General features: G+C 37.5%; 2 protein-coding genes across 2 annotated transcripts; one reads left to right on the top strand and one right to left on the bottom strand.

Moving 5' to 3' along the window:
* The first annotated feature begins 12,154 nt into the window (after positions 1 to 12,154).
* Positions 12,155 to 29,327, top strand: LOC140241460 (transmembrane prolyl 4-hydroxylase-like). Its single transcript, XM_072321189.1, has 9 exons — positions 12,155 to 12,307; positions 14,257 to 14,338; positions 15,384 to 15,879; positions 17,917 to 17,974; positions 19,742 to 19,872; positions 23,720 to 23,810; positions 26,842 to 26,965; positions 28,265 to 28,373; positions 29,258 to 29,327. The coding sequence occupies exons 1-9, from the start codon at positions 12,155 to 12,157 to the stop codon at positions 29,325 to 29,327; spliced, it is 1,314 nt and encodes a 437-aa protein (XP_072177290.1).
* Positions 29,328 to 30,894: 1,567 nt separating this feature from the next.
* On the bottom strand, positions 30,895 to 49,248 carry LOC140241718 (transmembrane prolyl 4-hydroxylase-like). Its single transcript, XM_072321467.1, has 9 exons — positions 48,781 to 49,248; positions 46,927 to 47,008; positions 42,305 to 42,836; positions 40,973 to 41,030; positions 39,589 to 39,734; positions 36,818 to 36,908; positions 34,743 to 34,869; positions 33,612 to 33,720; positions 30,895 to 31,681 (listed from the first exon to the last, which is right to left on the bottom strand). Exons 1-9 carry the CDS (start codon positions 48,940 to 48,942, stop codon positions 31,531 to 31,533), a joined length of 1,458 nt encoding a protein of 485 aa, XP_072177568.1. The 5' UTR covers positions 48,943 to 49,248; the 3' UTR covers positions 30,895 to 31,530.
* Between the last annotated feature and the right edge of the window lie 10,970 nt (positions 49,249 to 60,218).

The raw sequence follows: 60,218 nt of genomic DNA, 5'->3' as shown, positions 1-60,218 counted from the left end.
AAAATAAACTAGGAAGATTTCGGGAAATAACAAATTTGACTTTCTAAATAGTTTTGTATTACTTTGCTTTTTCTTATTTTTTTAACCTCCTCGAGTTGATGTCTTTATTTTTTTTTTATCATACGAATATGAATATAGTGACCGAATTTTTCCAGAGTGATGTGACAGTATGTATGAGGTTGGTTACTTGGCATATCAGGTTTTGCTCAGTCGTAAATCATCTCGGAATATACGATCTGAATCAGGATGAAAACAGTTATTTTTGCTGGGGGAGGGGTGCGTAGGAAATAGTTCAGGCTGTAGAAAGGCCAACTAACACGTAAGCATACCATCGCAGTGAATTGAGCGTGTGTGAAAAGAAATCTTAATGTCGAAGCCTAAGGACATATACGTAGATCGATAGAAAGAAAGAAAGAAATACTATGGTAAACTGAAATTATGATTCTAGGGACAGACTCAAAGATATAATGATATCGTATTAGGCATATCATTTCAAGTTTGATGCAGAAAACTTTCATCGGTTGGGGAGATAATACAATAGGAGATTCAGGCTTCTACCAACCTTGAGTCTCTCTGGATTAAGAGAATCAAACAATCATGGATTCCGAATACAAGTCATACACCAATCTCCAGTCCAGTGATCAAGAAACAAGCAGGCAGTGCTAGAGAAACGGTGTAACCTCTTGGCCTGAATAAGTCCAGAGGAGTGGACGAAAGCTAGCCAGCAAACTACTAAAAGTTGGTATAGGCCTGAATCTCCAATTGCATTTCAAGTTGTTTGTTTTTTGTTTTAGTTCTGAAAGAATCTAATCTGAATCATATTGCGTGCAAGTATTGTCTGTGGTTATAAGTAACAACTCATGTAACAAAATTGCTGTTATTGATATAAATGATCGTACACACTCTATGCTTTTGTGACATGTCTGCAGCAAAATAAAAGAATAATGATAATAATGGACCATTTGAACCGAAACTGATATTGTCGGTGTATTCAAGATACTTAGGCATGTTTCCGGGGCCTTCTCTTGTGTTCCACTTTGGTGACACACTTTTCACTGATATGAGGCACAATGTCTCACGGAGGTAATGCATTTCAACAACAATTGGGCCGTCCAGGGTTGGCATTGAAGAGACAATACTCGTGTGATGGGCAGATGACTTTACATTTGGAGACATACATATTTTAGTTCGCGATACCGGATGGTTGCTATCCAACCGACTATGCAATAGAGAAAAAATATATATTTTTTGCTTATTTTCAATAAGAGAGATTATAATATGCCTCTTGACGATCGACCCCAGGTATCATTAACCTCATAGCTTCCTTTCCCTGACCCTTCTTATTTCCTTTTTGTCTCACCTTTCGTGTCTCAGGTACAGTGTTCATGAAACGATTCCATTGCGACTATTATACTTCATGTCTCTCCAGCCTCAACCATAGCTCTCTGTATAGGGAATCGATCGATTTGCATAATTATGGAGAAAGGGATGGTCGTTATGAATATTTTATCATTCCCAGTTTTTCCTGTGCTTCTCAAATAAAGAACTTTTTGCGAAAAAAAGAGTCTTATAGTTAAAAGGAATGTTCCCATTACAGTACAGGACGAGAGAGAGATAACGCCGAGTAAGAGCATGTATGTTTAAGTTTACAGATGTAGTTCAAAAATAATAACCATTTCCATTGTAATATCATAAAATGTACCTTGGCCACATATAATTTATGTGAATCGTATTACTAATTTGACCAAAAAAAAAAAGAGATAAAAGATAAAACCACAAGGACGAAATTTGTCTGGGTATTAAACTCCCCACTAATGGTAATATTGCCTACCGACAGCAGAAGTGACAAAAGAATACATCATGCATCGTGATTATTATCAAAATTTTAGATAACTAATGTATTCCCTTTAACGTCAATGTTACCCTATAATGACAATGAATTCCTATAGTTATCATATTTAGGAGCAATAATAAAAGCAATAAAACGGTAACGATACGTCTTATGCTTGTACACTGCGTGAACTCATTACAAGAATTAAGAATGGAAGAAGTTGAAGTTATTGCATTATCGTTCTCTAGTGATCACTATTAATTGTCGAAAGAGGTGCAACTTTCTAATTCCCATAGCCCCCATTTCGTTCAAATTTTCAACAAATCATTTCATCCTTTCTTAGTTTAACCTTATAAACTAACGCACGATGACAATTTATTTCGTTTCATCAACTAATTTCCTTTCTTTGTCATTATTCTCGCCATGTGATTTATGTACAACTTACAGAAATCTATACAGTATGAGAAATTCAACAAATAATAGATCGTCAGTTTTATCCACCTTCAAATACTATTTATATTCATGCAGTAATGCATTACCTTAAGCAGCAAGGATGACGACCTAACATAGACTAAATCATGATAATTTACCTGTCCATCTATCAGTTTGGTATTTATCTTTCTGTTCATCTTTATTGCTAACTGGCTGTTGGGTAGTAGATATTTTCTTAATCATGGGCTTTATCTATGCTTTGCCTATTTTTACTCGCTCAATTAACATAAAAATTGTGTGAGTAATTTATATTTCTCCCTTTCGAACTATCAAATTATTCATTCATTCATCATGTGTACACTGATACCGATTTAGACATGTGACTGTCTATATGAGCCAAATGCTCCGCTTCTCTGTCTCGTATATTACACTCAAATTCTGTGCACGTTATATAGACATGAACAAGTGTGTTGACATGTGTCCATATTGAATTCAGAAATGATATTTAAATACTGACGTGCTGTAGCTAATGGGAGGCTAAGGTATAGGTGTACACTTTTGATAACATGAAACAGGGACCTTTTTGACCCATTGCTGTGCCCCTGTTTAGAGCAGCTGATGTCCACGCAGGCCAGAAAGCAGGAAACATAAACGAAAGATCTAATCAAGTTGCATCGTCCCCAGTACGGCCCGAAGAATTTAGGGCATCCGAGTCATCTTGCTGCCAGTAGTACGTTACCCTGGTTACGGAGTCGCTGGGTAGAGTGTCCTCTCGTCCACAAACATTGTATTAATGCAGCTATGGTTCAAACACGTATTTTTTTAATCTGTTAACAGAGGCACTTTGAAAGTGCACAATGGTGTTCGTTTATAAAGAGGCACGAGCTTGTGTTTCTTCGAAATGAAGGCGTACACAATACCTTCAGAAACAAGCAATAACAAATAAAAACAAATCCAATAAAGAGCAAAACAAACCCACAAAACCAGAGCGGGAAAAGTTCGGATACGTTCATCATCGCTGTTGTTGTTTGGTTGGTTTTTTATGTTTCATTGAATTGACTTAAATGACGTGTCATTGAATACTTTTGCTATAATCATAAGAATTGTATAATTCTCAATCATAATGCACTAATCAGTTACTGACTTCATGAAAGAAATGAAGTTTCCTAATTTTAACTAGTTTGACAAAGACACTGTTTTGTCTCAAAAGGAATATTGAGAGCCATAACTCGAAGTCTTCTATGGAAATAATATGATTAGTTTTGGAAATTTATTGTTTGTTACGTTGTATATACTTTGTGAAAAATGCAGAAATCAAATCAAATCAAATCAAATCAAATCAAATCAGAAGCGGATCTAGAGGGGGGGTGGGGGGGGTTGCAACCCCCCCCCCCCCAAAAAAAAAAAAAAAAAAAAATCCGGGGACCATTTTTTTTTCCTATCTTATCTTTTTTTTTAAACTTGTAATTTTATTTTTTTTTCTTTTTATGGCAATGACCTCTATACCCAAAATAGTGGTGTTTTAGATGCAAGAAAACGCCATTTTCACACACAGATTTTCAAAAATTCTCCCTACTGTGGGAGGGGGGACACCCCCCTCCCACACCCTCCCCCCCCCCCCCCTCGCTCGCTCCGCTCGCTCGGGCTCTGTCACTACGCTCCCTCGCATACCGCCCCAACCCCCTCCTTTATAAAAAGCTAGATCCGCCCCTGCAAATCAAATCAGAAATATGATGCATGACGAGTTATTGAAAACATATGCTAAAGGAGATCGACAGGGTTGCTGTTGATGTCCTTTTGGCAGAAAGCACCGTCCCTTGAGATATTCGTCATTCTCCCCCAGCGTTTGGTCACCCTCGGTAGCTAGTAAAAAATTCACTGGCAATAATCGTTCCGTAGTATAAAGGCAATCTTTAAGAGTGATTATAGGTGAAATTATGGTGATTTGACAGTCATCCTTGAATAACATCATATACATGAAATCTGCGAGCAAAGAACATGACAGTTGATCGGTATAAAAACATTAACAATGTGTATGATGTTTGGAACCACAGAGTATACCATGCCAGTTTGAATGATTCCTCACACCTACCTGGACCCCATGGAAGACTAGCTAGTACAGCTGAACATGGGCTGACCAGACATCTTCCCAGATGGAAATGAAACAAACAACAAACAAGCAAGCTAGCAAATAAACAAACAAACAAACAAACAAACATAAAATTCCTATCTGTGGAATGCATTACCTTCCGGTGAAGCAAAACTTAAAGTGGGACACCTAAGAATTTAACGCTAAACAGCTTATGCGAATCAATGATGTTCGAGGCATTTCCCTGTCTTAATCTGATAACTATTTCTGTATAGATCCTAAAGGAACGGACGAAAGTATCATCGTATGTGTCGAATATGCTATAGTTACAACAACAAAGATAGCCATCATTCAAACTAAATGACTTGCATTTACTTTAATGAAGAGGTTCCCCAGACAAAACTATATGTGCGTTGTTATGTCACTCACGGCATTTCGTTTCATGGATATTAAATCAGACCTCATGTTTGCTTGCATGGTTTGATAACAATGGGTAAAATTTGTTTTCGTTGAGAAGATTTCGTACATGTATTTGGTTTAATGATAATGATTACTCTCTGCCTCACAAATGCCAGTTCGTCTTGAAGTCAAAGCCTACGTCATAACCATATTGTGAAAAAAAAAGAATGAGAGCACTTCCCTCTTAAAGCGTGTAAATTTTGAGAGGAAGTCTCTCGTTCTGTCTGTCTTCCTGAAACAAATTGATCTGATCTTCCGTTTTGTTCATGACGCGCTTCGCATCTGTCTCTTGACGAGCTGGGTTCATTTCGCGCTGATCAATCAATACAGCTAGGATGTTTTCTGGTAAGGGGGCGGACAATTCATCGCATCCTTAGCAGGCAAATTGCTTTGGTCACACAATTTTAGAACTATTGATGGCATTTACTCCACTCCGTAATACATCCCACCCAACGCATTAACCCACATCAAGCATTGTATAAATGTTCCCTTTTTTGTTTAATTCCACACTCCACTGTTATAGTCCTGATAGCAAATTTGACCTCTTAATCGCCCTTACACCACCATGCGAACATGTTCATTATATTGAAGGCAAGAAGGCTATAAGTGACATTAACTCGGATAACTAGGTTTCATGGTCGCTTGCTCTTTCCTGAAATAGTTATGTGCCAGTTTGATGATTTATTACTCATTCATTTCCTACTGTAGGTCAATCAGGCAATATTCATGCTTTTTAGCCCTTGAAGTAAAATGAAAGAGACCGCAAAAAAAAGGAGAGAAAAGAAAGAGAAATGAAAGACGGGTTATAGATAAAGAATGAGAATGCCTCCTTTTGGATTAAACGTGGATCAAAAGTCTATGAAGGAAAGTCAACTCCAAAATCGAGGTGTTTTGTAGTGTTGATGCAGATACGATTCGAACGCAACATCCCCTTTGTTAGAGAAACATCATGGAAATGAATGTCGATTGTTTCATCATAAGGATGTATGCATCATGTTACTCCTGGCATCAATAGACTAAATTTGAAACATTTGCTTTTTTCATTATTCTTTCTTCTTCTTTTTTTTTTCTTTTTTTTTTTTGGGGGGGGGGGACATCACATCACGTGTCTTCAGGAAAGATAGACAAACTGACTACTGAACCTTGCCATTGATGTCCCATACTCTTACGGCGAAATCAATTGTGTAAAGACTCCTACCACCACCACCCTCTCCATTTTTTTTCTCCTTCATAGGGAAATTATGAATTCTTCTGCTTAACATCATCAACAGATCAGTACATTTCAATTAACACGGAGAATGCAAATTATGCATACATTATAGCTACATAAATCATCTTTTTAACAAAGAAATACTATCGATGCATTGAGCAGTCGCTGGAAATAAACATATGCATTGTGATATTAAAAAAAATATCCAAACCAATCCACTCTTGTACTTACCATTTAAAGTAGCGATACATTCTTCACTCCAATGATAATAGATGATTGATGTACTGAATTACAGGATGTAATAGTATTCTCTGTATCCTGCAATCTATTCCTGAATAAGTCTCTTGTAAAGACGTAGGTGTGATCCAGGTACTATTTTAGAGGGGAGGATTTTTTTTCCTGTGCATCGTATATCCAAAGCTGCACTTACTTGGTCTATTACATTAAAATAGATTACAATTTGAGTCTATTACATTAAAAGAGAATACAGTTTGACACGGATACTTTTATGTCGTTGTACAAAGGGTATATTTATGCCGTGTTGTGTTATTGATATGTATGTCTGTCGTTTCTATCGATAGGCTTTGTTTCATGCCAGACAACTGGCCAATCTTAATGTGTAACACCCATTGAGAGTCACACCTATAGTGTCAAGCGGCACGACCACTATGTGCAAGGGTGTGTGTTTGTGTGTGTGTGTGTGTGTGCGCGCGCGCGCGTGTGTGTAATCACACGTGTGAGACAAACCAAGCACCAACCAAGACTGATATCATATCTCTCACTGATCTCTTCCAACCCACGCATAAGCATATGCAAGTAGAATGTGGATATCATTCTTTTTAAATCCCCACTCACATCTTTATAGAACCAACAGAGCGAGCATATTGCACTATAGCGTCTGTTTGATATCCCACATCTGGGTTTGCATGCACGGAATGGTTAAAGTACTATTGTTTGAAGCAAGATGTAATGAAGAGTGCTCTGGAATACATACAGGACGGATAGAAACATGGGTAAGGAATCTACCTTTTGCGATTTCCATTGTAAGAAGTTTATTAATTTGTAAAAGTGAACAATTTCCTATTCATAGAATTATTTGGCTTTTTATTGAACTTTTTTTCCGCTTCTGTTTTCAACAACAAAGCACAATAGACTAAGCATGATAAGTATGATAATGTATAACTCAAACATTTGTCATTAGTGTTGGGTGTCCTTGACGCAACGAAATGAGCGACGGAAATAAGCCTTATAGAAATACTACTTCTGAAAAAAAAAAAAAGCTTTGAAGTTAAGAATCTATAAAAGTGCGCTGAGTAACCGTGCGGTGATTCAAAACCTCATGGCAACTTATGATAATAATAATAGTAGTAGACATTTATAGAGCGCCTTTCCACTGGATACAAAGCGCTATGACATGTCATCCCTGGTCGCCATAGGAAATAAAATATATACAAAATACCAGGCAGTGACAGTACAAGTCCAGTGCACATACAGAAGCGGATCTAGAGGGGGGGTTGGGGGGGTTGCAACCCCCCCCCCCAAAAAAAAAAAAAAAAAAAAAAAAAAAAAAAAGATCCGGGGACCATTTTTTTTAAATCTTATCTTTTTTTTTAAACTTGTAATTTTATTTTTTTTCTATTTATGGCAATGACCTCTATACCAAAAATAGTGGTGTTTTAGATGCAAGAAAACGCCATTTTCACACATATGATTTTCAAAAATTCTCCCTACTGTGGGAGGGGGGAAAACCCCCCTCCCACACCCTCCCCCCCCCCCCCCCTCGCTCGTTTCGCTCGCTCGGGCTCGGTCGCTACGCTCCCTCGCATACCGCCCCCAACCCCCTCCTTTATAAAAAGCTAGATCCGCCCTTGACATACGTACAGGGACATCAAAATAAGTAAGTCTTCAAGTTTTGTTTGAAATGATCAAGTGTTGGTGATAATTTGAGAAGAGGAGGGAGCTTATTCCACAGCCTATAGGAGCAGAAGAAGAGAAAGCTGCATCGCCAGCTAGTTTTTTCGTGTGTGGTTGAGTAAAGGTAACGGATGATGAAAGACGAGTGCGCATAGAGTGAGAGTGTCGTACCAGACACTCCCCAATGTACTCTGGAGCTCTGTTGTTGACTACTTTGTAGACCAGTAGGAGAAGCTTGAAGGATATTCTTGCTTTGACTGGCAGCCAGTGGAGTTGACGTATAAGAAGGGTGGCAAGAGAACGTGATCGAACATGGTACACTAGTCTAGAGGCAGCATTCTGAACTCTCTGTAAGCGATCCACATCAGCCTGACTGAAGAACATTTATGAGATTTATGAGATCTTCGTAAAATCATTTGATTTTGTTCAATTCATGATCATGTCAGAGTATCAATTCTACCGCTGACTCAAAATTTTGGTAAGACTTTCAATTTCATGCAAACTTTCACATAGGTTCATGTGGACATTTGAGAAGATCAACTTGAAATATACAGGAAAAGAAATACATCTCTAAAAAAATTTAACAAACAGTACTCGTGCATTCTTCCTTTGACTTTAGATATAGGAATTAGGGTAACCCTGTTTTGAAAACATGAAAAACAAATCATATACCACCAGGGGCAGTGAGAAATCACCCTGGGGAGGCAGATATCAAACTCATATATCACTCTGTATATGTACCCAATTCATATTCATATTTACATTCTCACATTGATTCTCTATTGTAAGAACATGAAATAATTAAAATCCAAGATTTGTGTTTATTCAACTTTAGGCAAGTTGAATGCATTATGATTATAATCAATTGCAACAAAAATTTTTGATCTCACGATTATTGTTCAAAGTGTATCGAGTCCTAATCATTCTACACAACAATTACACCTACTCTTGTTTAAAGCTTTGAAAGCCCACCCCTAAAAAAGAAAACAAGAAAAAAAAAACCGACTACATTCAATGGTCCAAAACTTTTGGAATAATCTCCCATTTTATGACATCCAAACGGCCCCTTCAATCGGTGTATTTAGTGAAAATTTTGAATAATGTACTTTTTACAGTCTTCTTTTCTGCAGTCTGCATTCGCCCTTAAATGCTGCTTCTAGTTTTGGTTTTGCCATTGTCTTATCATACATTGTCTCTATATTTTGGCAGCGTCAAATTATGTTAAGAAAAAAAAAATACGCGAATCTCCGACGGCACTACCCACCACCTATACCACTCACTAAATTCTCACGCATACATACACACAAACACATACACACACACACCAACTCACACAGTCTAGATAGGTGATCTGTATTGCAGGTTTAGACTGTATTTATAAGTCTTTTTTTGTTATTGTTTATTTCGTTTAGTTAAAGGTTTGTAATTGTTCACAAGTCATTTTGTTTTTGGATCCCCTTTTCCATCGCAAATTGTACTACTGTTTCAGATTATCTCATTTTTTTTTTACTTTCATTAGGTCATGGAATACAATATTTCTGTATATTTCCTTGTCGTTACTGCACTTTTGAATATCATTTTACAAACAATCCTGGAAAAAATGGATTACATCTATTTTTTGTTGTTAATAAAAATTATATAAATTCAACTCCACGTCCAAATTCATAATCACACGGCCTTGCCCATAATTCTGTCTGTCTGTCTCTATCTACAAAATGTATATATATATATATATATATATATATATATATATATATATATATTGTTTCCTTATCTCAATAGATAGATCTATCCTTTTCCTGCGATGTGACGTCATAGACCACTCATTGTCCAGGGATGAATGATACCTATAGCTCCTTGAAATACCATCGACGGGTGTATCTGATTTCCTGTCATCCTATTTATAGCGAGAATAGACCCCAGTGAAGGAGCGCTACACTTTTCTACCTCATATATCCGTGACATCTCCTCCTTTCTCGTATCTGTCTAACATCTACTCTCCCTCTGTTTTCCATCTCCCAAACTGTCTCGCTATCGTAAACTGTTTTCGTTTCATGTCGATGTCGTTGATATTGCACAAAATAAAAAAAAAAGCTTGTGACCAAATATAATGACTAAAGAACTGATACATGCACAGACAATTTAAACGGATGGCGTAGCTTTGATTGTGAAGGGGATTCAGATTTTTTAACTTTTCGAGAAATCAATTATGAAATGTTAAAGAGGATACAAATCTAAGAGAAATTCAATGTTTATTTGATGAATATGGGTTTTAAAATGACTGAGATATCAAAAAGCAAAGTAAAATAAAGTGGTCCTAATAAAAGGTGGTTCATATCTTCTACAAGGACCGCTTTGCTTGTGGATATCTCAGCCATTTTAAAACAATTTTCATCAAATAAACTTTGAATTCCTCTTAGAATTTGGTATGCTCTTTCATAATTCATAAGAGGTTTCTCATTATCTCTCGCTCAAAAAAAAATGGAAGTCTGAAGCCCCAGCCCATCTAAACCAAAACTATATAATCCTTTTACAATAGCAACGTGTTTGCCTTTTTGTTTCTTTTCACTTATATTAGGCTGCTTTCGTATGGTGGAAGAGCCTGCTGATGCTTTTCGTCTTTAGAGCCAACAAACAACCTGATATGCCAGGGAGCCCTATTTTTTTTAAAATCTATCTTTCTCTGCCTCATCTGTCTTATTCTCTGTCGTTTTTCAATCACTCTACCTCTGTCTTTCCTAAAAAATTAATCGAATTGATAAATTTCTTCCCATTCATTCCATCTCCCGAGTGTGTTTTTTTTTAAATATATGATCATGACATTTTCTCATGTCACTTGAAGTTTTTGCTGAATACCATGGTATAATTCTTGAAAGTGCACTGTAGCAAGTTAGTCAGAGCTGTGGGTCTGAGGATTACGATTTATAACTTATATATGCGTTCGTTATATATGACATTCTTTTTGTCAAGAGTAGGATGTTCAATGTTTATGTATAGAATATATACATATTATACAATTATATGAGATATATACACGTATATACATGTAATCATATATATATATATATATATATATATATATATATATATATATATATATATATATATATATATATATATATACATATACATATGTATTATATGTATGTATAAATATGTTTCTTTTGTGCCTCTGCTTCACAGTTGGTATATCATACCAACTGCATACTCCGAAGAGTGTTTCAAATCACACCTTCTTGTCGTTTGTCTCAGCACGTTTTGTCATGGTTAGGCTCTTGTACTAAAATAAAATATCGATTGTTTCTGTTTTGTCCGCTCCTCTACCACGAGTGAGCGGGGAAACCACGTCAGCTGCATAACTGCATGTCATTTTTGTTGTCAAATCTACGACCTGTAAGCATGAATATTATATCACAGAGTAGACGTAATGACATGGACAGGCTGATGGAAGCACGATGTACGACAAAATACAAGTGATTTATCATCATTGTTCTGGTCTATATACCATAAACATTGCTATGCTGCATTTGTTTTATCAATGTATCATTTATTTCATTTCATTTTATTAACAGTTGTTTTGTATCTGATACTGTTAAACATTCTCTTGGTTAAGTGCACTGAGTAAGGTAAATTATTGTAGTTATATTTTATAGTGATGTAAGATTATGTATGTAAATGAAAGGCGCTTAGAAACTATGTAGTAAGCACGGTGAAATGTAAATTATTATTAGTCATGTTAGTAGTATTCATTTCATTTCATTTCATTTCATTTCATTTCATTTCATTTCATTTCATTTCACTTCATTTACTTCATTCCCAACAAATGCAAATCAGTATACATGTAGCATTATACAAAATGATACAAATCATAGCAACATTATAACCAAGTAAAATAATATGAACAGAGATAAAAATTCACAATTGTTTACTCATAGACTTTTTTCATGACAGTTGAAAAGAATTTCGAATTTTGCCGCACCAGTACTGATACTACCCTTTAGAGGTTATGGACTTAACTTACTGCCTGAGAGAACCCAGCCTGGGTTCCATCCAAATTTTATGGTACATAATTTCAGAGTGTCGTAAGGAACGGGTTTAATAATGATGACGGAACTGACCCGTCCCTTGCCTCTTGTCTTTAGTAGTGGAGTGAATTTTTCATTGACTTGTTCCAACAGATAGACCCATCGTTCTTTCTATTACCTTGCTGCTGCTTACCATGACTTACCAGAGTGCGCGGGATAGTTACGACGGGGACGGTTACAGCCGAGAAGATGGTGGACAACATAATGTTGGTGAAGAAGAGACCAACCCCGAGACATCATCATTCCATCAAGGAAAAATGCAATTGTTTCGTTATGATCCGGTGGAGGTTAGGCGTCATATCTCTCATATCTGTTTGTATTTGTCTTCGTATGTGTAGGCATGGCTCGACACTAACTTTTTTTGTTTGGTGGCCCGATGGGGCCACCAAAATCCCAAATTTCAAATTTTTGGTGGCCCGAGAGAAAAATTTGGTGTCCCGAAAAAAAACAACAATAAAAAACATTAAAAGTCCTTCTTTTTTAAAGAGTCAAATATTTAAGTTTTATGATAGTAAGAATTAGAAGTTGGACATATCTGCTCATAAATAAACTTCAACAAACTTGCAACACTCACTCTCAGGCACTCATTCAGTCCTTTTCATCCATCCTTTAAACAAATTTAACTGCTAATTTCCGGCGCAAAAAGTTGCGAATTTACTGACATACTTTTCAAAAAATTTTGGTGGCCTGAGGCCACCAAATTGGCCTTTTTTTTAAATTTGGTGGCCCGACTTTCATTTTTGGTGGCCCCGGGCCACCGGGCTACCGTTAGTGTCGAGCCCTGGTGTAGGCCATTATATTACATATTCCATAGAGGAACTTGCATAGGTCAGAGAACCGTTTTGTTTCCGAGGAACAGCTGGAGCGAGAGCCAGAAGGTCACTTGTCCTACAAGTGAACTGATGAATTTAAAGTGTCTTTGGTCGAATCGATAAACCTTGTTTCCAACTACTAATGGATTCTGGTGATATCTTTTCTTGTATAACTACACATTTTAGCGCGTATGTGTAGAATAATGGGGGGGGGGTAGTGGCAACATGCGAATAGATAAAGTAACTTCGTTAGGGTATCGATGCCTTGTGGCATACCATGCTATAGATTCACACCATTCATTGTTAGTCCTTGTGTATCACTACCGAGTATAATAGGGATCTCCATGCTGAGAACGACTTTCGTTGATCTGTTTTTGCCTTAAGAATACAGTGAAAACTATAACTTCGCTTTACTTTCTCTGAAGAAAAAAACGAAAATAGATTAATGACGTTTTAGGCATTTAGAAAAATAAGATATAGCTTTTTTTTTTGTAATAATACACTCATTTTTTTTTATTATAATACAATTATAATTTCCTTTCGCAACTCACGTCTGTTTGTGCTTGATGATATGCGTATACATACGCGCACTGCCAAATACTTCTAGATTGGCCATCCATTGTATCAATAATACATAGAAAAGCATCTGACGGCCTCACGCACGCACGTACATTAGGTATAGACCGTAGACGTATCATAATAATAGAGGAATCCGACTTCAGAGCACTGCAGCTTTTTATGGCGGCCATAGCTGAGGGCTTCCAAAGAAGAACAAAAGCACTTTCAATGGGTTACGCACGTTATGCAATGAGCCAGGTGCGTTGCTACGTTAGTGCATAAATTATCTTTTGTTTGGCATACTTGAAGCCCCCAGTTAGAAATTACCATAAAAACAGTACCCAAACCGCATTGGTCTATATAGACTAGCTCTTAATTTGTGCTTTATCACACAAGCACGAATGGTGGTTGCGACTGGATGTAGGGGCCTGTTGCTCTATCCCTGATCCCTATCTACAGTGGGGGCGCTGTGGCATAGTGGATGAGACTCTCGACTCCCAACCGGAGGACCCGAGTTCGAATCCCGCCCAGTGCTTACGTCCTTGGACAAGATGTGTTTACCCACAATGTCCCTCTCGACCCAGGTGTATTAATGGGTACCTGGCAACGTTGGGGTAATAATAATGGCAGGGCCCTCTGGTAGAGCAGTGGCAACACTGAAGAGGCTACCCTGGATAAATAAAACCTTATTATTATATTGTTATTATTATAATTGTTATTATCATTATTATATTATTATTATTATCCATTGCATGATGCATGATACATGACAGACAGAAGGACGGAATGAACATATTTGTATGTTTCCATCTCTTTTAGCTCATATTCTCTATTTTAATCATCTTTCTCCGTCACTTTACGAACAGGTTGGTCACATACATTATGTCGAAATCACTCCGGGCAGATACGTGCAAATGAAGACCTTAGCTGTACACCCGCCAGTGTTCGGTAACACCTCTTGTTTTCTCACTAAAAATGTATCGATTTTTTTTTCTCTCACACTGGCCTCATTTTTTTTTTCGTTGCCCACATGCAAGAAGACAGCAGACATACATCAACATGCAGCAGTAGCAATCATTATACTGAATTGTTCTAGTCTCGGGAACGCAGCGTGCTATATGTACAGTGTGTGGGACAAACAAAAAAAAAATCCCGAGGACAAGGTGCAGACAAGAAATGAGGGGAAACCCCCTCATAGGCTCTGATCTTGATTTAATTTTATTTGAGAGACACCTGTTGGCATTCACATGGACAATAACTTCCGGTTTCAGTCATTGGTTCTATTTTCATCTGTGTTTCCTTTGCTCTAAGCTACAACCTTTAAACAAAAACAAAACAAATAGCATCAATGCCTACCACTTTGATGCCACTGAAGTTGTCTGCGCGCCCCATTTCTCTCGCGAGCATATTGGTGATTTGACCTAGGCACCTGTTTCTTGTAATCACAAGAAACATTGAAATTACAGATCTTTGTTATGTTTTTTTTTTTTCAATTTAGATTTTAAATCTTCCTGTTGTAGTCTGCTCTTTACTTGTTACGGTCAATTTGATCATGAACTGGAATTTTCCTTTTAAGATGCAAAAATGAAGGATGAATAGAGAAAACTAGCCCCCGACATAACAGCTATTAGCTGACCCGTGACATTGCAGGAGATTACTCGTAATTACGCTTCGCTGCTATGCTTTATTGCACAGAGCTGAGAACAACTCGTTATCAGTTATAAAGCGGGAAATGTCCCTCTGGTTTATGGGCAAAGATAAACTATTGAGAAAGCAGAAGAAAATTTCTATCCTCGAGCCATCAGAATAGAAGGATAGAAGAAAAATGATTAAGCAATAGAGTAGTTATACCTTCCCAATTATAAAAGCAAGGTTCAAATCAGAATTCAAATTAGCCATAAATTGCCATGGAAGTTTCGGATTTATAATAACATAAGCGTGAGTAAGGTATTTTTTTCTGGTAAGAACCGCTTGCCATTTCTTCTGCTGACAGAAATACCACATTTCCTAACGAAAGAGGAGTGCGAACACTTAAAGAATCTCGCCATGGATGAAGGGCTGAAGACAAGTAGCACGGTCAATAAGACGCTCAAAGCTAGCGGCGTTGACGAAGCTAAGGTTGCCTTCAACGAGACAGAGTGGAACACGAAACTGCACGAGTGCGACCTCGACGCCGATTCACAGCTTGACTTCGACGAGGCTCTGCCGTGCATACCTGGCCTCGAGGCCGACGAAGCCCTGCCGCCTTCGGACCTGGGTCGGATGTACGTCGAATTGATCCTTGACCTCAACTCGGACGGGTTCATCAACTCCAGAGAGCTTTGGCTGATCAGCCTCCCGAACAAAACGGCGAGGATTCGAGAGTGGCTGGAGCAATGGCGGAGGGGAACTCTCCCTCCAAAGGGCAGGCAACGCGGCCGCATCAGTGACCAGGCGTGGATCGATTGGAAGGAGACAAAACATGACGTCATTCGTAAGCTTCGTGACAGGTAGGTTGCTGCCTTCCCACCCCCTCCCAGCAAAAAGAGAAAAAAGTAGAGACAATTAAAATGACTGTACAGTTCTGGTTGAGGTGAGGATTTAGCTTTTAACATTTGGCGAGATATTCAGAAATCACTCTATGAGATGTCAAAGAGCATGCAATTCTAAGGGGTATAAAAAGTTTATTTGATGAAAATCGGTTTTGAAATGGCTGAGATGTCCAAAAACAAGGTTAAACAAAGAGATCCTAATAAAAAGCGTGGTCTGTGGCCTTTTATTATTATCACCTTTTTGGATATCTCTGTCATTTGAAAACCAATTTCCATCAAATAAACGTTGAATCCATCTTAAAATCACATGCTCTTTTATATTTCATAAGAGGTTTCTCATTATCTCACTTAGGAATGTTATAAACCTGAATCCCCACCTCAGCCAGTACTGTACAGTCCCTTTAAGATCAAGAGATAAAATAGAATAATGATTGCAGGCCAACACTTTTCTGCTGTAGTGTTTTGTCTTTGCCATGTCAGCGACAGTAGTTGCAGTTACATGATATGGGAAGTCAAACGAAGCAAATCTTGATGCTCATCCTTTATCCAAGGAGTGCAATCTCACACACTACTCTCTAATTAATGTTGCCTCTATAGCGCCTGGCCCCGAGTAGTGCCTGGGCTTTAGGCTGCCTGGTGCCGTTGCTACGTACGTTGAGTATATAGGCTAACTACAGCGGCAGCCTTGTTGCAGAATAAAGACGTACGGCTCCACTTACACATGCATGTGTGTAAAAGCTGGTTTCCAAGGGGTTCGGACCCGTTATCTTTCTCTCCAAAAGTAGACGTTCTACCAGCAGAGTCTGTTCCACCTGTTCTCACCATGCTCACAGCAAGATAAGAATTTGCAAAGAAATTAATTTAATTGTGGGCCCGAGGACATTGTGCATTGCATAGTAAGACCAAGGTTGTAAATTAGGCGATCAAAGAAGGTCATAACGCAGAACTTTAAAATCTTTGAACTCTTGATATAAGTTTGTAGAATATTTATTCATTGGATTTGGAATTTTTTAATTGTGATCAACTTTCATAAGTATATTAGCAAGGAACTTCATCGATACGTTCATTCTGGACTTCATTAGCCAATATTTTCTTAATCTAATTAACGGTGTTAAATAATGCTAGCATTATCATACAATGAAACATATACTATCAAGATACAGTGTGTCCCCCCCCCCAAAAAAAAAAAAAATAATGATAAACAAACAATCGGATTTTCGCATCGATAACACCCAATATGATTAAACTGTCCAAATGCTACTTCAGGATCTCAAGATATTATAACAACTTAGCTCTATTTTGCAAAAAAAAAAAAAAAAAAAAAAAAAAAAAAAATATTCAATTTGGTTAAGCTGTCACAGAGAAATGTGGATCGTTGTAAAGCGTGTCATGAGTCTGATTCTTCCAAATTTAGCACTTGAATGCTCTTGGAACTGCACATTAATGTGTAACACAATAGACAGAACTTGGAGAGAAGAGATTCTTGACATGCTCTACAAAATTCCTCATTTCTCTTTGACCACTGAAGCAAAGCGAATGGGGTTTTCTGTAAGATGTGGGCAATTAGTTATAGTTTCATACCCTGAAATTGTATTTGGATTGATTCACTATTTCTAAAGTTATAATTGCGGAGGGTCCCGTTGTAATTTTTCTTCTTTTTTTTGGGGGGGGGGGAGGGGGACATACGGTATAATAATCATTTATCTGAAATGCAAGTGTTGTCAATTATTTCCATTTCTGCTACTATTGTTCGCGAATTATGTTACTAAATAATCACGTTTCTGATTGAATGTTTTAATAAAGTCCTTTCTTATTCATCTTTTCTGTGTCAGAAACGTTGAACAGTGTGTACAATGTTAGGTGATTTTCTGTAATAATAGGCACTCAAAGAACACAAAAGAGTTAATTTCATAACGGTAATTGATGTCTTTACTATCATCAGGGTTGTCACAGTTATACCATCGTTCCCCCAATTATTGTTTTCCGTTGATTCAGGGTTACCGCCGTCACCAAGTTAGACTGGAAAATTGTTCACTCGTCGGAGAGTCTTCAGGTTTGTAAATATATGTATATGAAAACATAACGATGGCAAAGGCTTTTGGTCAATCAAACTATCACTTCCCTGCTCAACGTAGCTGGTCCTTTCCCCGTTCAGTCATGCTGTCCAAGATAATACTTCAGGCCCAATGCCCTCTGTGTCCGTCTTGACCTAGCTGTGCGCATGCGTACCTGTGGTAAGCAATAATGGCGAGACCTTCTATACCAGAGCGATGTAAACGCAGATGACAGTACATTGCTTATATCAGGGTGTATATGACACCACAATATCATTATTATTCTTTGTCTTCCATCAGTTCCCAAGGACCTTCTTAACCCTAAAAAGACTGAGGGGGGGGGGGGGGGGGAACTCGACATTTCGCGCGATTACTCTGCAACACGCAATGCTCTCGCCGCGATGCTCTATGACTTTATTCTTTCGAGTTTCCCGCACATTTTGACACCAAATTTGTGATGCCCGGGGGTACGGTTCTGAAGTTACATAACTTTTTGTACATGCACGTGAGGCCGAAAATGGCTCAAAAATGTGATTTTGTGTACAAAGTCAATGCAAATTGAGTTTTTTCACATGGTTCATATAAATATGCTTATTTTTACTCTCAATGGCTAAAATTAATTTGTTTTAGGAGTATTATGCTTCAAAAAGTGTCTGCCACAAATTTTGTTAAAAAAACAACAAAAACAAAAGGTCGAAAAAACAAAGAAATACAGTGTCTGCCACAAATTTTGTTAAAAAAACAACAAAAACAAAAGGTCGAAAAAACAAAGAAATACATAAGAAATTCATAAAACAATAAAATGAATATGAAATCAATTTTGATAATGAATTTTTTTTTCAAGTACATTTGCTAAGAATGCCACAAAGAATAATTAGTCCAAAAATGAGCACTTTTGGAGCTTTATTTACTGATTTAGATCAAAGAGTCTGATTTCTCGCATAAATTAGCATAATTAATCAAAATAAAATAAAAGAAGACTATTTTTGAAAATTTAAATATACGATCTTGTAGATTACATCGCACACTACCATTGTGCAAATTTTCGCGGCGTTCGCGCGATCCACGGCCGAGATCTTAAGGGGGGCCCTTTAGGCCCCCCCCCCAGTCTTTCGAGCTACCAAAATAGCCCAGTCTTTTTAGGGTTAAAGGAGACCTCCGGATGATTTTCATATTACATATTATGAACAACAATAAATTGGGTACACTGGGTGCAGAGTTTTAGAATATTTGTAGGAATTGGGCTGAGGAACAGAAGTGTTTTCAAAATTTATAACGAATCACAATGAACAAGGATGATGACATGGCAGCCTCATAACAAGAATGCATGAGTTGGGGCTCAAGGAAGCAGAACAAAAGAAGACATGCATAGATTCTACACGGATGAACTTGTTAAGCACGTGGTATTGTAATGGAATTACATTGCTACATTTCTGAGATATGTGAGACTCCTATGTCATCATCTTTGTTCAATGTGATTTGTTTTGGGTGGGTTTTTTTTTTTTTCAGAGTACTAATATCTCTGCTCAAGGACCTAAATAAATTCCACAAATCTATACATGGAGCTGTTGATTTATGTACTGCAGGATGTGGAATTATGAAAATCGTCTGGAATGCCCCTTTAATCTTCTGTCAATCATTCTGTTCGTTCTCTTCTGTCTCCTGTTTTGATTATATCCTTTTTCTTCTAATATACTTCTTCTCCGTCGTCTTCTCTCCTTCTCTTCTATGAACTTTAAATCAAAACTCAATGACACCCTGAGCAGGTTGTTCACTACCGTCCTGGGGGACTGTATCACGCCCACTACGACAGTACGGCCATCTCCTCTGACAAACAGTGCGGACACACGGCCAGAGTGCTGGATTCATCTCCTGAGGAGAAAGAGCGATTATGCAGGTGAGACCCTTAAAATCTGTTGTTGTTATTTCTTCATCGAAAAAGTGTTATATATATATATATATATATATATATACAGACATCCGTTGGGTATATCCGTTGGGAATATAGTTTGTTGAGGATTGATAAAAAGTGTTCGATGCTGTAAAGCAGAGCATATTAGTCAGTCTGCCTGAAGATCGCCATAGCGTGAAGCAGCCGGTAGCGGATATGTAAATAAAAATAAATAGATAAATAAATAAATACATACCATGTATATAAATATTCAATTCAGTTCAATTCAAGTGATTTTTTTTTTCAACATAAAGTAATGCATAGCAATATACATAACGCTTACGACGAGTATAATACATTTACGGAACTTTGAATCATATAAGTTTCAACAAAACATGGATACAATTATAATATCACCTCTGTTTTAACAGTGTTTAAGATAAAATTAAACATGTAAGCAATGCAACTTTATTTTGTAACTCTATGTGGAAAAGAGAAATTCACAAGAGAAACATAGCTTGTAAATTTTGTGAATTACTCTAGAAGATGAGGGCATCTCAAGATCCGTCAAGGATATATATACATATATATATATATATATATATATATATATATATATCTAATTATTATTATATTAGAATTATATACAACCAAGATAATCTTTGTACGTTAAGATACGGCGGGTAGTTCTTCATTAGGGGTTACAATGATAATACAAAACACGTGTGCATCAAAACGTCAAAACATGTAATACTGGGAAGTGCTCCTCTTCTCTATTAATATCAAGAAGGAAAAATGGATTCAGTAAATGATTATACCTCACTGTCAATTTGACCGAATTGGATGATTTGTTCCAATGTTACAAATTTCTTTAATTTGTCTAGATCCGTGTGCCCATTATTTTCCATATTCTGACGTAATAAATCCTGAAACACTCTGAACTCATCAACCTGGAATATATCTTGATTAGTTCAGGCTGATTTGAGCTTAGTAATCTTGTCGAAGTAGACGTCACTATATCTTTTCGTAAATTTATGAACATTCTATACTACAGGAGTACAATTATGATAAGCCAGTCGTTGATTAGAAAAAAAAAAATAACTTTAGGAAGACAACAGAGGCAGTTTTTGGTATCCGAATCCCTGCTAAAGCTGATGATCGATGAATAAGAAAAGTCGCTCGAGCCCTTCGGACGTGAGGAAGCAAATCATTACGAATTATAGACATATTTGAAGAAACTTTTTAAGATGTGAAAAAAAAAAATCAAAGCAGCTCAACACACATAAAGATGTAAAGGAAATCAGTAACAATATTCTTAAGAATAAAGAAAATGGTATTCACAAGGGGATTTTAAAGATGTATTTGCATTTTTTTTTTTTCAGCATTGGTTCTGAACTGGCCCACAAAATAAGATCCACAAATAACACGTTTCATTTGTTCCTCCGTAATGACTCCCAGTCTTAAATCATTTCAAGATTTTACACATTAAAATGTAAGCTGATTTGATATCTATTATCTAAATACAAAAAGGTATAACTTAATTGAGTGATGATGGTATATTTAGTGATCTCTTTTCAATCTATGCCCTATAAAACTCGACCACATCTGCTAAAACCATTATTACTATCATCCATGTGATATTACTTTAGTATATTATTATTATTATTATTATTATTATTATTATTATTATTATTATTATTATTATTATTATTACATTGTGTCATTCTACTCCCACAACACCACGATTTGGTTACCGTTTGGTTTTTCACTGTTTGGTTTCCGCATAGATATACTGCATACGAAATTAATGGAAACTATAGGAAAGTGTAACTTTTGAAAAGTTTATTTCTTCCTCGAACTTCGCTTACACTTCAATATTTCTTTATGCATTCCCCTGAACCCACGTATTTATATCTTTGGGGAAGCTTCCCTAATTGATTCAGTAGTTTTGTGCTTTCCCGAGTCCACAAATCTGTGGGAAAACTATATTTGAAAACCTGTAGGACTATCTGCTATTCTTTTCTTTTCATGGAGTCTTTTTTTTTTGCCCCTTTCCGTCATTTGCCTCTTCCTCTCTTTCTCCTTCATCTACCCCAGTCTTCTTCTCTTTTTTTTTTCTATTCTTTTTCGTTCCTTTGTTCGTCGTCATTGTCTTCTTTTTCTTGATCTCCTACTGGCGTCGTCACATTCTTGCTGCCTCTCAATGTGTGTGTGTGTGTGTGTGTGTGTGTGTGTGTTTGTGTGTTTGTGTCAGTGTGTGATTATGTTTATGTGTATGTTTGTCAGTGATGTTTGTGTATGTATGTGTGTGTGTGTGCGTGTGTGTGTGTGCGTGTGTAAGTAAGCACGAACCATCACGCGTCTTTCATCTACAGCCGAATCGGTGAGCAGAAGATGATGCCCAGTTGTATCATTCTATTTTCAAACTGCCTTTTTGTTTGACACAAAAGGCTCTGCGTGGACGCTCTGTGTAGACTCGTCCCGAAGTTAGATGAGGTGGAGACATGCAGTATGTTACACGGGAGCTGCAAGATGACACTGCACTTTTTTTTCTTCATTTCTTTTCTTTCTTTCTCTCTCTCTCTCTCCAAGTTGCATAATGCATTACGCTCGCGTACGGCGCGACGGACCAAAGGGGGTCGTCACAATAATATACATCATTTATCATAACTCTCGCTTGGGCACGGGGGCGCCTGAGGATCAGACCCGACTATCCGCCGTTTACCATTGCAGAACAGTACAAGGGGCTTGGTATTCTCGACGAGGTTTACAGGATGCCCAGCATATACCATTCTTTCTTCCTCTTTCTCCCCCGTTCCTTCAGATTCCCGTCTTATGCCTCGAAGTCTTCGACAATACATATCGGGTTTCATCTCTCTTGAATGGTCTGCTGATCGGGATATTTGAGGGAATTACCCCCGGGATATTTTCTTCTAATTCAAATCAAATGAGACCTGAAAGTTAATCCATTCGACGTCACGACTTCTCCCCAGTCAGCGCTATTAATATTCACTGACAAAAATGAAAGTATTCACGTTATGTCCGGTATTCAACGCTGACCGACTAATTGATGTAAATTTTAAGAATCAAAAGTTCATTCTGATCAAATAGAGGCGTGATAAAAAAAGATAAGAGCAAAACAAACAAGCAAAAACACGAAAGAGCATTAGGAAACAGAATTACAGACGACAATGCGAAGATTTTTCACTGTTCTCCTGCTTTCAAATTGGGACTCTCATTTCGACAGGTTAGATATCGAACTATAGAAAGCCGAAGTGAAGTCATGTTAACTTTGGCGTCATGCGCCTCATTTTGTCCTTTTGCGCGTGCTTTATTATTAATGAGACCGCGATTCTAATGACTTTGCCGGTCTAGTTTTGAATACTGGTATATAGGGGTGTGTGAGGTGAGCTTCAGGGAATTGGTTGAGCTAATTGGGGCTCTCTGCCTAATTTAAAGACATGTATTTTGCAATGACCAGGATCGCGTCAAGTGAGGTCAAAGAACACGAAGTGTGACGGAAAACACCACGATACCATTGCGAGTGTACAAATAGGGGTAATGGCAATAATCAAAGTTATGAGCTACTTTGAATAATGATAATTATAATGATAATAAAAATTGTCATTATGATAATCACTATCATTAAAGTGTTGTCAATAGTTTTAATATACAATTAGTTTAATGATAATGATAATAACGACAGAAGTGGTAGTAATGATAATAGTTACAATAATAAGAAATGCAATAATGATGATAATGACAAGTGTAACAATAATGATAATAATAACTTGATTGATCGATTGATAAATTGATAGATTGTTTCTTTCTTTGTTTGTTTTCTGATGTGCAGATATGCAACAATACTTTATTATCTCAGTGATGTTGAAGGAGGAGGAGAAACAGCATTTCCGGTGGCGGATATGAAAAATAATTCAAAAGAGGTGAAATACCATCAATATACTGCATGTACTTAACTCTATGTTCACGTCAACTAATGTGAAAAGAAATTGGGAGAACAAAAAAGGACAAGTCTTTTTTTGTGTGCGTTTTATGTTAGATCGGACCCCATAAAATGGAAATTGGCAAAGTGTTAAAAACTATAGTATATTGATCATATCATCTCTGCAAAGTGATTTAGGCGATGATGTCATGACGTAATTGCTGTCCCATTGGCTGCTGCTGATACAAACATTAATACAACTATGAAAATAGTTGAGTCAATGATTTAGTAACTAATATCCACTATTGCTAAGTTTCTGTATAGCACTAGAATATTTTGATGAGAATATATGACTGCTTCCATTCTATTTCATTAAAAAAAAAGTTAACTTTTGCACAGGTCAATGTTAGGCAATGACGTCATCGTCTAATCTAACTGACGTAGATCCGATTTTGATCGATGTCACTCTCTTTTATAAAAGAGAAAGTTTGAAAGTTCATAATGTTCATAATGTGAGTGTGATTTTGCTAATATAATTGGTTTCAATCAGCTCATTCTATCACCAACCATTCGTGTAATTAGAAAGATGATTTTTTTAACGCCTAGTGTGTTCTTAAAATGCCATGTGCAAGCGACTTTTGCAGTATTGCAGTTCTCGTTATAAAATCGCCATCAGATTTACGGTAGAAGCGATCAAGGTTAATTTTGATTTTCATTAAGTTCTCAAGACGTCATTCTGTCGGCTTAAGATGAAAACGGTCAAATTTCCACTTGAACGTTGACCATGTTTACACATGTATATGTCAGTATAAATAGTTTACTTGGACTGCACGTCAGGATCTCTTCAGGAGACCGCCATCCCCTTTCGCAGCCCCTGCACTTTTCATCTACGGGATTTGCCACCTTCGGGCCATCAGGTGGAAGAATTATGCAATCGCTGCAATGCGTAGATTGCCAAAGACTGATATTACAATAATGACAGCGGCAAATTTTGCAGCAGGGAGTCTTTCTCTCTCGCAGCGAGATGCGGGGTGGCGAGAGTTCCCCTACCGCCCTTGCCTGACGAACATCAACTGATGAGAATTACATCATACCTCTCATTATCCTGACCCACCTGAATGTTTTAAAATCTCCGTGCGATCAGTGGCACACTCTTGAAAAAGTTATGTCTTGTGATGAGCAACGTAATTGCATGTGGGATGTCTCGTAGCTGATCAGCGCTCCATTATCATAATCAAATTAGGTGCATCCAGTAATGTTGGGCATCTTTTAAAGTGCCTTAGCTCCCATTCGATCTGAAGTGACCTTCAACTCAACTTGGTAATGATAAAATACATATCTGTCAGGAATGCTAAGCAAAACCAAAATCTCAAATCGCGTCAAACCGAGGTAAGGATGATCATAAATAGGCCCTTATCATCCAAACAGAGCCGCTGGAGTTTTGAGATTAATTAACGCTTGATTACGTCACGTCTGTCTTTTTCTCCTGCTTTCCCTTCCATTCGTTTATGTTTATCATCATATATGTTTCTATTGAAATATGACCCATGCATTCATTCTTTCTTAGTTTTGATACAAATTATCCCTTTATCGTTGTATAGTGTAGTATGACAACATGGTTCTCTTTCAGAGGGACGGATGCTTCTCACTTGAAACTTATATCGTATTCCTGTCTATTGTCATTTCTGTCTTCTTCTTCTTTTGTCGCAATGACTCAAAATCATTAAAGGTCCCCCCTAAATCCAATTTCGTGTTGACTGTTCTGCTGACGTGGAAAGATCCACAAGTCATAAATTTTTGATTTATTTGATCAAAATATGTAAGCATGGGTTTTAGGCAAACTTACTTTTCATTTGTCTGCACCATCTGTGCTCCGTCGCCAAAGCAGCGCTTTCTTGCCCTCCGTGACGTCATCAACAGATAAGTCAGCTGGGGTATCATAGGATATCACAGGGAATATTATGCTATGCTCCTTACCTTGGCCCTGGCTATTGCACCAGGTCACAACTGCAGGTCAGTTATCAAAGAACTACGCGTCAGAACTTTCAGTTATCATAGTCACTGTTTTTTGAAAATTTTCCAGGAATTAATGTATGGCAAGAAATGGTAAAGTCCGGTTTCGTCGTTTAAATTCTGTTTTGCTTTTGTGGACTGATGCAACTGATTGTGGCAAGCAGTTTCCCATGAATTAATGTAAATTGTACTTGTTTCTTTCAGCTATTATTACAATTGATGACGTCACGAAATAGGCAAGGGGAACTTTCTAAGAATGGAGCCTAGTGGCTGCAGAAAGCAAAGATTAGAATAAAAACATGATTATAAACATTCGATATGTAATTTTATGGAAAAACTACTGCATTCGTGAAGTGAAGACTTATTGCAACAGCGGAAGTTATGATAGAGCGGGCGTTGTCACAGGACGGGAATATACATTGTAGATGTCAGACAAACTCTATTTCTTTTCGTCTCATGTGAATTGGATTTAGCCATTCCGCTTGAATAATCCCGTCCCTGTCCCATCCCTACACATATAATCTGCTAAACAAGGTTATGCTGTCGATATCGACAGAATTTGGTGACGCTGAAAACATTATTCGCCTTTTATGATTTCTTTTCTATTTCTGTGAAGTCAGAGCATTATCATATATTGTATAGTCACATTCACCATCTTGTCCTTTTGCTACCTCGTCATCTTCGTCGTCGTCGTTGTCTTCTTCGACTTCTACCTCTTGCTCAATAAGTAATATTTGTAATATATTTGATTTTTTAGTATATCAATTATGATGATGGTAATTTCCATCATTTAAGTCATCGTTTTGTATTTAATGTCGTGGTATTAGCAACAGTTACATTAGCAACAGTTATTATGACATTACCGTCATAATAATTACCGGTATTCTACCTTCGTTGTCAAAGGCAATCATTATTATTGTCCATGACTACCATTATTACCTTATCATATGTTGTTAGTGTATATCAATATGTTCTATATACCTTACTATCTTAATATCTTTATCTTTCTTCATGGGCAGTTCATAAGTAGCCTGTCATACGATGCCTACGATTTGTCAAGCAGCTGTGGGCGGAACTTAGCTGTGAAGCCCGAAACGGGCAAAGCAATGCTGTGGTACAATCACCTCGTCGATGACGACACAGGTTAGTCGATGTCCCACTTCTCATCAAATTCCTATCGTGGGTTATTGATGTTTGAGAAGAAGGATTCGGAAAGGCACACACACACACAACAAAACAAAAGCAAAACTGGTCATTCAACTGTTACATCACACAATTACCATGATTACGTCAAACTCGTTGACGTACTCAAACCTGTACCCTAGACGGTTTTTTTATTTTTCTTATTTCATTGCTGAAATCCTGATTATCTATTGTGATTATCTCTCATGGTGATAATTATTATCATTGTTCTAACTATCATCATCATCATCATCATCATTATCATCATCATCATCATTATACAGCTTCGTTATCATGAATAAGCAAGGGAAGTTTTATTCAGGCTACGTACAATATTGATTTAATTCAGGAATGAATTACTTCAAAGACATTCTGTTACTTACCAATCCTCCCGATCGGTCTTCTTTCCCCTCCCCATCTCTTCTTCCCCTCCCATCTCAATATGCATAACCGCGGGGCTTCAGTTTTTAATCTAAACCATTTTGCATGCTTTGTCTCGCGTCCAGTTTTCGGCGCCAAAGTAAAATAAGCTGTGGTTTTGATTTTAGGTCTTCCCATTTTTCTAATTTCTATTCTGCAATATTTTTTGCTTCTAATGTATAAGTTTTGATTATCATTTTCGTCATGAAGACCACATTGATATCACTGTGTTCATCATTATCAATTACACGTATTGTAATTCGGTTAGACTTGTTTCTTTGTTTTGGTGAACACAAAATGGAAATCAATTTGAATCATTCAGGCAATCAAATGCAGGGATCACAAAACGCTTTTCATCGTTGACTTCTTTTCATCGGCATTAAACGACTCTAACGACAAAACTTTTGGATTCAAATTTGTGATGTGCTTGCAAATTGTGTTACTGGTATTTTGTTTTTGTTTGTTTGTTTTTGTTGTTTTTTTTTTAGCCGAGTGGCATCTTAAATCCACTATCCAATGATAGTCTATTCATTATCATAATTTCATTCAATCCTGTTACAAACTACTCATGTGATAATCTGCTCTTTGTGGATAATTTCAGCTGGGAAAGTTGGAAAAAAAAAGTAGGATTCGTTTGTGTGTTCTTGCAACATTGTTCGTAACATTTTGAATAGATTCTTGTTTTTGAATTACCGAAGGAAAACCCCTTTACTCAAAAACGATTTTTCATGCAATGCAAGAGGACTGAAGCTTATCAAAATGGACCGACGGACTTGAAATATTGAAGACATACTTAAATTTCATGCATACGTTTTCCCCAATATCTCAACTTTTCTGCAGGCTGGATGGGGAATAGGGACGGGTTTTCTCTCCATGGGGGATGTGAGGTCACAAAGGGTATCAAGTGGATTGCCAATAACTGGATCTTAGTGGATGATGTGTACGAGAGGTGAGCGTTGAGGGCGCGTTACTACTGATTTTCGTTATTACACAAGCAACCAAACCAAACCAACCACAACTAACCCAACCAAGCAAGCAATACCAAACCAGACGAAACCAAGCCGAACCAAATCAATCCAAGTTATGCCAAACCAAACAGTACCAAACCACACCAAAACCAACAAACCAAACCAACCCAAATCAAACCTGCTTAGCGATGAATTTAACATAACAATGTAAATGTATCAAATTATGGTTCAATAATCATGTGGTCTTTAGAGTTTTGACACTCGTAAATGGTTTGAAATTATTCAAACAACAAACGCCAAAAATGTAGGTTAAGCAATATCAGAACCTGAATCAGAGCCTGAATATAAATGCTCTCAACATTTTAAAATTACACAAACTTTAATGATATTAAAAATGCCTGAAGTTTATAACATCTTTATCGAACTCAGTTCTGCTCATGTAGAATCATGGCAAGGAATGCTTTTGCATTTTTAAATGCCTTGCAAAAGCAATTTTAAGTCTCTATCTATTGCCGTTCACGCATATCGTATTTTATATATGCATTATAATTTGAAGAATCAAAAAGGAGAAGATTGTGATTTTGCAGTATCCACATTTTTGTTTTATAATTGTAATAAACTGTTTCTTGATGCATTAATGTTGGCTTTACTAAGGGCCTATATTTCGGCAGTAAAAAAAAAAAAAAAAAGGTAGAAATACATGTACTTTCTTCTTTTATCATTCAGTGATCAAAATGATATCGAAAAGTGGATGTCCTTGACATGCAAAAATGTAAAACAATGTTTTGCTGATGTTATCATTACCATCTTGCCAAAGCCATTATTAACTGGGTAGAAGGATGCTTTGATGCTTCGTGCTTAGAAGGCAGATGAGATACCACAAGAAATGGTGTCAGTCACCTGCGTGTTTTGCTGATTTCTTTTCATACACGTGATAGTTACCATTTTCCCCCAAACCCATGATTAACTAGGTAATTGTCTTCTTTGATTCTCTATACATCTACTATGCTTACAAGGCAGATGAGATATCACGAGAAAATCTTTCGCGAATCAAACGGAGCCAAAAAAGATGGCGTCGGCCACGGCGTAGTCGATGCGAAAGACGCGACCACCAATGAATTCAATCCTTCGAGCGACGTGCGCTCTCCGAACAGGGAGGAGCAGAAGGCAGTGAAGGGGGAGGAGCAAGAGAACACGTGGTCTCAACACCATAGCAACCGGCTTTCCCCGCCCTCAGCGCATCCTGAACTCTAACATCATTACAGTGTATTTTTATATATATTATATGAATAAGTAAATAAATAAATAAATATATATATATATATATATATATATATATATATATATATATATCTATAACAAATGACATGATATTCACGGAAGGTAACCGGTGTCTCTTGTACAGTTGTATCATTCATTGCCCCTTGTGAACGCATGAAGGCAGCTTAACTACCGCAATCAATGATATTTAACGTTCCAGCTATATTGTAACTCATTACTACAAAGAGTCACAAACACTTAACGCTGGAGTTGTGAAAATGCCGTGAAAATTATCAAAATCCTTTCTGTGAGATTGCATGTGGGAGATTGTGTATAATAATGTATAATTATATGAAGTGTTTGAAAACTAACTGGATATATTATATTTCTCAATTTGAGATATTTGGGATCTTATCTGCTGACAAAACAAGGAAATAATTCAGTTTTATGTGTTAATTATTCTAATGATACCTTCATAAACATTTTTGTCATGTAACGTGTAGTGTCGATTGAAAGATTTTTGTTTCTCTTTCTTTAAAAAAACCTTACTTAAGAAAATGGCTATAGCGTATATTCCTTATTTGCATTACAAAACTCATTTCATTTCCACCTTTCATATATTTTGTCTCCTTTTAGTTATTTTTTTATCCAAAAGGGGTTGATTAACAGCAATAAACGCTTCCAGCACAATGTACGATGACTAGTACCATTCGCTTGAGTTGGAAATCTGGCAAAAGAACATATTCTACGCAATGTGACATTTGATGAATTCTCACTGATTTTGTAACTTTAAAGAATAGCAAGCACATGAATCCAGAGATCGCCAGCTGAAATTATTGTTCACGAAATTTTAGGAAGAAATAATCACTTTTAAAAAGATGAAGAAGAAAAATTAGGTTTTTGCGTTTTCTCATTGATAGCCAGCCATGTGCCTCAAGACTTTGCAGGGACATGTGAGAGGGCTCTACTCTTGTTAAACTGATCTACTACAAGTAGTTGTTCTTGGTCTATCTCAGCATTTTCCAACTAAGGCAGAAAAAAATACCTCTTTATCAATTTTCTCATAACAGAAGTTATGCCGATACCATATTGCGTGGAGAGAGAAGGAGAGGGAAGGAGCAGAAACGATCGAACATACACTGGATTCTTTTATGATGTTTTATTTTTTTCAACATTATTCAACATCATTTCAAACCAAACACTCGACAGGCAATTAATAAAATATCATTTCTTTGAAAAAAGTTCAACAGGGTGCATAAAAGTCTTTATTGCTTTGTACTGTATATTAGTGTCCTCCATGACTTATATACATGTATATTAGCATGCTTTAGATCTGCGACGCGAACGCTATAGATGACGCTATTAGGCAGAGAATCATGTTCTGCACATGTGTGAGACAGCTGTTTCCGTTGTCATGATTGTCCAACCCCGAGGTATAAGAGCTCGCGTCGCAGATCTAAAGCTCTTTTTTTAACCTTACAACACATTTTTTAGTGTACAAAATCCGAAACATCAGAACTTTTCTAGCAACTTCTTCAATGAACATGATTGTCCACACTGCTTTTCATTTAAAATTGCACCATTACCAAGCGAAGGTGCAAAACCAAGAATATGACACACGAAAAGCTTTAAACATGTGTTTAGACATGTTTATCGTTTTCTTTTGCGATGTCGTTTTGTTCACTGTGAACTGCTGTCCAGTCATAATAATACCCACCATGAACAAGAAGATAACAGTATGCTTAGGTTGTGTCCGATATTTCTCTTTGGTTTGAGGGCCGAGGAAGAGATGATGTGCCGTGAAAGGAATACAAAACAGCGCCACCTTTAGTTCGAATTGAAACGGCTGAGACCATGAAAGACGCAGATGATGTTTTCTTACGGCGAGTTGGAGTGGTCAGTGGAGCGCAGACCGGTATCCCCTTTCCGTCGGTCCCATCTCGTGTCGCCTTCCAGACATTTTATTCTTTTCGAGTTTGCCGCTCGCTCTGCTAGAAACGAACCTAGAGAATCCATGTACTGCCATTGCCTGAAACGGAGAAGCAGAAGACACATGGTAAATCAGAAGATTATGTGATAATTGCTGCCGACACGAAGAGTTATCGAGTGTAAAAAAAAACCAAAACAAAACAAAACAAACAAAAAAACAAGCGAAACAGCCTGCTAAACATAATTATTGTCACCCTGTATGTGTGTAGTGTGTGCTTGTTTGTTTGTGTGTGTGTGTGTGTGTGTGTGTGTGTATATGTGTGTGTGACTTTTTTAGGATAATCAGATAGAACAATGTATTTTACATCCATGACATCGCACATTGCGCTATGTATTAGCTCTTCTGTTTTAATGCTAGCATAAAAGTATTAGGGATAAAAAAAAAAAGAAAGATAAAAATGAGGTGGATGAAAAACAAAATCATCGGACATGAAACAAAATAATTTTTCTTCTAAATCCCACTAAATCATGCAGTCATAAATCATAAAAATGAAGTGCTATATTGACTCTCATTCTTGCGCTCTTCCCGTGTTTAGATAAAGAGGAAAATGCAGTTTGACACAACGGATATCCTTGGGCTGCACTACAGAACCTTGAACAAAATAAACAAAGTGATGTTCATCATTTGGAATACGGGTGGCCTTCCATAATCCTATGCCCATCTGTTTGCTTCTGTGAAAAAAAAAAAACAAAAACAAACAAACGCAAACAAAAAAGCGACGACCTTACTTTGTGCCTGAACGTGATGTGTTTGTCTTATTTGCAAGTGCGTTATTTTGGTTAAAAACATCCGGTACAATGAGCAAGGGGATTTAGCTGCCATTCCCATATAAGTATTTATTTCCCTCCGTTTTGCTTATCATCAAAAGATGTTGTGCCTCTCTGTATGAGTAATACAAGGACAAAAGCAAAGTAAAACTTTTCTCCCGATTTAACATCAGTTCTGCAAATTTTCGCACGTCGTGCTCTCAATAATACGTGACACCCAAAATACGGCGAGTGAGTGGACGACAAAATATAGTACATGTTAACTGGATTAATTTAATTCTATTTTATTTTTGGACGATCAATATATGAGAACGGGTAAATTGAACTTGTTGCCCTCGCAGCGTTCAAGAGGAAATCGCACTAGTTCATGGAGAAGCTAAAATGCATTACGCAAACAATCCTCTTGAAGTCGGACATTGGAAAAAACAAACAAACAAACAAACAGACAAAAACAAAAACAAAAGCCATAAAAAAAAAACACGATTCTGAATTAGTCGAATGATTCTGGCTCCGAACCAGCTTTGCTCCGCATCTGTCTGGACTTGAGATTGCAAAATGTTTCATACAAACGTCGTACATTGTGACGACCTTGTTTTCAACGTAGTGCCATTGGGTTTTGTGATTACATGTTGTTTTTAATAACAGTCGTCTCTTGATTAGATGAGGTAAAAAATAAGAAACATATTGCGGGTTAACATTCAATATGTCATATTCATGCAATATTCATATGAGTGATATGGGGCAGAGTATGACGTTTGGGCATATCAAAATGTGATGTGTTTCCTGTAACAAATTTCGAAAGAAGAATAACGCTCCTGCCTCCCCCTCCCCCATCACCCGGGTATCCACAGCCCCTCCCTTTAAAGGTATTGTTTACCATTGGGAGCAGTGATTTAAAAATGTTTGAGTTATCACATGTGATACATAATTATGTGTAGGTCAGTTAAATCACACAACATCCTACCATATAAAAATTTTGCAATAAAGCCTAAAATATAAGGAGATGTCACTGTTTTTCAATAAACCATAACTGTAGCCAGTTTAGTCTAGAGACAATTTTATTGCAGATATAAACTGGTTGTTTCTATCCCTAACTCACATTTTAGAACTATTTTGAGGCACTATAGCTGGGTTTTTGCTTCACCTGAAAATTGTAAATAATGCCTCACGGACCCAGACCACACCAGAGCGCGCACAATTACCTGGAATAGACGTCATCCACAGATATCCATGTGTTAGCGATCCACTTGACCCCTCGATTAACCTCGCACCCTCCGTGTAGCGAGTGCAGTCTCTTCGGTCCCATCCAACCTGTTTCGTGTCGGGAAGCAAGGGGATGGGATGATACCAAAGAAAATGTCATTAATTTTCTTGTAGATTCAAACAGAATATTAGGAAGTAATCACATCTAATCATTTTGCTTTCAAATGCGGACTGATGAAGAGTAAGAGTAGAATAAGTAGATAATAACTTTTGATTATATGAATGCATTGCATAATATAGAAACACAATTATTTGAAGAGTTAGATAGCAAATAAAACAGGTTAAGCGTCCATTCTTAAACGTCTAAAAGTAAGTCGATCATCAGATAGAACAATATTAATTCTTTGAAGCGATACCGCACTTGTTAGATAACATGGAATACTCTTGAAATTATGATTAAATATATCCCGAGTTTTCTTATTATTCCAGGTGTTTTTAGCAGTTTTACTCGCAAATATCTTAAATTCACAAAAAAATATGAATTTAACTCGTTTTGCGATCAATAATGATAATAATAGTAATACTAATAAACCATATTTGTATAGCGCATATCACAGATGTAGATTAATGTCTCTATGCACATTGAAGGCAATGTGCTCTACTAAGTTGCTCTACTATGCACATTGATCAAAACTCTTCATATCCAATTATGCACATGTATGGTTGTGCACATTATTCTTATTGCAAGTATTCATTGCAAATGAAATGGGGCAGAAAAGAGGGAGAAAGAGAGAGGGGGGGGGGAGAGAGAAGCTGAAACATGATATCATTAGGAGTGAGCGCGTAATATACCTCTTCTCATTGCACATTATAATCAAAATGTTGTACCAAAGCATCACAAGTGGATAATGTGAAACTCTTGTTGTATCCGATCTTTTCTACGACCTTGGTTTGCCAATTTAACGTGCCACTATAGATGTCCTCGGTAATTATCAATTTCCCTTCCTTGTATTCGCCACCTGGATGTTATGTAAGTTGTTTTACTTTGCTCTGCTGTGTCTCTCGTTTCGTGTAAACAGTGAGACATATTTTCGGAAACACTGGCGGAAAATCCGAACTGAAGCTCTTACCGGTTTCCGGATTGGTGTAATGGCTATACCACAGCACCGCCGTCCCTCGTTTGGCCTGGATAACGAGATTGCTATCGTAACAATGATGCTTGAGGTCGGTGTAATCATAGTCGAACTTTGCCTTGTACTGTGTGATGCCAGGAAGGAAATAGAAAGAGCAGCAGCCGTTATCAAAAAACATCGGAGGACTTTATAGATTGCGTGACTAGATATGAAGCGTGATGGCTCAATTTCGAAATGTCAAAAGCTACCAAAAAAAAAGTAGAAGAAGAAAAAGATGATGAATTCGAGGTGCCCGTTAGCAAGACGATGCTGTTGCTATGACGACGAAAGACGGCATGATGACTTATACAAGGACAGGACTGATCGTAGAGCTGACAATGACGGTGATTACCATGATGACTACGATGGTAATAATTATGATGACGATAAAATCACGATGAAAATGATCAGGACGAGGACGATGATGACAACGATAATGATGAGAGCCGATATATTAGCCATTGTTGTCGTCGTCAAACCTGAGAAATCACTATAATATAGCGTAGTATTGGATCATCCTCTTGTTGGAATAAAATTAAGACAGGAGGAGTATGGGATGAAGAAACAGCGGGGAAAAAAATAGGAAGGCAAACCTCAGATGCAGTAAAGGCGATACGTATAGCAGGAAAATGTCGAAGAAGGGGAAAACAGTACAGCCGAATAGATTATTGATACATGCCATCATGAATGAATAAAAGAAGAATGCGAGTGAGCATTTCTACAGAAGACGGAAAAGATGTGGAGGGAAAGCAGGAGTTGAAGAAGGAAGAAATTCAGTCGTAATTGTAAAAGTAATAGGAGTAGTAATAGTAGTGGTGGTGGTGGTAGTAGTAGTAGTAGTAGTAGTAGAAGTAGTAGTAGTAGTAGTAGTATAGAAGTAGTAAAAGTAGATAGTAGTAGTAGTAGTATAGTAGCAGTAGTAGTAGTAGTAGTAGTAGTAGTAGTAGTAGTAGAATTAGTAGCAGTAGTATATAGCAGTAGTAGTAGTAGTAGTATAGTAGCAGTGGTAGTAGTATAGTAGTAGTAGTAGTAGTAGTAGTAGTAGTAGTAGCAGTAGTAGTAGTAGCAGTAGTAGCAGTAGTAGTGATAGTAGTAGTAGCAGTAGTAGTAGTAGTAGTAGCAGTAGTGATAGAGTAGTAGTAGTAGCAGTAGTAGTAGTAGTAGTAGTAGTAGAAGTAGTAGCAGTAGTAGTATATAGAAGTAGTAGCAGTAGTAGCAGTAGTAGTAGTAACAGTAGTAGTAGTAGAAGTAGTAGAAGAAAAAGATGGAGATGATGATGATGATGATGATGATGATGACGATGATGATGATGATGAAGAAGAAGAAAGCACAGAAGCAGAAGACAAAGAAACGGACGTGGACCGATGACAAGGAGGAAGAAGAAGCGGATGAATGAGAACTAAAAGATGAGTTCAGGAGGTGGAGGAAGGGTGGAGTTATGAGAGGCGAGAATGAAGAAGATTTGGAGAAACGAAGAGGTCATGTGGAAGGTTGGAAATGGAAGAGAAAATATAGGAGGAGACCAGGGGTCCGTTTCATGAAATCATCTCATAAAACTCATAAAAATGAGTTCACAAAAATCCTACGGGTTGATGACTTAATCGACCACAACCATGTAGCAAGACCTCTAAAATCTCTAAAAACACGTTCCAATAGGTTTATACCTTTACTGAAGCACCTCAACTTTAAACCAGACTCACCTTTTATTATCTATCATTATCATTTCTGTTTACTTTATGGTAAATAACTATAACAATAACAATAGTGATATGAACTATTGTAAGTAGTATCAATTCCATTATTATTGTAGTTATCATTATCATCATTATCATTTTTATCATAAGAGCTGTTATCAATATTTTTTATTATCATTATCATCATCATCATCATCATCGCTGCTATTTTCTTTTTTACACCAATCTATGCCGATAAAGATAAATTTCTAGTGTGTCAAATAAAGTTGTGCTTGTCAAATACCACCAAAAAAAAAAATACACTGGTGACCTTTGAACTTAAAGTACTATGTTACCAACCTCTGGAGAGCCGTATTCCATGTCAGCGAAAGGAAATGCCGTTTCTCCCCCGTCGACCACGTCATTCAGGTAATACAGTATTGTAATCATCCTGGAGAAAGAAGAGAAAGACATGGTTAATGACGATTACTATTATTGGACTTCCTCTCAAGATTTGAAATTCCTATTTCTACATCAGATATGCGAGTTTCCATGGCAATATGTTTCCCCATTTCAAACTAAAAGGAGTAAGAAAAACAGCAGAGAGACAATAAAGATAGCGAAAAGAATAACTGTGATATACCTCCACAAAGAAGTAGTTTGGGCACACTCGCTAGGGGAAATTTCGCTCAAATCAGAATTATGAATCAGCGATACCTTGTTTACGACAGATTGTCCACACGCGGCATTGAAAGAAATTGGGGAGAAATGAAAACTATCAAATGCAATTTTGACAATATCCAGAGCAAGAGTTAAAGGTATAACAAACTCAACTATGCACTTTCGTTCCGACCATGAGGAATTGCAATTGGGAAAAAAAAAACGATCATGTTTGAGATGGAGAAGAAAATAAAAAGAAGCACGGTGAGTGGAGGGAACAGGTTTCATTGCCTGTATCAAAACTGAAATATGGGGCGAGCAAATAACCCCTGACCTCAATTTCAGGACAATGTTATTTTTGCCGTGTATACAGTAAACCGACGTTTGGTGCCAGCCACTTGCCCTGTTCGTCCATCGTAAAATATCCACCGCCTTATTTATTCTGTCCAGCTGCAGAGTTCAATAATGTACGCAGTGAGGGTAGGATGAAGGAGGGATGAATATAAGAATATATATACATAATTATATCATTACTCTTGAATGATAGAAAAAAAAAATGTGTGATGAAGAGGAAGAAGGGGAAAAGGGGCGAGGTTATAAGGGGAAGGATGGGGTTGGTCCCATTAACCACAGCGTATTAACAAACACCAGCAATGATACTTGGCAAACACGAGAATGGTATTTCAGTCAATGCGGTATTTTTTTTTTTTCTGAAAAGAACACCTTTCCTCGACTTGCTTCCTAAGGGACATCGAAGTTTAATCATGGAGTTGTAGCTCCATCATGAGTCTATGGCCAAATGCTCTGTCAAATGCTCTGTCATTATGGCCATAGAATATTATTATAAAACTGAAAAAAAGAAGTGTGCAATCAACTTTAGATTTCCTTTACGGTTTATTCCTTCACCATGATATCACCAACTGTTATTGTCTTATCCAGCGATGACAGCACGGAGATTTAACTAAAAACTTTTATCTTCCACAACTTTTGAATTGATTATCTGATTGTCTTCAATCTCAAACAGAGGTGGGTTTTTTTGTTGTTTTTTTTTTTGCATATTTGCGGTCAGGAAATCCACTTAAAATCATTTTGGATCACCTCCCCCCCCCCCCCCTTTAAGTCTGGATCAATGCCTGCGGAGCGGAATAGGAGTAGGACCCAGGAGGTGTAATTCTGGAGACGTCTTGTTATTCATCCCGAGCGTCAGAATGTCCCCCTCGCCATTCACATGTCATGTTTCATTAGCGGGTTGTGACAACTTAGCACGTATTCTAGCCACAGTGGCACATGTTCGTGTATCTGTTTGCTCTCTCTGTCATTCCAGACCAAACATTCCATTGTTAAGATACCGATATCCACCAGCAGGGAATAGGCGCCTTGTCATATGAGAGCTAACATATTCTTATTGGATATTTTCCTCTTCTTTCTTCTGTTCATACAGCGCTTCGCTGATACAATCAGTTGAGTGATAATGTATAATATACACAAATTCAAGTATCTATTTCAACTGCATTAATAAGATTATAAGAAAACACCAGGGATTGAGGAGTAAAAATATATGTTAATGAGGTAATACAGTGAAAACCAAAACAAAGCTAATAAGCTGAAATTACGAATGAAAACTAGAAGTACAGCTGCAAATTTGTTCTTGTCATCTAAGAGATGGAGAAAGAGAGTGAAAGAGAGAGAACAGGAGATATGGAGAGAGAGAAGGAGGGGGAGGGAGAAGGGGAGGGGAAAAAACTTGCTCAGAACGTTTCCAACCTTCATAGATGTATTCACAGTTTATCAATTCCCTCATATTGTTCGAATAAAATTGTGAGTTAAAGGGGATGGCTAGTAACTGATCAGTGGGAATCGAGGGAATGCTGGGGGATGATTGTTCCTTGTGGGACTCATTTAAGAGTACTTTGTATATTTATTGTTTTGTGAAAATAATTTGCTTCATCATGGTCTCATATTCAAGTAATGTGCGGTTTAATGTTTCCAGGTTAGCATGCCTGTACAGTGACAGGGCATTAAACTGCACATTACTTGAATATGAGACCGTTCTGAAGCAAATAATTTTCACACAACACTATATATATAATGTACTCTTAAATGAACCCCACAAGAATTGGAACAATCATCCCCCGCATTCCCACTGATTCCCACTGATCAGTTACTAGCCATCCCCTTTAACATCTCACTTACCTGAAACTTTCGCCCTATTGTGTCTTTGTTGTTTTACTTTCCTGAAATTGCATACCTATACTTAAACTCCCCCCCCCCCCCCCCACGTCATGCCCTTCGGCTGTAATACAGTATTCTGACGCGACGGGGAGTGGTGCATTAATTGTATTCACTTTCATTTTCGCTTTCCTGGGGGCTCAACATAAACGAAATCATAATCTAAATTGATCCGAACCGCACAAAGTGAAAAAAAATGAAGGAGACAAGACCAAACCAACAACAATCAATCGTATCCTTACCGGCACAGTCGGCATCGGTCTTCGACGAACTCGTCGCCGGAGGATGTGTTGAGGCTGATGGCTGTGTGACGACACTCCAGCCCGGATGTGACGTCATCAGTGTCGTAGTGCGCGTGATAATGACCACCTGGGCGATACCTCACTACCTGGTCAAAAACAGAAGTCACCAAGAATATGTAAGCGCCTTGCGTCTTGTACGCAAAACTCGAATGTTGCCGTGATTGTATACCTACATTTATATAATCATGATCGGGCTTACATCGAAACCTGACATTCACACAAACAAACATACTCCACGCAGGCACATACACACCGACACAAGTAGATGATGACCTCCATAATATCATATTTTTCTGCCTCTTGTCAATCCTAGATGATGTGAAGATCATGATTTATTCATTATGAATTATTGTAAAAAGCGGGTGTTAATTGAATTGTCATTCTGTTCTAAACTTTGTTATGTGGAGTCGCCATTAAACTCAGAGTCTGCTGATTTTTTCTTTTTTTTTGTATTGCACATCACATTTTAATTTGTAAAGTGTTACTTTACTGTCGTCTTTTTTTTGGGGGGGGGGGGGTGGCAACGACCTCTGTCATTCTGTGCGCCATTTCCGGATCAATGTAAAAACAGGTTATGATGTGGAATTATGGAAATACATGCTTCATATTTTCACCTGCCACAAGTAACTGTTGAATATGCAGAATTAGAGCAGCAACGAAGATAATCTACTTGACGAGGAGTCAACTATAACACATATTATTTCAATGCACAATTATCAAACTAGTGCTTCTGAGCGAAGTCAGAACAGCTTCTGTTGGGATACTCAAAAGTTAGTTTACTCAAAAGAGCAAGAGGCAGAGAATTAGAGGACGACATTCTCCCTAGTAAGATGTATTACACATTGATCTGCCGAGAGAATTCTAAAACATCGCAAAACAGCACGATTCATAGATAACAAAGACATTAATGGTTACACATCTGCAGTAAGGGGATGTTTTCCCAAACCTTTCAAACTTCTTGACACTGAAAGATGATCAGGAAATTGCAGGATGACAAGCACTCACGGTTTCGCTGTGACATGGTTTAACATCGTTGGACATTTCTTAAACCGTGTCTGTAATGCTCACGTTAATACATTTGTAGTAACCCATTCCCATGTACAAAAAGTGGCAAAACGCCATAATAACACATCTAACAAAACATAATAACAAACAAGAAACAAAAATAGAAATATGCCTGTATAGAAAATTATATAAGCCCCCCCCCCCCAAAAAAAAAAAAAAGATTGAATATAAGCTATACACATCTAGACAAGAACAATGATTCAACTTACCAATCAAACAAATAAGCAAGACAAAATACGAATGCCAAGGAAAAACTCACCTGCATGGGTTCGCTGGTGTAGACAATATCTGATGGAAGTTTTGTCAGTGCTACCACTCTGAAAAGGATGTAAATAGATGATTTAGCTTTGCCCATCTCAACGGCGTTGATCGCCGATGAAATCGAGAATGGCTCGAGGCAAACAAGCAATACAAACATCATGATATGATATTTCATTCTGAAAGTCAGTGACATTGGTAAGACCAGGGTTTGAGTTCAAGCCACTGAACATGAACGTGTCTCAAAGTGAGTACCAAATGTAATTAGTTAAAAAAAAAAACAGCAGAAAAAACTTACAAGAATTAGTGAAATTCTAACAAAGTCGAGCCACTCTCTTATACGTATAATGACATACTGAAACAACAGAGGATGTAGAATGTGTGAAAATAGTATGCCTCGATATTTCATCAACAAAATAAAGAATCCAATTACTGAATAAATGATGACCGGATTGATAAAGAGGTATATCATCTAATAATCATATATGCGCATCATTTAAAAATAAACGTCCAAAACAATACTGCATGACTTGATTTTTATTTATTTATTTATCTATTAATTAATTAATTTGTTTATATATTCATTTATTTATTTATTTATTTATTTATTTATTCATTCATTCATTCATTCATTCATTCATTGATTTATTTGATTATTGCGGTGTTGTTAAACTGCCAGGTGGAGGGGTGGATGATATCGTTATACGTCTATCTCTCACAGAGTCACGTGATACAGGTGGAATGACTGCCAAAATTCCGACACGATTCCCCATTATTAACTTGTTCCCCTTTGAGATTCTGAAATCTCCATAGACTTTGCACGGTTATCCCGGGTTTTAGCATGCCATGGGTCGAGTGACAATGACAAAGCATACCACTTTGGAATGCTGCCGATCAGTCCACCTGACGTCTGGACATAGACGCGTGTTTTGCTGTAATCACTTGCTCTGCCCCATCGCCCTCCCCCTCGGAAAAAAAAAGAATAATTAACTGATCCTTAAAAATAGAATAATAAATGATAACTTCATATCACTGCAACGATCATGGTAGTGGATGTGGGTTAAATATTCGTTAACCCGAAAATGAAATAAGGTTCGTTATTCCAAAGGTTCGTTAATCCGAAAATGAACAGAAATGCTTGCTAACGAACCTTCGGAATCCCGAACTCACCCGTAAAATTCTACGTTGGTGAGTAAATATCCTTTCTTGAATGAATTCTTGAAATAATTAAGTGTGCATTCTTTGAAGACATAACTCACATCTCCCGACAAGATCATTTCGACATCGATAATATCAAGATAATATGGGTGCTCTATTAATTAAGTGCCTGCACCTGTCCTGTAGCTCACGGAGGAAGTGCCGGTCCTCGGGCAACGCACTCAGCCACGTTTGGTCGCTTATCCGTGTCTGGCCCTTCCACCGCTTCACGAAACGCTCACCCTCTCCGCCATCCCATCGCCTTATCCACTCTCGCACTTCTTCGGCAAGCATCGGCGTCCACTCGGCAGTCCTCCACAGTTCTTTCGGCCCTATTCGGCCGTCCGAGTCGCGATCGAGCTCGAGGTCCATTAGCATGAGGCCCAACATGGCTGCCGTCACGTTCTCTGCCCGGAGATTCGGCAGGCACGCCAAGGCCTCTTCGGGGTCAAGTAGTTCGTCATCGTCCTTATCACAGGCGACCAACTTTTCTTTCCAAATTGTATCATTGAAGCGACTGTGCAAACTGCTGTTAGTCCCACGTGCGGCATCTTCCTGTGTGTTTGTTGATGAGCCCTTGTACGCTATTCGACTGATCTCGAGTCCATCTTCAATCGCTAGCTCTTTGATGTATTCGCACTCTGAGTCACTTAAGAAGTTTGGGATTTCTAGAAGAGAGAGAGAAAAAAAAAAACAGCTTGCGAAGATTGGGAAAACAAGGTTGGAAAACGTTTTTATGTAAAACCGTCTCATAGAACACATCCCTGAACACCAGTTATAAAAACAAAATCAGAAAACCAACATTGACAAAAACTGTAGCCAACAGCATTGAAGGAACGGAGTTGACTTGATTTTTACAATAGCTGTAAATACTAAAACCCTGGTTGTCACTTTAAGGAGGATTTTAGTCGTGGACAATTAGAGCAGTCAGTAATGAGATAAGTACTGACATCCTGATTGATGTCAGTGTGTGTGTGTGTGTGTGTGTGTGTGTCTATGCAGATTGGTTAACTCGCAAGAATAATAACACAATACTATACGATCAAAGGGATTATAATATATCGCCAACATAGTAACACCGGCCCTCACGTGTAGGCCTAATATCATGTTGTGTGGAAAAGCACGTGTGTTTCTGATTGTTTGTTTGTTTGTTTGTTTTGGGGTTGTTGTTTTTTGTCTGTGTTGTACATGGAATTAAAATAACGCATTTTATCAAGTGATTATTTTTTAATGCATGTATCAGCAGGCATGCAAATATCTATGCATTATTGTATTCCACGTAATTATAAGATATAATCATATTATTTCCCTAAATGATACAGTATCAGCTAGGCTACATGTCTCATACAGGATAAATTAGGGTAATAAAAATATCGTAACATGAGACTTTAACATGGAAGGTTAAATTACTTACATCGGAAATAGACCTTCAATTAAACACAAGGTACGAATATTTGATTTGATTGTGTTAGAAAAGTACCGAAATAGAATAAATAAGTGAACGAATAGAGATAAAAGTAAAACGATGAAAAATAAAACGACTCTTCATATATGAGATCATATATCTACTTGTCTTTTCGGTATGATCATTGTATGTGTTCCTTTCAGTGTGTATGCCGAACATCAAAGTGCAGCGTGTCAAAGCTACTTTTTTTCTACATGATCGCTGTAAAGGTGGGTTGATTTGTTTTCAATCAACATAACTTGCGAAGGCAACGTGATCTTTCTGAAGCAACATTCAGCAAATTTTGTTTGCTCTCGAACGTCTACATTTTCAAGAACGTCCCGGCATTTTGTCCTTCTCTTCTGGAGTAAAAAATAAAAATAAAAAATCTCTGGTTCTCCTTGAAAAATGATTGACGGCTGTAATACCCTGGAATGACGTGACACGAGGAACTCAATCTGGAATCCCATTGCTTTGCCCTCAGTAAATATCCCCCGATTGGCAACGACTTCATTGTTGCGCCTTTAGGGTTGGTCAGCTGCCAACTGTAAAATTCAGGCGTAACCCCAAGCCCTGGATCTCGTTAAAAAATATGCGAGGGATAACCGCGCGACTCAACGACAAGAGCATAAATATTTTTTATGTATAGGGTCAAAGTCCCACTTAGCTGGAAAATATGTGTTTTGGGTCAACGGACTTGATATCCATTATGCGTGTTTGTGTTTTCGGTGGGTTGTGTTTTTGTTTATCTGAAAGGATAATCATTCTTTTACATAATATCAATATCTGACTTTTGGTAGCACAACATTAAGTGGAATTAACCTGTTTTTTCGTGTATGAAGTTTTGTATGCCATATTTTTTCCGTCTTTCAATGACATCGTCCTTGTCCGTTATTCCCATCAACGCCCATATAGTTATAAAAACCGTGTGAGAATATTTCAGAGCAGTAACCAACGGCTCTGTTACTTTGAAATCACCGTGAAAAGGATCTACGCAGTGGACATGCAATGATTTACACTACAGTAATCTGATGAATCTTTTCATAGTGGTTGCCATGGAGTTTGAAATCTTTTCCACGGGGGCAAAGTGAAGTGTGCCTTCAGGGGTGTCTTCTTCTACAACATCGGTTCAGGAGTTTTAGAGGGGTGTTGTGTACCTAGTTTTGGTTGAGATGGGAATTTAAATTTTAATTTTTTTTTTGCAAAATAATTAAAAACCACGCATAAGAGCATAATAACTATTCTGAGAGGAAAGCACAGTTTTATGAAAATCGGTTTTGAAATGGCTGAGATATCCACAAACAAAGTGGTCCTAATAAAAGGTGGAACCCACCTTTTATTAGGACCACTTTGTTTCACTTTGTTATTGGATATCGCAGCCATTTCAAAGCCGATTTTAATCAAATAAACTATAGTTCCTCCTAGAATTGTTTGCTCTTTAAAGGTAGGGGATACCTTTTACAGACCTCCCAAAATGCAGCAAAACATTAAATATGAACCTCAGGGGACTTGTTTAGGCCACTGCTGAGAAATTTGGAAGTCAACAATTATCTACAATTTGAATAATGCACAAAACTCAACTACTCAGTAGTTCTGTGTGTCAGCCACACTTAAGCCTTTTTGTTGCAGTCTTCTGTATTTTTTTTTATCTATAAGCACAAATCTTAAAGTATAAGAGCTGATGTAATAACATATAGAGTGTGTGGCAAGAATGTATATAGAAATGTTTGTAAGTTTTGATGAACTTTCTTCACAAAATATACATGATGGAAACATATGCAGTGCATGGGTCTGCAAAGGTAGCCTAGTAATGTACTGGAATTTACGGTGAGCCCCGAAAAAAATTCCATTCAAAATCTAACGGTCAATAAAAATGTACTAAATGTTACCTTCCACTTTCAATACTTTATGGGAGTTTCTAAAATGATACTCTCTTCAACATACCACTGTATTTATACAACTCTTCATTTAAGGCATGCAAATGGGATTCCCTACCTTTAATATTTCAAATAATTTCTTTCTAATTATTTCGCAAAAAAAAAAAGAAATGTCTGAATCGCCATCACAACCAAAACTATACCATCCCTTTTATTCTCTATGCATAAATCTGGGAATTCACAAAATCGGATGATTGCGGGATTACACACTACACAGTACAAAAAGTGGGGGATAGAGTTTGACACGTATACATTTGGAACCAGCTGGAGAGGAAATATATGCGATACTGTTAAAGGTTTTGTTTTTGTTTTTCAAATAAAAGAAGCAAGAGATTCTTGTGTATTATGAATACAGAATGAGACAGCGTGGAAAGTACTACAACTAATTTTTTTTTTTTTGGTATTATTCTGGTTTGAATATTGAATTTTTCCGGTAGACTGTGCGCTTAGAAACATCTGTATTAAGCGCCTTATAAATGTATTATTATTATTATTATTATTATTATTATTATTATTATTATTATTATTATTATTATTATTATTATTATTATTATTATTATTATTATTATTAACTAATGCCCTAATAGCCAATATTGGCGAGGAGAAAGAGGAGAAATAAAAATAGAGAGAAAACAGAGAGAAAGATGGGTGAAAATGAGACAAATTGCAGAAAAATGAATGAAAGTCCTCGCTTAACATTCTGCCTTATCCTTGCCCTAAAATAGCGTCAGTGCCTCGTGACACCTACCTTTTAGGGCTTTTTAATTCCCCATAGAGACGTGTGTTAAGATTCAAAATTCAAAAAATTCTGTAAAATAGCTGGGAGAAATGAGGTGTTTCATCTTCACTAACCTGGATAAGTGAGCTATACCCTGTCATCCATCAAATTTCCACGGCAGGTTCTTCGGCTCAAACTCTGTCCAAGGGTCCGCAAAGCCAGACTTCGAGTTCTTTTCACTCAAAAAAATCACCTATTTTCCGTACATGCACCCAATGAAATATAGTCCCTTCAAATTCCATGAGAAAAGCTTTCATCTTCAAACCAAAATGCAGTTTGTAGAGGAATTCATACTCAATATCTGCAGCTATTCAGTTTTATGCCAAACTGCATTAATGATTTTTAATTAATTTTTTTCTTCATTTATTTTGGTATCTTTGGTACGAATTTGTGAAGGGGTCTGCGACATTCCATTTTATTTACAGGTGTGAGCCCTATACAGGAGAAAGGCGTTAGATAGCCTTTTGTCACGGCCATCTCGCTGTAGGGTGAAGAGAGCCCAGTCGAGTGGGGTCGCGCTCGGCTGGGCTCTCTTCGCTCACCCGTTACAGCGAGAGGGCCTTGACAAAAGGCTAGGCGTTGGATGGCCTGGCACTCACCAAAAATAGGCGGATCTACAGCGAGAGTTTTCATACGCACGTAGCGGCCCGGTTCTATCTCCGCAAACCGGACGTGGCCAATCTGTATGAAATGGAACAAAACAAAGAGAAGGATAACAACCTCGCCCGATTACATAACAATCGACAACTGCCAATCTAAAATCTGCGCAATATATTTAGCCTGGTGAGTTGTGGTACATTCATAAAAGTGCAGCAAACTAGTCACCATTACTGTCATACATTTTTATCTATATCTCTTTCATTATCTGTCTTTCTGTCTGTCTGTACAATTTATTGTCTGGGTCTAAATACAATGTGTCTATACTCCGTCTTTCTGTGCTGAATACACTATTGATGCAATTTTATTAATTGATATTAGATGACTGAAAAACAACTACTTTTTGTACATTGTACATACAGTTACGTCAATGTGCTTATTGTTATGTATATGATTATATTTTGGGGGTGGGAATGGAAAAAATACATGAAATGCAATAGAATTTTGTATACAGAAGTCGAGTCACTTGTTTTAACCATTTCAAAGCAAATGGGTATCATGCACCTATCGTACAAGTGCGGATCAACTGGTTAGATATCAGTGCATTTATGGTGGTAGTATACGAAACATATTGTACGAGAGAAAAAAAAAATCAGTGAATTGCATTACTCATCACGAATACCCTATACAGCTACTACGAGGGAACCCAAAGTATTGATCTGTATAGTGGACAGTCCTCTTGACAAGCATTGGGAGCGACACATTCGTGTTGGAAGGGGGGGGGGTACTGAAGGAACTGACAGATGAAAAGGGCAGGTGCGGCAGACGTATAGTAGATAATGGGTATACTGATTGAATTGTGGAGTCGATAGTGTAGGAAAAGATGAATATATAGGCCCTAATATAGAAGGTAAAATACAAAATAATAAACTTTCAGGAGTGATCTTTTTCTTTTTTACTAGGTAAAGTCCAAAGAAAGGAGTTGGATATGTGGGGTGATAAAAGTTTCGTTAGCTGCACTGTAGATAGGATGAATGCTTTGGTGTCATAGTAAAGGAGGTGAGGGTCATGCCAAAATACTAGTAGATTCAGTGCAGCCTACGATGAATTGTGCATGATAGATAGAAGATATGGACCCAGTGACAGACGAAACAACAAGGTGTATAGAGTGAAAGTATAAATGACGGACAGATTGAGAGGTATGACAAATATAGGATGCGAGAAGCCGCGGTTGTAATGAAAGGTCGGATTTACGCGTTGTGCATTTCCATCGGAAGACATTAGCACATTTTTCCCCTCAGGTCGCGGTGAATGGTTACCCCCCCCCCCCCCCTTCTTCCGTCCGTCCATGGATTGTCGTATCCATCCGGCTTATCAGAAATTTCTTTACGGTTAGTCGCCTGCAATGTCGGTCGGTGTGCTCTGTGCTCTCTACTCTCATAAATTCGAACATCAAACTGGTGACATATTTGCCAGTATACCTCTAACGTTGCAAACCATCACGAGGTGGTTTTTATTTGAAGTCAAGCAGTACGTGTTTGTTTTGATAAAATATGATTTATTACGTCGGTGAAAATACACGTAATTCGATGATTTTGAGTTGAAGAAACCTATCTATTGTTTAATAGTACGTGTGCAACTCAAGTGGCCTTGCCAGATTTAACAGCAACAGAAACTTCTCTGATCTAAACTTGATTATTTTAAAGAAAACGTCAGGGCTCTTCCGTTAGCTGGAATGACTCACTGTGAAGGCTATGGTATGACAAGTTAAATAAAAAGAAAGAAAAGAACAACAACGAGCAGCAAAATCTAGAGTACTGTATGCGACCACGAAAACCACTAGATACAATATTCACCTCCACGGGGTCGTACTGAAATAGGTTGCTGTCTGTCGTGGAGTCTCCTCCTCCGATGCTATCGTCGAGTCGATGGCAGTTGTCGAATCCGCGGATGACCACGACGAAACGACACAATATTCCCAAAATGAGCACGAGAATGTGCTCTTCGGTCCACTCCATCGCTCCCCCGAGGAACACATCCGTAGGGTTATGACGCTGCTCTGTAAGGGGGGCAGAATCTAGCAGCAGAAACGCAATGCCATGTCCGATGCAACTTTTTGGCCTACAACTGGATTGAAATAGGGAGAGAGAGCAAGAGAGACAAAGACAGACGGACAGACAGAAAAGTCAGAGTTTGAGTTACGGACTCGACGATATCATGATTAACCAACAGAAGAGAGACAAAAATGACAGTAACTCGGACGGATGACGGACGAAGTCAATCTAGAAGTCTAAATTGCGTTTATTACCGGTAGATTTGTTGACGACGGCTTGTGGGGAACACAAACACTGTAAAGTGTTAATTTCGTCTGGCCGAACTTCCCCCGTACTGCACTCAAGGCTCGTCTGCTGTGAGCATGCGCACTTGCTCTCTCCCTCTTAACACATAGTGAAAGAGAGGGAGGCATAGCCATAGGAAGAGAGAACGTAAACGATGAGAGGGGAAAAAGATAGATGAGTGTAAACATGGAATCATGGATATATATGCGGGTATATCTATGTATTTTGGATCTAGATAGAAAGAGAGAGAGACGGAGAAAAGGAAGACTATACAACAAAATCTTACGCTGATGACAATGTGAGATGGGGCTTGAGGATTCCAACTTCTTTTTGTGAGATAATGAGAAACCTCGTATGAAATATGAAAGAGCATAACATTCAAGAGTAATTCAAAGTTTATTTGATGAAAATTGTTTTTGAAAGGGTTGAGATATCAAAAAAAAGATGCGATCCTAATAGAAGGTGGGACCCACCTTTTATTACGATCACTTTGTTTTATTTTGTTTTTGGATATCTCACCCATTTCGGATATCTCACCCATTTCATAACTGATTTTTATTAGATAAACTTTGAAATTCTCTGAGTATTGTACGCTCTTTCATAACGCGGTTTCTAAGTATCTAAGTATAAGTGAGGACATAAAATATGGTATGCAATATTTCTCAAAGTGAATTAGACAAGATACTGTTGAAGAGAATTATTCTTATGTGCATCTTCGGTCATTTATGTATTGAAAATATCTAGGTCCATGTGAGAAAAGGGTGAGAGACAGAAGGACAGATCCAGTCATAAAGATCGACGGAGAGAAGAGAGATGGAGAGCGATGAGACACAGAAAAAGAGAGAGATTATTGGAAAATTTTGAAATAAAGAATGAAAAGATAGATAGATGAATAAATAAATAAATAAATAAATAAATAGATGAACAGATTGATAGATAGACAGATAGATAGATAGATAGATATAGACAGATAGATAGATAGATAGACAGACAGACAGATAGATAGATAGATAGATAGATAGATATAGACAGATAGAGAGATAGAGAGAAAGATAGATAGATAAACAGATGGATATATAAATAAGCAGATAGATAGACAACTAGGTAGATAGATATATATAGACAGGTAGATGAACAGATGCGTAGATAAACAGATCTATAGAAAACAGACATATAGATAGACATATAGATGGATAGATAAATAGATAGAGAGAAAGAGGAAAAGGAATAGAGGGAGAGACAGAGGAGAGAGTCATGGAGAAGGAGGAGGGATAGAGGGAAGGACAGGGAGAGATAGAGAGAAGGATAAATGAGCATCAGCCCTGGCCAAAATATTTGAACTTGACTGCTGCACAGCTGCGGTGCCCTGTAATTAGTTTACCATGTGACTCGGTACATGTAATGATGGAGGGGGCGGGACGCTCCGTCAATTTACCATAATCGACAGAATGTCAAACGATGCCACTTCGGGTTAGCCTCTTCGTAAATGTCCAAGGTCAGTGCTTTGTACGTATCAAAAGATTTCGGCCCGTAGACGGTGCTTATATACACAACACTGCGTTTTTAGATCTCCACCCATGTAAATCGCTTTTGCACAGAATATGGAGCACGTATAATATCGATGGTTTAGGCATGTCCATGAAGCAAAACAACCTCCCAAAAGTAATTCACATTCCATATGATTCCTCAGATTCTACAAACTATAGAACAGCCACTGTTCCTAGAGTGTCTGTCCAACAGAGTGCACTCACATATCAAAAAATGAAAATAAAAAAAAAAATCAGGAGAAATTTTCCTCAAATAATAATTATTGTTAAGAGTGATATTGAATTTATCATGAGACACAGATTCTTGGTCACGCTGTCCTCCAAGAACCTCCCTTCCTGATGTAAGTTCTCACAGTTTCAGGCAATAGTTTTGCTAAGTTGAGTACAAGGCGACATAAATTTCATATTAACAATGACAATAGTAATTCTCGATCTGTATTTTGAATAAACAAAGGAATAAACGAACATAAAGACAAACGAGACTGTAGAAAATGCATAAATATCTATAAACTGTTTAGTTATTTGTTAAAAGATGGCAACAAACACACAAAGGTTCGTATACAAACGGAACAGAAATAAGAATAAAAAACGCACAGTTGAACTTAAACGACATCCGAAGTTTACAACCTTTTTACGTAATTAGATCCAGATGTCCGTTTTGATAGTTAAACCAGGGAGGTCACTCAAGTTATACGTTCACACGCAGTTGCCAAACTTGAAGTTTAGGTCGAAAACTTAACTGTCGATGATTAGCTCCACTCGTGCATTCACGACGCGGGTTCACACGCCCACCTAAACTTTCAGTTAGCAGAGTCAATTTACGCAAATAAGTATTTATAGCGTGGAATACGATTGAGAATAAAGAATGTCGAATTGGAAATTTGAGTCTCTCTTGCTAGAGTAATCATGAGAATAATATAAACATGTTGAAAACTGTGGATTAAAAACAAATAATAGAATCATGACGCTGCATGTCAATGAGCCCATGCAATAAATTGGTGCAACAGGGTATCCTATCAAAGTTACGAATTGTTTGATTTCGAGAAAAAAAAGAGAGTACAAATATCCTTGACTTACATACTGACATTATTGATCAAATTGATATCATCCTCCGCCTTCTGAAAGAGGTAAGTCCATTGCTCTTTCATTTTTGATATGGTTAAATATGAAAATAATATGACACTCTCTTTTTAATACATTTTCTCTATATCGTTCCGTTACAATGATGTTGCGACCCCATGGTGGAACGGATTGTCCGATGTTCTTCAAAAGTCACCGGTGTATTCTACTAATATTATTACATTTACTGAACCTCCGTAACAGTATTTATTTCGGCGTAAATTCACCTCAAACAGGTTTGTATAGATGTGTGATACATATGGACAATCGTTTCATGCTTCTCTCGAAATGATCAACGCAAAAATGATTATTAAATGAGCATGAGCATGTTGTTGCTAGTAAAATATATCCCTTATAACAATGAGATACTCAGGGTATAATTGATTTGTATCGTACTGCTTTATAGTCTTCTTCGCCCCCCCCCCCCCCCCATTTACACATCACGACCCTTTCCTTCCTGAACTATATAGGTGTATATGAAGCTTTGGGTCATTCGTATCGACAGCGTCTGGCACGAGCAATTAAAAAGCAAGGGATATCCCACACCACGTCCTATAAAAGCTTTGGCTAATCAGGCCAAAATCTGATATCGGAGGTCTAGCCGATATCTCGGCAAAAACCACAGGAAGTCATGGAATCGGTAGAATCATTATGATTAGATGATCAGGTAAATGGAAGCCTTCACTGCCTCCATACTCTCCTTTTGAATTAGATAGAGATAATGTAGTATCCATGTGACCAATTTAATACAAAGTAAAAACAAACAATGATAGTGGAATGGAAGTGAATTCTCCGCTTCATATCGTTATTGTTATTGTTATTGTTATTTTTTTTTTTTTGGATGGGGGATGGCTGGAGGAGGACTTTGTGTGACACGATCGTCTCATCTAACTTTTAAGTTCCACAGTCCTTCTTTCACTACTGTAGTTGACTGTCCTGTTTATCCATTTGACAGTGTTTGAGTGTTTGTCTGTTCGGTTGTTTGTTCGTTTGTTTATTTGGTTCACTTTTTGTTTGTTTGCTTTTAAATTGCTCTCTGTTAATGAGGAAAAATAGTTCAATCTGAATTCAAAATCCCCCTTCACTTGTTCCCTCGTTTAGCACAGCAGTGTTGTCCGGCAATACCCTCTGCTCTGAAAATACTTACAGATGCCCCAAGTACAGCAGCGCCAATGACTTTCTCGTCGGATATCCTTGTCTATGATTATTGTATTTTGGCACTGCTTTTACAGTCCAATCATTCCAGCATGTTTTGTGCGTCGAGATTGTATCGGCTGGAAAAGTAAAATGTCGATGCGAAAAAATATATATAAAAGACTGCCCATTTAGACAAAAAAAAAGACAGCCTGATAATCACAAGAGAATATACAGCTATATGAATTGTCAACAATAATCTATTGTAAGCTTGTTGATAAGAGCTCAGAAACTAATTCCAATGTAACGTTTTGAAAAGTAAGTATACAGGCACATATCAACGGAGTACAATACACTTTTCATTTTTATATCAAACAGCATATAAAGACGCATACACAATATATCAAAAGATAGAGAAAAGAAAGAAGAACACAAATAAGTCTATAAAGCATCCACGACTCACTAAGTATTTGGAGCAGATGTATTCGGTATTGTTTCGGAATTGAAGTTGTTTTTTGTTTGTTTGTTTGTTTTTTAGTTTACAGGACAGATTGTTGCATAGAATGGAATAATAGCTGATAATTATGGATTTTACTACCACCCATGTGGTTTTGGAACTTCACGAAAATGAATATGAAGTGAAAGAGACTTAATGCAGCATGATAATTATTTTTTGCTTTTGAATTCATCATCATAATAATCACCATGACAGTCAAAACACCAATGTATCATTCAATATTGAGGAGAATTATGAGATGAGGAAGAAGAAAAAGAAGAAGAAGAAGAAGAGGAGGAGGAGGAGGAGGAGGAGGAGGAGGAGGAGGAGAAGAAGGAGGAGGAGGAGGCGAGGAGTTGCAACTTTGATGCGACATCATCTCGCTGAGTGCCGCACCTTCGACAAAAATAATCATACACACCTTCACAATTATTTGCGATAAAGCACTTCACTCTTCCCCTGGCAGCTATTCCGTCCTGTGTAGAGTTGGTGACGGCACGTTGCTATCAGTGACAAAACGTAATGATGAATGCCGGTAAAACAAACAAGCTTAGAACAGCGCGTGATCTTACGACCTACAGGTGAATTATGTGACATACCCGCATACTCTTGCCGCAATGTAATGTTAAATCAGGGAGGTGGAAGAGATTTCTCTTCCACCTCTCTGGTTAAATCGCTACTCCTCCCTCTTCCCTCTCTCTCTCTCTCTCTTCTTCTTCTTCTTCTTCTTCTTCTTCTTCTTCTCCACCCCACCCTCCTTTTCTATATCGCTATTCTTCTCATTGTCTCATGATTTTTATGATTTATCATGTGCTTTCATGCTACCTGTCATACTAGGGCGTATTTATTTTCCGAGGAGATATTTCTTCCTTATATAAACCCTGTCATGTTCTGCAGGTAATGATTCAGTTTGACGAGGCCATCACGTACATCCGCGAATGCAGCGCGCCCCCAACTGCCAAACAAATGGTGCCCTTCCATGTAGAAAACCTGCGTCAAACACCCAAGGGTTCAAGGATGTATCAAGCTTCAGCTTGTTGCTGTCAAACACAAGTGCCTTTTTTCTCATCGGCTAATTCAACTCCGCTCTAACTCTGTTGACATTATTCATCATTTCAAAACTGAGGAGGTATCACCATATTTTGTTTTCGTTCTCCAACTCGGTAGAACGTTGTCGTTATTTTCTGTCGCTTTTGGTAAACCGCTCGAACAAACATGATATAGGTTTAGTTCCGCTTTAATCCTCCTTGGTTCGAGTGCTCAGTCACACCGGATATAGAAATTGGATCTTAAGTTTGAAACTTGTGATAAAACGTTTTCATGTTTCCCTGCATCAAACCGAGTGTACCACTATTTTTGTTAACTTACTCTCAAATGACAAAGAGCAGGCGAATCGTGTGTGATCCCGACTTTCGCGTTGATGGTTAACAAGATGGTCCACCGTTCGTACCATTAACAAGTCAATTATTGTGATCATGTCACAACTATTTGTTTGTAGAAAAAAAAAAAGAGTGTGGGGGGAAGGAAGGGGAGAAGAGTTCGAATAGTCAACGAATAAGTTTGAACTAACCTGTTTGAGAAACGAAAGTTTCATGAGAGTACAAAAAATGGAAGCAAAGTGTGATGAGGCACCACCAGCATTGGCCAAAGCTTGAAGAAGCCACTTCGGAAAATCTTAGGACGGAACACCGCTGTAAGTGGATGATACGGTTAAGAAAGTGAAAGGAGTACTAGTACTAAGGTCTGTGTCTACATTTCAATCCCTTGCTGGAATGGTAGTCAATGAAACAAGATGTCTTCCCTCTCTTGATTTAATATCGTTAACAGCTTTCTTTGTTTATGTTTTTACGAACAAACACCGAAAGGTTTTCTGTTTTGTTTTGTTTTTCCTTCTTGCCTTGGTGGCAAGCTCATTCTTGCTCGCCCGCTGCCCATCGAGGAAATCAGAATGTTTATTTTGCTGAGGAGGAAATCCGTCACAAACATCCCTAAGGGTGAAATATATTAGGAGCTGACTTTGTAAGGATGAACTCAGCGCTCAAAAAAAAAAATGTAACGTACTGCGGGGTATGGGTTAACAACGCAAGATAACAGCGCTGTCTGTATTTTAGATGACCTCTTGTCTGTCACTTTAAAAAAAAAATGAAAAAAATAGTTTCGGGCAACAGCTTGCAGATGACATGGAGGCCGCAAAATGTCAATGCCCCTTGACACACAGCCTGTTGTTGAAGGTACATTGGAATGTTTATAAGGTGTCCTTACGATACCACTTTCTATGTGCTATGTATTCTTAAAGTGTCGGTCATTTCGTCCTATGGCAGGAAATGAGCAAAAATCCCGCATCATTTACACCCTAATTGGCTTTCAGGTATCTATAGGAGGAAAGAATTCTAGAGTCTATGTTTGTTTGTGTATAGACACATCAGATCTTCAATTGAAATCTAGAAAGGAATACCAATTGTAAATTTCAGTCTCAAAAAAAAGTACTGTAAACTTATGTTTGGTAACCCAGTTCAAATACAGCAACACTCAAATATAATTATCCATTTGATGTGATATAATAATGCTATAATACAATATAATTATCACAAGTTTACCCATGTGTGAGGAGTCAAAACTCGTGCACGTAAGATCCCGCTTCATTTTATTTTTCATCGCAAAGGGTGAAGTAGTCCCACATTACATCCAACTGGACCCCTTAGAAGACCAGCTATTGCAGCTGAATATGGACTATCCAATCTCAGATGGAAATGAAACAAACAAACAAACAAACAAACAAACAAACAAACCCATGCTGCAGGTCTCACGCTTGATTCACTCCTTAAAAGTTGCAATGTACAGTTACACCTAGCTTTACTCCTACTACATTTTTTCACATGTATCGTGTGATTTGCATCATGTGGGTTGCCAGAATGTAGATGAAGATAAAAGTAATCAGTGTATTCCTGTATGATATCAACTCTCCTTATAACTCTCCCTCACCATGTAGGTCAAAGTGAGAATTCTGAGGCCTTAACACACCAAGATTACTGTTGAAGAAGGGTGGAGGGTTTGACAGTTAAATTGCGCCAAGAGACGGCGCTATCCAGTAACTGTTGCCCTACTTCTATGATTATACACCGCATGTATAGCAGACATGGCTCATTTTCTGTAAGTGGGAGAGATTTTACACAACAATCGGACAATGCCATGGGGCTCCAGAAACACTGTTACTGCGTCTCTTGACCAAAGTAAGAGAAACAAACTGGACACGATAGATAATGATTGAATTAGTTGAATATGAAAAATTGAAAATTATCCCCTCTGCGTTATTGATAAATATGTTACCAGCATCTCCATAGGCGCTCCACGATTAAAAAAAAAAATAGAATAACAATAAAAACTAATCAAAATGCCCTCAGCCATTACCCTCCCTCTAGTAAGAAAATATAATGATAATAAATAAATAAATGAAAAATGTATGAATGGTGATTGATATTCTCTTTTATATATTTCAATGTTTACAGCTTTGCAACCAATAGGATTAATCGCCATCACTCTCTGCTCTTATAAAGAACAAAGAAAAAATAATAGATTCTGAAAGATTAGCTTAAATGCAACTGGGGAACTGTCACACTTTTTTTTCATTACAATCTAAAAGAATAAGAACAATTATGAATATATTTTTGCTATGTGATACTTTTCCCTCCAATAGAAAGTGTATTTTTGACACATTAAAACACATTCCACATTAACTACGCAACAACTAATTCATTCTTTTGACTGACTGACTGACTGACTGAAATTGTATTTGTTCATCTATTGTAATTGTGATGATAGAACTTGCAGATACATGTTCCAATTACCAGAGGAGATTTGCTTTTCCCACAGTCTAAGATTAATTAGATGAATATTGAAATGCTCTCAGGACACAAGGAGAATAATACAATGGCGACTGCTCGTTGTTTTGGGGCAAACTCCAATGAGGCTTCAGCAGCTAACATTTGATAGCGCCCCCTCTTGACGCTTGCTCTGTCACATTCCCACATCGCTACAATAAGCCAGTTCGTAATTAGCTCATGTACACATTGGTACAAATGACCTTTCTTTTTTCTCAGTTAAGCCCCAGTCACATAATACTCTGCGTCCGGCGTTACGTCCAAAAAAGTCATTTTTTCTGCGGACTCCCGCGGATCCTTTGCCGTCACCAGAAAATTTGTATAAAACATACGGGGGAAAAATGCGGGCGATACGAACAGATGCGACCAGATGCGAATACTTGCGTCCACTTGCGGATATTCTTACGGATTGGCACATAATAGTTTTGAACACTTGCGGAGAGTTGTGGAAATTTTCGGATAGTTACAGATTGTTATATTGTGGACAATATGGTTTTCTCTGACGATCCCTGCTAAGTCAGTGTATTATGACAGCAAGGCTATCACATACTGGACTGTCTTGCATTGTACACTGGGGGAAACTGAAATTGAATGGCGTATAATACAAGTTGTGAAAAAATCGTAATCCCATAATTTGCTTTACAGTAATAAAAGGTATATGAAATTTTGTAATTTTATTTGTGCAACTCAAATAATATATGACTAGGCGTCATAAATGTAAGGAATACATAACATAATTATACCACAAATAAAATACAATATAGATCGATAAGTTAAACATTAGAGAAGCAGTCATAGAATAGACAAACTGTGGTTACGCTGTCATTGTGCAGCGATATTCATGACTTTTATACTGGGTTATGTTAAGGAGAGTTTTATAATAAATCAGTGCTTATCAAATTTCCAGAAAAAAAGACATAGGGACTTTCAAACACCCCTCCGACACACAAGTACAATATATCTATATATATATATATATATATATATATATATATATATATATATATATATATATATATATGAAGAGTTTGTTTGCAAAAACAGATAAGTCCATTTTTGACGATTTTGAAGTACGGTCTCTGTCATAAAGTACAAAATGATACCTTTTAAATGATATATTGGTCACCACATATAAAGGTATATTTTTTGAAGTTATTATCAAAAGAAGAAAAAATGTTCTTATTATTCTCTTTATTTTTCTTGACCTTTAATCGCAAATTTGACAAATATGGACTTATCGGTTTTTGCAAACAAACTCTTCATATATACATACATATATATATGTGTGTGTGTGTGTGTGTGTGTGTGTGTGTGTGTGTGTGTGTGTGTGTGTGTGTGTGTGTGTGGAGCATAAAGTGGGTAAGACTGCAGAGAAATATAGGTTTTCCCGGCCAATTTCGCACTTTTGTCAGTCCATTTGATAAAAGGTTCATTCAATTTATCGAAAATCCTCGTCACTGCACATTCTGTCATTGCAAGTTGGTCGTTCAATTTAGCATTTCGATCAATGAAATTTGCACATGTGCCTTTCGAATTCGTAAAACGGGCATTCAAAATGAGTATTTCAGTCATTCAATTTCGCGTATGGACAGTCAAATTCCAAACATGTTCATACATATTAACGTCATGTTATTTCTTTTTTGAAAAAGTAATAGCATTTAAAGGCGTATTTCTATGTGACTTTTTTGTTTCATCCACGCACTGTTAAGCAGTAAAAGTATCATACTTTTGACCCTATATAACTCGAGTTTGTTGTTCTGTAACGCCCCCTTTCTTTCATATATTTCATTTTAGGCCTACATGTACCAATACTACAGATTAACTTCATCTTCTTACAGTCATGACAAGACAAGCACAAAGAATTATAGGAACATTTGATGATCATAACCTTGACTTCCTAGAACTGGCAGACACACTCAGAATAAAGCGCTCAATGGCCAGATAAGTTGTGGCCACATGATGCACTATCTTCAAACTAAAAGACTCACTAAACACATTGAAGAAAAAAAAAACTGTTGCCAAAATCTCTAAAATGAGTACGAAAATATGAAATGTAATGACGCTTTCAAAACAATAACTTTGTTGAAAAAAAAACTGAAGAAAGAACCAAAGCATAAACATGCGTGTTAAATTGACTGCAAAAGATGTTAAATTGGATGCCCAAAAATGAATTTGAATGAACGAGTGCAGCATGTCCGTGATCACGTGACTATATCATTCTAAATTGAATGAAAGAATAACGAAATGGTGCTTGTTTTACGAATTTCAATTGAAAAAGTGTTAATCAGAATGAGGAGAAAGGTAATTTAAATGCTCCAAAATGAATTTGAATGAAGAGATCATAAAATTGAACTACCGATCATGTCATCTACGCTAAATTTTGCTAAAGTGAATGCAGCGATTAGGAATTGGACTGACAAAAGTGCGAAATTGGCCGGGAAAACCTATATTAGATTCGTTCTCATTTTATAATATAGTTATCGTTGTCCCACACCTTCCCCGGCCAGAAAAGTGAATAAAATGCTGTCACCCCATCCCCTACCCAAAATATTGCCTTTTTCGAAAAAAATACATATTCAAAGAGTGCAACAAAAAAGGTTCAGCACAAGGGACAACCGATGTCATGAGTAGGCCTATGGGTGCCACCTGAAATGATCATTTCATAATTTGACCATGCGGTTCTGCCTCTCCACCGCTCCGACTGTGTTGTAGCATTCCTTCAGGTAAATGCGCTGCAGCTTGGCAACATGAGTTGTGTGGCTTCCCACGAGTCTCTGTGTT

The sequence above is a fragment of the Diadema setosum genome, chromosome 18 (genome assembly GCF_964275005.1).
Source record: "Diadema setosum chromosome 18, eeDiaSeto1, whole genome shotgun sequence".
Taxonomy (NCBI): Eukaryota; Metazoa; Echinodermata; class Echinoidea; order Diadematoida; family Diadematidae; genus Diadema; species Diadema setosum.
The sequence above is the reverse complement of the archived record's forward strand: the minus strand, read 5'-3'. Positions and strand labels throughout refer to the sequence as shown.

What these genes read in the sequence shown, in the direction of transcription:
- LOC140241460 (XM_072321189.1), top strand. Translation starts at nt 12,155, where the DNA reads ATGACTTACCAGAGTGCGCGGGATAGTTACGACGGGGACGGTTACAGC. An exon ending in ATTCGTAAGCTTCGTGACAG is followed by an intron (nt 15,880 to 17,916) that starts GTAGGTTGCTGC and finishes CCGTTGATTCAG; the next exon opens with GGTTACCGCCGTCACCAAGT. An exon ending in GAGAAAGAGCGATTATGCAG is followed by an intron (nt 19,873 to 23,719) that starts GTGAGACCCTTA and finishes TCTGATGTGCAG; the next exon opens with ATATGCAACAATACTTTATT.
- LOC140241718 (XM_072321467.1), bottom strand. Translation starts at nt 48,942, where the DNA reads ATGGAGTGGACCGAAGAGCACATTCTCGTGCTCATTTTGGGAATATTG. An exon ending in TTCAGTACGACCCCGTGGAG is followed by an intron (nt 47,009 to 48,780) that starts GTGAATATTGTA and finishes CATTTCATACAG; the next exon opens with ATTGGCCACGTCCGGTTTGC. An exon ending in TTACACCAATCCGGAAACCG is followed by an intron (nt 33,721 to 34,742) that starts GTAAGAGCTTCA and finishes GACACGAAACAG; the next exon opens with GTTGGATGGGACCGAAGAGA.